Source organism: Hakea prostrata, chromosome 8, assembly GCF_041222555.1.
Source record: "Hakea prostrata isolate BN-2017 chromosome 8, UWA_Hpros_2, whole genome shotgun sequence".
Lineage (NCBI taxonomy): Eukaryota > Viridiplantae > Streptophyta > Magnoliopsida > Proteales > Proteaceae > Hakea > Hakea prostrata.
In genome coordinates this window covers 26,901,908-26,973,996 of record NC_142607.1, presented here as the reverse complement: position 1 = coordinate 26,973,996, position 72,089 = coordinate 26,901,908, and the positions used below count along the sequence as shown (strand labels likewise).

The window sequence follows — 72,089 nt, the reverse complement described above, 5'->3', positions numbered from 1 at the left end:
GGAACCAATTTCGGAATTTGAAGATATCTCAGATTTCGAGGAATAAAAATTCAGTGGCAGATGAGCTATCCCGACTAGCCAATGCCAAGGAAAAGAATCTAGACCCTTCGGTCTACATTGAAGAGGTAACTTTTCCAAGTTATCATGAGAAAGAAATTTCTTATATTGAAGCGAACGTTGCTTGGATGGATCCAATAATCGAATATCCGAGAGATGACAAGTTACCCAAGGATCCAAGAGAGGCAAGGTTGATCAAGATTCGATCAGCTAGATTTGTCATTCGAAATGGGAGACTATACAAAAGATCTTATGCTGGACCCCTTATGAGATGTATAGGCCCCGAAGGAGCAAAATCAGCTTTGGCTGAGGTTCATGAAGGAATTTGTGGCGCTCACATGGGTGGCAGAGCCCTGGCCCACAAAATTCTAAGACTTGGGTTATATTGGCCTAAGATCCAAGAAGCTGCTATGGACTACGTTCGTCGATGTCGAATCAGTCAAATTCATGCTACAAAGATCGGAGCGCCCGGCGGAAATTATGACTTCAATTCTAAATCCCATTCCCTTTGCAATGTGGGGAATTGATATCATGGGCAAATTCACCAAGGCATCAGGCGGATGGGATTATCTGATAGTAGCAATTGATTACTTCACAAAATGGGTAGAAGCCAGTGCAATGGCGACAATTACTGAGAAAAAAGTGGAAAAATTTGTGCTTGAATCAATCATATATCGCTTTGGGATTCCAAAGATAATTGTCACTGACCATGGTACTCAGTTCGACCGTCCACAATTTGAGCAATTCTGTGGAACATATATGATCAAGCATCGTATGTCCTCAGTGGCATACCCCCAAAGCAATGGCCAGGTAGAGGTTACTAACCGAACGCTACTGGAAGGAATAAAGAGAAGACTCGAAGCCGACAAAGCTTCTTGGGTCGAAGAACTACATAATGTACTGTGGGCTTATAGAACTACGGTTCGAACACCTACAGGAGAAACTCCATTCAGGTTGGCATATGGATCCGAAGCATTGGCACCTGTGGAGATAATGGCGGGGACGTTACGGGATCGTGAGTTCGAGGAAAAAGCAAATGAACAAGGACTGCTTGATAGTCTTGATTTGTTGGACGAAGTTCGGGCAAAGGCAATAGCACGAACTCAACATTATCAAAGAAGGATAGTGTCTCATTATAATACTCGAGTGAAGAATCGTCGGTACTTAGCCGGAGATTTGGTGTTGAGAAACACCCTAGCTTCTGACCCACGTCACCAAAGAAAGTTGGACCCTTCCTGGGAAGGACCTTATATGGTTGTGAAACCGGTCGGTTCAGGAGCTTACAGGCTGAAGAACATTGATTCCCAGAAAGAATTGGATCGTTCGTGGAATGCTAGGCATCTCAAAAAGTTTTATCCTTGAGGATGATTTCAATTTTGTTCGCGATGTAATCATTTTCAACTCAATCAATGCAATTTTTGGCTTTCAACAAACTATCTTTTGATTGGGGGGCATCATACACCACATTCAAGAACAAGATCCAACTATAAGGCATCGGATGAAAATTCGTGTGGGTCCTTCAACACTTCAACACTTATGGAAAATCTTTCGAACTTTCTTAAGTCGGGGCATCGGATGAAAATCCGAGTGAGTTCCTTTTGCAAGGCATCGGTTTAAAACCCGAGTGAGTTCCTTCTCAGACTTATTGTATTTCTCCGGAAATCCTTAAGTATAAGGCATCGGTTTAAAACCCGAGTGAGTTCCTTCTCAGACTTATTGTATTTCTCCGGAAATCCTTAAGTAAAGGCATTGTTTCAGACAACTAAGACCTAATGCAACAGCGATTCAAGTGGCTAGCGAAGTTCAAAGATAAAGTAATTTCTTATTTCTTCAGAAGATCCAAAGAGGCCAGTATCAAAATAATTACAAGAGCTGGATACAATCTTTGATCAAAGAAGAAAGTCATTACAGGTGACTGTTAACAAGTTATACAAGATCGACGCGACTTTGCTAGAACAAACATATGAGTCAACCATTGGTGGGGAGTCAAGGAGAAGAAGAGAAGAAATGAGGATTACAAAAATATTTCGATATTCAGAAAATCCTCCGCAATTTCATACTCTTTGTCCAGCTTGTCCAGGAGAAGAATGGTCCTCGACCAAACTCGCATTCGGTACAAGCTCGTCATAATTGACTTCTTCTAGCGGAGAATAAACAGGAGAATCTTCCAAATATTGCATAATATCTGGATCGGAAGGTGGAGGATCAATCTTATCTTTGGTCCAGTCGGGAGGAGGAATACCCGTGTCGGTAAATACTTCAGGATGGTAAACAAGACCGTAGGGAGTCGTATCAAAATGAGGGTCTTTCCTTAATATTGATTCCCATACTTCGTTCTCACCATCCCGGTACGCCCGCAAGTTATAAGCATTCAGCATATCAACAAAAGGCTTACCGTGTAAATACTTGAAGACGCAGGCTCTACGAACATCGCTTGGAAGGGATTCGGGCAAAGGAACGACAGCTTGCCTTTCGAGTAATGTTTCGAGATCCTTTAGCTCCCGACTTTCCAATTGTCCGCTCCCGTCGCCGGATCTTCTCCCCGGCATCATCCAAGTCCGACCGAAGACGACCAATCATCGATTTCTTTTCTCCCGCCACCTCCCAAGCTAGATTCCGAAGGCGAGCAATCTCAACATCTTTAGCTTCGGGAGAGATTTCCCGAAGCCTAGAAACTTCATTGCTCAACCTATCTGAGTCTAGTAACTTGCTTCCACTTGGTTGTGGAAGTTACCAAAGAAGACTCCCGCAAACAACTTTCGAGTTAGCAAGGAGCGTAAAAGTGATTTTTCAAAATCGAGAGGATAATGAAGAAAGACTTACATCACCAAGTGACTTCGTAAAGACTTCATCCGGAAGTTTGGAAAGAACTGCGCTCTCGAAGTCATTCGAGCAGCAAGACACCATTCCAACGCTCTGTCAAACTCGTTTGACACTAATTCAGGCGAAGGATGAGAAGGATGAACTACACCAAGCAAAGGCTGAGCTTCATCACTTGTCACCCGACGGCGCTTCCTGGTGGCAAAATCCTCCAACTCGAAGGAGAGGAGGAGGATGCCAAACAAGCACTAGAGTTAGAAATAGGAGCAGCACTCGCTGGGACCACACCTTCATCGGACGCCAACATAGTTGCCTCGGATGCCCGAAGAGTCTTCTTCGGGGGTGCACCAACAGGCTCACCAGCAGGATTCCCGGCAGCACCATCGGCAACGGAGTGATCAAGATCTTCCTGGGAAAGACGAGCGGTCACTTCGGGCAAAGGAGGCGCAGGGACGGCATCAACGAAGCTGCAGGAATCGACTTGAAGATTCACCGCCAAGAGCCGCCTTACGCTTGGAGGATTCACTAGCTGAAACCACCACACCGGCCCCAACCACCACCGACGCAACCCTTTTCTTGCAAGATTTTGCTCTGATAAAGTTCGGGTTGATCTTGGGAGCCACTATGCAAAACAACAAAAAAACCGGCCGTATCAGTACAAAAATAAACGACAGCAACAATGGGGAAACCCTAGTTTTCTAAAGCTTCTGACAGACCAACAAACTAAACCTCAAGTATAACTACATGCAGTTTACTTCGGGGGGGAAGAGGGGAAAGAGATGAGAAATCAAAAAACTCACTTGTTCGGAAATGGATAGAGCTGTCGTTGGAGTACGAGGAATACGGAAGCAGGCCGAAGGACGAAAGGTTGCTTTGGCACTTTAGCAAATCTATCTTGCAAAAGTCAGGATAGATGGAGAGTACCCACGAAGGCTTTAAATAGCCTCAGGTATAAGACGACGGTTGAAGGCTAAGGACAACCGACGACCCAGATCGAAACGACGCTTCGAAATGCGCAAAAAGCAAGATCAACGGTCGAAGGGATGCCACATGGAAACATGTGGAAGCGAGCACCTGATGCAGAGAAACCTCCAATCGTCGCACTGCCATTAAAATATTGGATGTATTTCCGATTCATTGGAAACAATGAATGGTACACAAAAGAAGGAAAACGTTTGAACTTCGCAGAAGGGAAACGTGCGGACTTTGCAATAAATGAAGTAGTGGGGAAGATTAACGCATCTTCCCGAAACGCATCTTCACAATATTTCTATAAGATCATTATTCGGCGAGGAATGAAAAGTTAAGTGATAAGTTTTATCATTAATACTTTGATATTCAAGGCAATACTTCGGTAGGAGACGGGGAAACTTAGAGGCCAACATGAAAAAAGAAATGTCTATTCAAAAAATTGAGGGTACATCTTTACAAAAGAACAACTCCCTAAGCCTTTTCTTCATTGTTGCCCGAGGGACCCTGGTCGGGATGACTTTTCTCAGGACCATGAGAAGAGCCTTCCTCAAGAGTGGCATCGGCTGAATCCTCTACAGCAACAACTTGAGACTCGGCTTGTGATTTCTCCTCTGGAAGTGCCGGCTCGTCATCTAGATATGCCTCATATTGAGGGTCAGCTGGAAAAGGATCATCTTCCCCCTGAGCCCAGTCTGGGAGATCCATACCAACTTTCCCGAAGACCTCTGGGTGGCATACCTCACGAAAAGGAGCAAGTGTCAAAGTCGTGGATCGTTCCAAGGATCTGCTCCCAAACGTCGTTCGCCCCATGCGATAAGCCCGAATGTTGTAGAAACCTAGCAATTCGGAGAAAGGTACGCTGTTCGGTATTTTCGAATGCACTCCTTCCGAAGGTCCGGCTTTATATGCTCGGAGCTTGCTAGGGATTGCCAACTTCGGATGTTCTTCGAGCTCCCTACTTTTGATTTCAAGGCTGTCACCAAACAACGTGGCAGCTGCCTTTTGCTTCCTGGCCTCGCGCTCGGTAGCAGAGACACAAATCCTCGAAGCTTCAAGAGTTTCCTTGAGGGAGATCACTTCTTCCTCATGCTTTTTCTGCAACTCCACGGTAGCTGCAGTCACTGGTCTATTTCAGAAATTGGCCTTGGCCAATTTCTCTTCACAAGTTTGCGAGAAAGGAGCTGGTGCGACCAACCCGGCTCAATGCTTCCATGTGTTGATAAAAGCTCAACACAAAGCATTCTCCGGGAAGACGGAAGATATCGAAGAAGTCATAAGAAATTATGAAAACATAAGTAAGCAAGAAGACCGTTACCTTGTAGATTGACTAACTAGGGAAGTGTCATCCAGGGCTTCAAACTCCTGGCAATCAGAAGGAGCAAGACTGAGAGAGCTCCACTCCGCAGCTTTCTCAGGATCCCGAGTGACCCCGTCGGTCATCTTCGGGGTCCACCGGGGGATGAAGATCTCCTCACCATCCGTCGAAGCTTTGGATTTTTTATTGGAGGGAGCATCAATTGTGTCATGCCTCCTCTTGGTTCGGACGGAGGAAGAGACGTTAGCCCTCTCCACCATTGGTTTCTTCCCTTTGCCCGAAGCATCGGCTACAGCCCGATATTCCCGATACCCCGTAAGAGGGGTTGGGAGAGGGAAGAGAAGCCTCTTGATCTGCAGTCAAGACCCCGGGCGATCGTTGCTCGGCTGTCACAATGGCCCTAGCGGCCTTCACCCGCAGCTTTCGTGGTTCGTTCCGGGGAGGCACCGCAAAGAAGAAGGACAAGAATCGGAATTCAAGACATATCACTTCAGTCAAATCAAAGGATGATGGTTAGAAGCTCACAATGAGCCAAGCCCCAAGATCGAAGGATGGAGTTATACTCCATTTCATATCCATGTATCTCTTGATACCACGGAATGGATTTGATCTTCCCGATGGCCGCCTCCTCTTCTTTGGATAAGGGAAGGCCCCGGTTACTTTCGGACGAAGAAGTAAACCTCCTCCGGGTGGTCCGGAAGTTAAGATCTGATGGAGGCGCTCGACGTAGAAAAAGTATCGTTCGCGCCATCTTTTGTGGTTAGAAGGGCAAGTTCCTTTGACAAGGATGCTGCCCCTCCAATCAAGTTCAGCCTTATTGCGTTTGGAAAGAAAGACCCATCCGGGAGGATGGGAGATAGAAAGAACATGAAAATGTACAAAAAGAGAAAGAGATGGCGTGATGCCAAGCTCAAAACACAAACCCAAGAAGCCGACGATGAGACGCCAGCTATTGGGGAGGAGCATTCCGGGACAAATGTTCCAGTGATTCAAAACTCACGGAGAATAAAGGATTAAAAAAGGGAAATCGAACCCCGCTTTCCAGTGCATCTATGTACAGAGAAAATTCACCCGAAAGGGATGAATCAACCCTCTCATCAGGGTGGGGAGCCCTAACCTGATATGAGGAAGGAAGGTCAAAATCTTGGATAGCTGAAAGAAGGGTTTCTCCATTATAAATGGAAGGAACAGAGCCAGGCCCACCATTGGACCCGGAGGTTTGAGGTTGCCTAGAAGAATCAACGATCTTGGAAGATCCAGACTCAACAAGGACAGGAGAAGTTTCGGTTTTTCTTTCAAAACCTTTTTGAGAAACTTCAGCGAACTCCTGCCAGAGGACGGTTAGGGTTTTGTTATCACTATCCGACTATTCGGGAGCAGGAGAAGCAAAAGCATCATCGCTATCACCAACATGGGGTACTAAAGAAGCCCTATCGTCCGCCATTACTAGTTACATAGAACTACAAAAAGAAAAGACCAAGAAACTTACCGATTCAAAGGGACGGAAGCTTGAGAGCAGGAAGGCGCGCAAGCGAGCGACAAAGGTTCAAATTCCAGACAGGAAGAATGAAACCTACGAAGACAACGAACCGCTTTTAAAACTCCCGCACGAGTGTTCGGGAATCTGAACGATCGAGATTGATTCAAAATCAACGATCAAGATTGAAAGACGTTTTGAAAGTTTGAACTCACGAATCCGAAATAGGCGTTCGGAAACCATCGCTTGGATGACGTGAGCCACGACAGATCAACCGCAAAGAAGACATGTGGCCTTACACTCACAACGCTCGAGGAAAAGTGACCACCGCATTAAATGTGATATGACATTTAATGAAGCACGCAGAGATCATCACCTGACGACGAACCCAGGTTAAAAACCAAGCCCTCGGGATCGACCGAACGCTTGGTCTGGGGGGCTTGTGATATGGAGAGTTTATGATCTGATCGGGTTCATACCTGGTCCGACCCTCGACCCCGGTCGAGACGGAGAAAACCGAATCGCTCCCGAGCGAACCGGAGCCGGAAGATGGCTTGCTAAAGAAGAAAGATTATTCTCACGCAAGCGTGCCCTAATCTTACTTATGGATTAGGGTAATCACCCTGATGACAGCAGACTCAAACTGACGGCTGCGGATAATCATCATCAAAGGGATAACTATCGCATAACCTAACGGTTATCTCAGGAGTCCTCTACTAGCCCAAACTAGTAGAAGTCTATCGCTCAACGGATCTTATTGATAAGATCCAACGACTACCCGAAGAAGGCTCGAGTGCATCCAACGAAGGAGATTCGAAGGTACACTCTATATAAACCTCACTACCATACAAGGTGAGGGACGGATCAATCGATCAAGAAGAATACTATCTGAGACTCAGGTTCAGATACAGACTGATAGATCCAAACTATCGGCGTCACTGCTATCTAGATCACCTTTCCCGTTTCTTCATTCATTAGCTCTGTGCTTCTAGCGAGGCCGTTTGTGATTAAGTTCATCAACTGACTTAGCCTTCGGAGGTGGACTCCCGACCCCAGCGGTCGGGCCACATCTGACACTTTCGTTTTGCAGGACATCACGTGGAGATCCAAGGGCTGAGCAGATTTTGGACGCATCACCTACCAAAAATGGCCCCTTGCGGGTATCCATAATATGATCTATGTCCTCTCACGGGTTGGTTACCGGTCTTGAGCGCCCATCAATGGGATCTATTTTGCTTAATTAGGTCTTGGCTTCTCTATTAAAGCCCAACTTCGAGTCTAATTCGTCTTTTGTGCCTCCAAACTCCCTGGAATGAACCAGAGCTCTCCTCAAGTCATCTCCTCTGCATCCTTGGTGATTTTCTTGACGGATCTTCGTCAAATCTCTTGCATTTACATGAAAAGATATGTGATCATCCTCCTTTCTTCTTTATCTTTGATTCTCCATAGTTTTCTTTCCTTTTCTGTTTGAGAATAGTAGAGTTGATGTTGCATCTCTGTTGCAACCATCACTCTACTCATCTTCTCTCTTTTCCTAAGGATTTAAAGCTTGATGGATGATCTTCATCAAGATCATCACTCGCTTTTGAAGGAAACCATGTATTCATCTTCTTTCCTTTTTTAGATTCAATGTTCTTCAACCTTAGATCTGTTTTTCTAGAAGATGTATACATGTTTTTCATGAAGTCTTTATCAGATTAGTAATCCATCATTCCATAGCTTCTCGTCCATGAATTTGCCATGATTTCTCCAAGAACCATGATTGATCTAATTATGGTAAGTTTTTGTTTCCTATTTTGTGACATGAAGACTTGATATTATTAGGGTTTTGAAGTCCTCTATAGACCAATATACAATTCTTGCATATTCCCTCTTGATTGGTGTCTTTTTGAATCACAAAATTCGGATTTTGAATCAGAAATCTCTGATTTTGTCAGTCACTGACTCTATTGGTCGACTGAGTCAGTAGACCAATCAATCGACCAATGAGGACAGTAACCTCATATTTGGTCTGTTTTGGATGATTCGATCTCTTTCCTTCTAGGTTTCTTTCCTAATATGATATATATACCTATTTAGGACTTTCTTTCCAAGTTTAGACAAGTTCTTCCTTGATCCCCAATATCCTTTGCGAAGTTAATTAAGGTAAGGATAGTTAATTCCTTAATTACATAGATTGCATGATTTAGTTTCCATATTTGAATCTCTTTGATTTATTTCCATAAATAGATTCTTATATTGACTTATTACTGATGCAACTACTTTGGTTACAGTAGCAATAATTGTTTATGCTAATTAGTTCATATATGATTTGCTTGTAAATTATACACTTGTTGGATTATGTTATTGATTTCTTTCCATATGGGGAGTTACTATAATTGTGATATGATTGATTCATGGTTGTGAATGATTAGGTATGGTTTGGAAAGGGGAGGTGTCCTTTTGACACTTTTGTCCTTCGACACCTACGGGAATATTATGGGATGTTTTCGAAGATGCCCTTTGACACCTTCCTAAACTATTGGTTCACATACCTAGGTTGTCTAGTAGTGTTTGGCTAGGATGTCCTGTTATATCAGACCCTAATGGGAGGGGTATTGAGAGCGAACGACCCGTGGTAACAATGGGGATTCATGGGCACTCAAGACCAGTAACCAACCCGTGAGAGGACAGGAATCACATTGTGGGGGCCATTCATTGGTAGGGTTGCATATGGATAGACTTGGGCTTATGGGCGCTCAAGACCGGTAACCAACCCGTGAGGGGACATGAGAGCTTCCCATTTACCATATGTGGATAACCAATAGGGTTGATGAGTCCGTAGTCAGGGACTATGAGGACTCTAGTGTGAAGGATACCGGAAAGGATTGCCAGGGGCGAGGAATGGGCGTATCTGGATCTGAGCTGATGTAACTAAGTAGAAGACTTGCATTTGGCTAGGTTTTAACCCTGACATGCGCCAGTACTTAGACCAATGGTGATGTGAGAGAGCGGTGACCTAAACCCCAGCCATGGAATGTCTCGAGGGATGCCGGACCCACTACCAAACGGCGTTGTGTGATGAGACCTTCCTAAAGAAGTACGGTGCTATGACTTAAAGCATGTCTGCCAATAGAGACCAGCATACATAGAGTTAGAATCATATTGCATCATATGTTTCATATCACATTGCACCTTACTTTGCTTTGAAATCCTGTTATTTATGTTATTATGGATTAACTGCCTTACTTTTGAAACTCACTCCTTTTGTGCTATGTATTGTTAGATTTCTCTACAGGTTCTGAGTATCATGACTACTCGTATGAAGAAGCGCAAGGAGAAGAGACATACCTCCAGGAAGGTGATTGCGGTTACGACAATCACATTGAAGATTCCACGAGTGGTTATGTTGCGTACGATGCTTAGTCCAACAATAGAGTGGAAGCGCCCTTGCGCCATTTTTTAGATTTATACTTATAGAGATGTCCTCTATAAGATAGAGAATGATTTAGTCACTCATTGTACTTGTTATTGGGATTAGTTTTGATCTCTTTCCCTTTCTTTTTGAAACTATTTTCCGCTGTTGGTAGAGTGAGATTTCCGCCTCACTTTACTTTATGATTTTGACATTATTGTTACATTTTGTACTCTGATGATTTACGATTTATTTCCTTCCTTATTTGGATCTCTCATTTATACTTTACACATTGATTGTTTATGTTCATGATTATGTTATTGTCTATGTGGGAGGTTGATTACCTCGATACTTGATCTTCGAGGCTGTGGATCACACACTCGGGTATGCCAAGTAGGGTACCGGCTGGGTGGATGTGACATCTAGAGTGCCAATGATTAGGTTAGGCTTCTATTCACGAGTTCCCATAAAGTAGGCTTAAAATAATAGAGAATTTTGTGATTTTCGGATTTATTAATCTGTTGGTCGACTGGCTGGTCGACTAGTCGGTCGACCAAGCAGTTGATCAAGCCTGAACAACAACTTCAGACAAGGAATTGGAAGGCCACACTGATCCAAATTGAGTTGGGTTTTCTCCTACAAGTCAATCAACAAGTCTAGATTAGATAAATACCTTCGAAACGAGATCGGAAGTGCATCACGTACTTCAACTACACTCCCCCCATTGTAGGTGCAGTTTCTCATTGAACATTGACAGTGTATCCAAGTATGGGGCATCACTGCCAATATCCATAGGCTCTGAGTCATACACCGAATCTTCAACTAAGAGGGCCCACAAGTCTCTTCTTCCACTACTCCAGGTCTTAGGACCTACAAACACCAACGGATCCGGGTCAGGGTCAGGGTTAGGATAGGGCTGGATTTCACAGCTATGCTCTACAACACTTCAATTTATCCCTGGCATGTCTTCGACTGACCATGCAAAGACATCAGCATTCTGGGCCAAGAAGGTTTTTAGCCTCTGCTTAAAGTCTTCATATTGTTCTGAACCAATGTTGGTCCCTCTTTCTGGATGGACAACACTCAGTGGATTTTTCTGCAACCTCTCGACAGGTTCCCCTCGTTGCATGAGACTCTCATCTCGGTCATCACGAATTTCAACTGTGAGAGTCATACTATCAAGTGGTGTTGTTGGTTGCTTTCGAATGAAATTGAGATAACAAGTCATAGACTATCTCTGATTAGTCTTACAAACACCCACACCCTCTATTGTGGGGAAATTCATCATCATTTGCGTGGCGGAGATTATGGCCCCCATGGCAACAGCCCAATCTGATGTTGTAAGCTAACAAATTGCACACAACCATAAACATGGTGGGCAAAGTCACTTGTCAAGGAAACATTCCCACCGTCAGATCTAGCTGTATGTTCCCCTCTACAGTGGTGGAACTTCCAGCAAATCCATAAAGCAAATTTGCGGTTGGCTTCAGTGCCTCTTGATCAATCTTGAGTAGTCAGAAAGCCTCCAGAAACTAGATGTATGCTGATGATCCTATATCAACCAATACCCTATAGATCATGTGATTTGCCAACCTGAGCTTGATTACTATAGCATCCTCATAGGGAGTGTGGATATCCACAAGCTCCATCTCAGCAAAGGTTATTGGTTTACTTTGAATGAAACGCATTACTGTTGAGGGCTCAACAACGCCTACTGTAAAATCCGGCCTTATCCTTACCCTGACCCGGCCCGGATTTTTTACTTTTGCAGGTCCGAAGACCCGAAGTGGTGGTAGAAGAGACCTGTGGGCCCTAGTAGTGGATGATTCGATGCTTGATGCTGAGCCTATGGACATTGACAACGATGCCCCTCACTTGTACACCTTGTCAGTGTTGAGTAAAAATCTGCGCATCGATGAAGATTGAATTAGTTGAATCACTTCCCGGAACCCCGTGATCAATCCGAAGGCATTTTTTGAAACTAGACTTGTTGATTGACTTGTAGGAGAAAACCCCGCTCAATTTGACCCTGTATAGCCTTCCAAATCCACTCCTGAAGTTTCTGTCATAGCTTGGTCGAGTGCTTGGTCGACTGTCATCGACCAAGAGTCATGAAATTCGAATATTCATGAAATCTCTTCCCATTTTGCCCCTACCTTTTTGGAACTCGTGAATGAGGACCTAACCTAATCATTGGCACTCCAGAGCTCGAGGTTGGACACTCTCTTGGGCTATTCTTTGAAGTTTGGGAAGATCTTGACTCTAATCATTGGTGTATGTGTTAATCATCAATCCAAGGTATGATTCCTTCTATCCTCTTCTAATCTATTCATTTTCCTATCATTTGATAATCTTGAGACCATGGCTGAAGTGCTGCAATCTTGCAAACACTCAACCATGAGTTTCCCCTCTTCAATTCCTTAATCATCTTCACTCATGATATACTATGATTCAATTAAGATTAATCTCACTTCATCACTTTGATCCTCTTCAATATTAATCTATTTTGATTCAATCTGATATGTAGATGCATGTTAAGCTTAGACTATATTGAAATTAAGACTCTAACTCAATTCTTATCCTTTATTTGATTGATTCCTACCATCCTTTACAATTTCTATAAATTCCATTTTGAGTCTTGAGGATTACCATATAGAATCTAATATTTTGAATTGGGCATTTTCGATTGAACCGTTGGATCATCATGAAAATTGGTGTGTAATATCCTCTTACTATTATAAGCATGCCCTCCAAATTTCATGTCAATCGGAGCAGTGGAAGGGTAACTTCTGAGCACGTTTCCATTACTGCCCAGAAGTTAACAAGTCTTGGTCGACTGCTTGGTCGACTGACAATCGACCAAGCCAGTCAACCAAGAGTTGTTAATGCCCTGTACTCATCCGAATTGATCCGTTTGAACCCCGATTTGAATGTTTTCTTCTCTGATGTTGCTTGTGTGTTATCTAGGGTAACAACACTGACTTTGGAACCATTCTTGGTGATTCTTGAATTTAATTACAACTTGATTAAGGTAAGGACAGTCGTTAACTTAAGTATGTTAATTATACCAACATGCTTACATTATGAGAACTTATTGGTTAATGATCATATGAGAAATCCTTTACTATACATGATTGTTATGTATTTCCTTATCAGTAATAGAATGTATGTATCATTTAGAATATCATGTTCAGTCTTACTTTATGATTCATGTATGATCAATCATGTTATGATATGTAATTGTTAATATGACGAATCATTGATTTACTATGATATGATGAGATTGAGATTGTGATTGACTACGTATGACTTGGGATTGAGAGGTGTCCTTTCGACACTTCGGTCCTTGGACATTGGAGGGAGTAGTATAGGATATTCCCTGAAGGTGTCCATCGACGCTTTCCCAGGTTATTGGATGACATGTATAGGGTTGTCTAGGTGTATTGTTAGGATTTCCCTTGTTGTATCAGACCCGATCGGAAGGGTATTGAGACCGAACGACCCGTGGTAGAATATGGTTGAAGGGCGCTCAAGACTGGTACCCACTCCGTGAGAGGACTTGAAGTATATTGCGGATACCCGAAAGGGGCCATTTATTGGTAGGGTTGCATATGGATAGACTTGGGCTCACGAGCACTCAAGACCGGTAACCAACCCGTGAGAGGACGTGAGAGCATCCCATTTACTATATCTGGATGACCAATAGGGTTGATGAGTCCGTAATCCAGGATTACGCTGACTCTAGTGTGAAGGATACCGGAAAGGATCACCGGGGGCGAGGAATGGACGTATCTGGATCTGACATGATATGACTGAGTAGATGACTTGCATTGGGATAGGTTCTACTGTGACATGCGCCAGTACTTATGCCAAACGGTGACGTGAGAGAGTGGTGACTAAATCCCCAACCATGGTTTTGAGATGACTTTACCGAACTTCCCCGGGCAGACCCAAGATATCTTATGATTGAGGGGGAGTGACTGACGACCCAAAGAAGTATGGTGCCATGACTTAAAGCATGTCTACCCTAGAGACTAGCATACTTAAGATTAGAATCATCATTCATCATTGTCTCATATCATATTGCATCATATTTTGACTTGTGTTGATTGAACTGTGGATTATGAAACGACTTGCCTTGCTGAGTTCTTTTTGAACTCATTCCTTGTGCAACTTGTTAGATTACACTGCAGGTGTGAAACCCAGCCCTAACCTTGACCCGGAAACCTTGTTATTTGTAGGTCCGATGACCCAAGTAAAGTAAAATCGCTTTGGGCCATCCCGAGAGGACTTGGTGTCGGCTTTGAATCCATGAGGTTGATGATGGGTTCTATTTATGGAAGATCCGATGAATCTAATTGTTGATGGACTTGGGTGCTCTCTATCTTGGTTTGAAGGCATTTCTACCTACTAGGTAAGTCACTTGACTTGTGTGCAAAACCCCTTTAGGTTTGGATTTGATCCGGGCCTTCAATTCCCGTTTTGGCCTTGTGTTGCATTGGTCGTGTTGGTCGCGGGCCTCCCAATCCACTCGACCAATGGGTGTGTCTTTGGCTTAGGTTGATTCTTGCTCTATTTGTCTAACCTCGGTCCACTTCGTATTTGCTGCCTCCAACCCTCCGCGCAAGACCTCTGCGTCATCTCTCTTGCATCCTTGGAGTTTTCTTGGCGGATCTTCGTCGGACTCTTCTTTTTGCATCAAAAGGTATGTCTACTCTCTCTTCTTCTCCTACATCTTTGTTTTTCTTTCCTTTTTGAGTTGAGACGTAGAAGAGATGCTGCATCCTCTCTTGCAAACATCTCTCGAACATGTTCTCATGATCATCCTAGGATTTAGGCTAGAACAATGATCTTAACCATGATCATTGCAGCTTTTGAAGGATTCATGATCAAACCATGATTTAATCTCTCGTTAATTTCCTAATCTGAATTCTGATCTCTTTGGATCTTCTTTCATTGATCATGTTAGTGGTTAATGGTTGTGTTTTCTTTCTATGATCCATAATCCATAGAATTCTAGTTGTTCTCTTCTACCTTACTATGTGTTCTTCATGATGCATGATAGTACATATATGGTAGGTTTTATCTCCTTATTTAGATTTATGCTTCTAAGCCTTATTCTATGAAGACCTATGCATGTTTTCATGTTTTCATTATCGAAGCAATGATCCATCCTCCTATTGTTCTTGTCCTTGTTTTCTATTTCAAAATTCATCAAGATCCATGTTTGATTTATTTATGGTAACTTTTTGTTTCCTAATTTGGATCTTGATACCTTGATTTGATTAGTGTTTTGAGGTCCCCTATATGTTAGAATACTACTGATGTAGTCTACCCCTTGATTAGTACCCTTTTGAACCACCAAATTCGGTTTCATATCTCAAACTCGATTTTCTGCTTCGTCTGCATTGGTCGACTGATTGGTCGTGACCACTCGCCAATCCACTCGACCAATGAGTCGGAACTCCGTTGGTCTGCTTTGGATGTTTTGCTATATTTTCTGTTAGGGATCTTTCCTAATATGTTGTATATACTTGTTTAGGACCTTCTTCTCAAGTTTGCCAAGATCTTACTTGATTTCTTAGGATTCTTTGCGAGTTATAAGGTAAGGATGGTTATTTCCTTAATTACATAGATAGCATGAATCTAGTTTCTATATTTGAATATCATGAATATGTTTCCTAAATTAGATTCTTACAATGATATTCTCTGTTGCATAACTTTGATTACGTAGCATTACTTATTCATATTGAATTGATTCATGTATGATTTACTTACCAATGTTATACAAATGATTGTAATATTGATTTCTTTCCATATTGGAGTTACCATATTGTGATGATATGATTGATGCATGTGTATGCTTACGTATGGTTTGGAAGGAGAGGTGTCCTTTCGACACTTCGTCCTTGGACTACTACGGGAATATTATGGGATGTTTCCGGAGATGCCCTCTGGACACCTTCCTAAACTCGTTGGATGACATATCTAGGATTGTCTAGTAGTGTTTGGCTAGGATGTCCTGTTATGTCGACCCTAATCGGAGGGGTTTGAGACCGACGACCCGTGGTAGCAATGGGGTTCATGGGCGCTCAGACCGGTAACCACCCGTGAGAGGCGATCACTTGTGGGGGCCATTTTTGGTAGGGTTGCTTGGTTAGCTTGGGCTCACGGGCGCTTGCCGGTAACCCCCGTGAGAGGCGTGGGCTTCCCGTTTACCATTGTGGATGATCATGGGTTGGTGAGTCCGTGGTCGTGGACTTGAGGACTCTAGTGTGAGGATCGGGGATCGTCGTGCGAGGATGGAGTATCCGGATCCGACTTGATGTAACCAAGTAGAAGACTTGCATTTGGCTAGGTATTACCCCGACATGCGCCCGTACTTATACCAAATGGTTGTGAGAGAGTGTGTTGACTTAACCCCCGCCAAGGTTTGTCCCGAGGGATGAAGGACCCATTACCAATCGGTCGCCCGAGATATCTTAAATGGTTGGAGGGAATCCAAGATATCTTAAATGGTTGAGGATGTGAGTGGACTTTTCTAAAGAAGTACGGTGCTATGACTTAAAGCATGTCTGCCAATAGAGACCAGCATACATAGAGTTAGAATCATTCATTCATTGTTTGTCTCATATCATATTGCATTTATGTTTGTTCCGAATTCTCGCCATTTATGTTATTATGGATTTTAACGCCTTACTGAGTTTCTTTGAAACTCATTCCTTTATTGTACAATGTTGTTAGACTATCCTGCAGTACGGAATACTATGCGGTCCCTATGAGGAAGCGCAAGGCGAAGAGGCATATCTCCGGGAAGGTGATTGCGGTTACCACAATTACTCGAAGATCCCACGGGTGGTTATGCTCCGTACGATGCTTAGTCCGACCATTGAGTGGAAGCGTCCTTGTGCTATCTATGAGATCTACACCTACAAGGATGTCGTCTACAAAGTGGAGAATAATTTAGTTACCCAATGTACTTGCTACTGGGATTAGCTTTTATCTAGTTTATTCTTTCGAGCTACTTTTCCGCTGGATGTAAAGTGGGATTTTTGCTTCACTTTACTTATCTGTTTGACACTCTGATTATATCTATTATTCCGTTTCGTTTATGATTCATTCTTTCATTATTGGATCTATAATTTATCTTCCGCACTCTTGTTATGGTTGTTCATGATTATGTTATTGTTTATGTGGGAGGTTGACCACTCGATACCTGATCTTCGGGCTGTGGATCACACTCTCGGGTATGCCAGATAGGGTACCGGCTGGGAGGGCGTGACAGCAGGTATAGAAGACCTTGATGGCACATCCTATGACCTGAGCTATGATCACGCATACTACCCTTCGGGTGATGGCTACGCGGAGAGTCAGGATTGCCATACCGAGGAGGATTATAGTGCGTACCAGGGTTAGCCCCACATTAGTGAGGGAGCGGCCACGTTGGGTTTACTTTATCCATACTTTCGAAGAGGACATCATTAGGATAGAGGAAACCTATGTGTAGGCCCCATTTCTCTGGATGACTGTAATCATTGGAATCTTTTCTCTCCAGTCTTTATGGATTTGATTATGATATTGTCTGTAACTAAACTTGATTTACTACTGCTTCCGCTATTTGTGAAGGAGTGACTTCTGATCACTCCTTCTCTTTGAGATGTTATCACTTTGAAGTTGATACTTAAATGATTCCGCACTCTGATTTTCTATCTTGTCTTATTCATTTGATCTATCTATTAGTTCTTTATACATTGATTATATTGTTCATGATTATGTTATCGTGTATGTGGGAGGCATGGCCGGTCGATCTGGATCTTCAGGCTGTGGATCACATCCCGGGTATGCCAGATAGGATACCGGCTGGGTGGATGTGACACCTACAACATGCGTACACTGCTTAACTGGAGTAGGCCTAGTATTAATTCTAGGAAGATCCTCATCCATGGGAGCATTGGAGTCCTACCATAGACTCAATCATGTCCCTTAGAGGAGTCCTACTGCATCTTCTCGGTGGAGGTGAGGCATTTACATGATGAGCAACTATAACATGTTGATTCAAGTGGCCTCTGGCAATCAATTTTTCTATTTCCACCTTCAACATACGGCAATCATTAGTATGATGCCCTTTGTTTTTGTGGTATTGACAGTATTTTGACATATCATCCCTATTCTTTGGGAGTGCTTGTAATCTTCCTAGAGTTTTTAATAACTCAGAGTCTCCAGAGTCTCGGATCTACATCAAGATTGCAGATTGTGACTTATTCAAAGGAGTGAATGCTTCTTCATCCTCCTCAATCACTCGCTTACTATGCCATTCATGCCTACCTTTCTGGTCCTTCTTTTGGAACCGTCACTTGGAGCTTGATTCTGGGGCTTTCCAAGTGAAGAGCCTCTCCTAATATTTATAATGACTCCGATTTGCCTCTAGGACCTCCTCCATAGTTGTCATCTAATCCCCCAAATCCCACAGCTCTGCTAGCATCTTGGGTTTTTTCTCAACAATGGATGTAACCAGCTTTTCATTGGTTACAGCTCTCTTGAAGGCAATGAAGGCTACTTTATCATCAAGATCCTTGACCAAGATGGAAATGTTGTTGAAGTGAGTGATGAACTCTCAAAGAGATTCTGATCGTCCCTGCTTAAGAGCCAGCACGTTGTCGTCCGTCTTGTCTTTCTTGATTCCACTTTTGAACCTTGCCACAAAGGCATAACCCAACCCCATAAAGTTACGAATGGAGTGCTTGGGTAAGCATGAAAACCAAGTCATCACTGGTCCTGTTAAAGAAGCTCAGAAACAACTACATTTGATAGGGTCTTCTCCCCCACATATAATCATGATGGAAGTAAAATGACTTATTTGGGCCATAGGATCTTTGGTCCCATCATAAAATGTAAAAGGAATACAAAAACCTACTGGTAGAGGTGTTGCCATGATCTCAACTACAAATGGATCTTGTCTTAGCACCAGTGTACTTCATTAGGGAACTTTTAATCCAACTGATAAAGACACTTATTCATATCTTGCACTTGTTGATACAAACTTTCATCACGAACTAACACTAAGGTTTTAGAACCTCCATCTTCTAATAAATAGCCTTTGGTGTAATATCCAGCCCTATTCTAACCCTGACCCTAACCCGGATCCACTGTTGTATTCAGGTCTGACGACCCGAAGCGGTGGTAGAAGAGACCTATGGACCATTCTGATTGATGATCATGATTTGGAGACCGAGCCTATGGACATTGATGATGATACCCCTTGCTTAAATGCATTATCCGTGTTTAAGGAAAGTCTGCGCATCGGAGAAGATTAATCTAGTTGATGTACCTAATGACCTCCTATGCACAATCCGAAGGTATTCCCCGAAACTAGACTTCTTGATTTAATTATGGAAGAAAACCTCACTCAAATTGACCTTGTATAGCCTTTCAAATCCCTACTTGAAGTTGCTGAACTAAACCTGTTTTTCTGCTGAGAAACATTTTGGTTGATCCTTTTGGTCGATGCCATCGACCAAAACCATTGACCAAAGTTTCCCAGTCTGCCAAGTTAAAGATTCCATGGAATATTCCTATTCTATTTATTATGACCTCGAGCCTTGAGCCCTTGTGCAATCATTTTCTCACCTGAAATCGTGGGGAGAGCTTCCCAAGGCATCTCCTTGGCTAATGTGAAGGGCACCTCATCAAAAACTCATTGTTTACTATTGATTCTTGTCTACATCTTCCACACCAAGGTATGAATCACCATTCCACTCTCTATCCTACCATTCTCTATTCTTTTCTATTCCTTTCTTGCTGGTGAGACATTGGAAATGTTGCTGCAACCTTGCAACCACCACTCCAAGTGTCTACACATGATTAACCTATGATTTTCTTAGCCATCCATTGATGCTATGCCTCCACCTCATGCCTAGCATATGTATTCCTTAATTTTTCTATTAATATCATGTCATTTTGTACCAAACTGAGTTGTAGGGCATGCTATGTTCATGTTTATCACTTCTATATGATTCCAATCGAAATTCTATTAGTTCCCCTACCTATTACATGCCATTTCCATGACAATGCAATCAATCCCAACTCATGCCATGATGTTTGTCACTTGAACTTGTTAGCTCAATTTGGGGCTTTTTGTTTGGACCATTGGATTGGGTAAGTTTCTTGACTTATAGTGTCCTACTACTGTTGTTAAGTGTTCCTCCAAGTTTCAGATTGATCCGAACACCAGAAAACCAATTTCGGATGAAAACACCCAAAATCCATCATTCTGTCCCGAAGGAAATTTTGGTCGATCTTTTTGGTCGATACCATCGACCAAAGTTGTTGCTGACAACAACCTTGGCCAGTTTTGTTCCAATTAATATCCAATCTTCCTAATTTCTTCTCTAACTTATTATTGATGTTTGTTTAGGGCCTTAACAATTATTTTGGACTATTTCTTGGTACTCTCAATTCATCATCAATTCAACCCAAGGTAAGGATGGTTATCTCCATAAACATATAGATCACCAACTTATGATTTATGTTCTTGTTTATGAATAGAACCTTTTGATTACTTTTAAATCTTTATAAGACTGTTATATATGTGTTAGAACAGTAGTATTGACATCTTCATACTTTTGTCATGTTACCTTACTATTCTTGTTTACTTATGTCTATGATGATTCATTTCAATATCATGATTTAAATTTTATGATAAGATGCATTGGATGCATGAAAGATGATGAACTTGAATATGTGATTGCTTACGTATGACTTGGGATTGGGGAGTGTTATATTGACACTTCTGTCCTTAGGCATCAGAGGGAATAGTATGGGATGTTCTCCGATGGTGCCTATAGACACTTTCCCGGGTTATTGGATGACATACATAGGACTGTCTAGTTAGTTGGCTAGGTTTATCCTTGTCGTGTCAGACCCAAATCGGAAGGGCATTGAGACCGAACAACCCGTGGTAGTGTATGGTTGGATGGGCGCTCTAGGCCGGTAACCAATCCGGTAGGGGACATAAACCATGCTAAGGATACCCGAAAGGGGTCATTTATTGGTAGGGTTGCAAATGGCTAGACTTGGGCTCACGGGCGCTCAAGACCGGTAACCAATCCTTGAGAGGACGTGAGAGCTTCCCATTTACTATTTGTGGATGACCAATAGGGTTGATGAGTCCGGAATCTGGGATTTTGCTGACTCTATGTGAAGGATACCGGAAAGGATCGTCGGGGGCGAGGAATGGACGTATCTGGATCTGACTTGACCTACTGAGTAGATGACTTGCATTGGGCTAGGCTTTACTGTGACATGCGCCAGCACTTATACCAAATGGTGATGTGAAAGAGTGGTGACCTATTCCCTTACCATGGTTTTTGAGATGACTTTATTGAACTTCCCTAGCAGACCCAAGATATCTTGTATGATTGAGGGGGAGTGACTGACCACCCAAAGAAGTATGGTGCTATGACTTAAAGCATGTCTACCCTAGAGACTAGCATTCATAGAGTTAGAATCATACTGCATCATATGTTCCATATCACATAGCATTATGAATGTTCTGTATGTGTATGATTTCTCAATATGGAATAACTACCTTGCTGAGTTCTTCGAACTCATTCCTTTTGTACAAATGTTTTTAGATTATCCTATAGGTACCGAAGACTATGATGGCACCCCCTTCTAGACGGACTATTATTCCACATACTACCCTTCCGGTAGTGGCATCTGTGAAGATCCGAGTGTTGGTGCCGAGGAGGATTACTATCCGCACCAGGGTTAGCCCCACGGTTGTGAGGGAGCGGCAAAGCTGGGTTTACTTCATTCATACCATTGAGGAGACTATTATTAGAGTAGAGGAAACCCTAGCTTAGTGCCCCATTCCCCTAGTGTATTTTTGGAGTATTTGGGCCTGTAATTAACTTGTTGGATTTATCTTTCAGATACTTGGACATGTAATTAACGTTATCAAACTTCTTTTTTGCTGCTCTGAGAGAGTGGTTATCATACCTTCTCTCACCTTCATGATTATGTTCACACTTTACTGTTATCTGTCTTCCGCACTCTGATTTATTTAATCTTATCTTATTCATGATGCTTAGTATTAATTATTTTTACTTTGATTATCTTTATTCATGATTATGTCATTGTGTATGTGGGAGGCATGGACCTACGAATCTTGATCCTTGGACTGTGGATCACATTCCCGGGTATTCCAAATGGGGTACCGGCTGGGTGGATGTGACATTTAGACTCTGCCACACATTCTCTTAAGACTCTTTGGGTTTTTGGGGTGTGAGGAAGTTTATTTCTAGCCCCAGGGAAGGAATGTCAGCCTGCATAAGTTCCCAACCTGTCAAAGACAGAATAGTGGCAACCCTTGTCAACAACTTTGGCCTTGCCCTTTCCTTTGTGTTTTGCCTAATGAGCAGGGAGCTCAGTTGCTCCATCTCCCTGGGCCCTGTCTTGCTAGTCGACAGGGGAGGGAACCACTATTTCAGGCATCACCATTGTAGGACCTAAGGGTGGCATGAGCCGATTCCACTGGTTCACCATTGACTAGAAGGAACCCATCATGTCTAACATTTTTTGCTGCAGATCTAGTATCTATGCTAGATCTGGAGCAGAAGTTGGGGTTGCTCCTTGTAGAGGGAATTCTGCAGGTGTCTCCACCCCTGCCTCAACCGGTTGTAGTTCACATGGCAAGGGTGCATTCGTATCTTTAAAGGTTCCTCCTTTATGGAGAGCCCCCTTCTTCTTGTTGCGTGGGTGTCCCTGGGATTTAGACCCATGATCACTAGAGTTATCTCCTGCCATTTTTCAACTATGTAAAGCACAAAATGAAAGGAAAAGCTACTAATACTTTTTGTTAGCGTTTCCCACAACAGGCACCAAATGTTGCTCCTAAATCTGATTGTAGACCAACTGGTTCGTTATGAGACCAACCCTAGTTCCTGAGAAACAAAGAAAGTGAATGTGGGCTGCCTCTGGAGACGGGAAGCCTCCTCCAATGATTAAGTCAAACTCTGATGAACACAAATCCTTGTAGGGAGGAGTAAATGTTCTTAGAAGACTAAGAGAGAATGTCTCCTTTGGTAATTGCAGGAGAGTAATAACTAGAGTTAATGTTCTTTTACTTACTTCAATTCGTAGTGAGTGTTTGTTTATATACCAGGTTAATGCCTCTGAGGTGGCGATGACACATTGTGGCCCTCGGATTCCTTGGCCCACTGGGGTTGTGATGCCTAGGGTGTGGCTGATCCGCCATGCCATCTTCTCAGGCTTCAAGCGTGTGTCCCATCGTGGTCGTCTGTTGCCGGGTGTGCGCTCCCTTCTTTGGCGTGTGGGGCAATCTGGCCTTGTGATGGGCTTCCTTGCAAGTAATGAGCATTCAATGAATCTCAATGCATTTTATGAGGAATTTGCGTTGTTGCGTCCAGGAGTATGGTCCTCTTGCACGTTACTTTAGGTGAGTGTGCTTGTTGGTGTTTATTGAAAGCCATCGAGAAGTCCTCTTGCCGCCGCCAAGGGAGCTCTTCTTAGCAAGTATTCTGCCGAGAAGTGCCTTGCCAGGAAGTGCCCTATGAATTCTATGAACTGGAATTGAACCAAACGTATTGGTTCGCCTGATTCACTTGGGTTCAAGTGTTCGAACCAAATGTTTACAACAGGTGGTGAAACTGAAGGAGGTATCAACTATCAAGTGACAAAGAAATATCCATCAAGAACTTGGTATTCTAGGCATTCAAGAGTGCTTCAAAGAGGGCTTGCTTCCTCAAAGGTTCACTGGGAAGAACATATGCTACTAGAGAGTTTTTCGACGACATATTTACAACGCTATCAGAGGGGAGTAAATGAATAGCCGAAATCTGCATCCGCATCCGTTTAGGGGTATTAGAATTTGTCCAATTACTAATAGGATGCGAATATGGTATACATCTATCCTACCGATTATTATCCATCCGATAAAACTATCCCATTAAGTTACGTACTTGGATATGTTTTTTTATTTTTATGAATTTTTCACTTGAGATTTGTGACTATTTTTCTAATTTTTTACAAAAATTATTACCAAAATTGCCAAATTTTTAAATTTCAAATCTAACCTTGATAAATAAAAGGGTAAAAATGTCAAAAGGTAGTCAAAACAAGTATTCAATTTGTATTCATAGCAATTTAGAAGAATTCACTTGAGAAAATAACTATCTAGCTATCATCCGAATCCAACTGAACCCATCCAAAAACCAATAGGATATTATCCGAATCCATCCGAATATAATAGAATGCAGTTATGATATTACCACTATTTGATTGGAATCCGATCCATTTACACCGCTAGCTATCACCATTGTCATCAATGACCAACTCTTCCTCATCTTCCTCCAATTTTTCCGATGTGATTATTTCCACAGATCGTGGGTCATGGGTGTGAAGTTGTCTAGAATATCAAGATGAGTACCTGGAGAGGGGGAGTACTTGGAGCTATGGATTAGAAATGAAGTGCTGGCTCACAAAAAGAGAAGAGTCTGGAGGGTGGCATGACCGTCAATCATGTCAAACCTGAGAAAGCACGCTGAACAAAATAGAAGAGACACAGAGAGGAGCACAGAACGTTATGCGAGAGAGGTTCACAACAAGATCACTCGCTACCAAACGTTCTGCCATCTCTACCCAATTTGACTATTCAAAATACCTCCGTTAATTTCTTATCAGTTTTCATTCTGAAACCCAATTTTCATTAGATAATTAGATCATTACGCTGTTACAATGTTTTGATATACGTAAAAGAGTAGCTATTTTATATTGCCAGGACATAAACTGGCTGATTATGCAAAACGTTTGTAGCAGGCTATGAACAATGATGATAAGATTTGTAACCATTAAGTTCTGAATCAACAGCCTTGAGTTTTGTTCCCCCGGGACTCTAACATCTGATGCATTTAAGCTTTAAGCTATCTGCTTCATGAAATAAAAATGTCTCCAGGATTTTGCAAAAGTAACGCACTGTTTTCTCTTGCAAGGGATATTGGAAACCATACGCACAATTGAAACTAACTGGAAATTTCATTTCCTACAGTTTTTTTTGCAATTTTCAAACTTTTTTTAAGATAGAGAGGGGATGTTTGAAAGGAGGGAAAGACTGAATGATAAATAAACACCAAAGATATTATTGCACATCAGGTCCTTATACCCTAACCCACTATTATATATAAAAATGCCCTTCTACCTCCGGAGACAACCACCACCTGCTCTTTATAGAAACGCAGCAACCACTCAATCAAAATTAGAAGTTGATGAAGGCATCAGCTTAATCCAAATAAGTATGGCCAACTGAAAACAAACTGCTAAAGGATGACTTGCTACTTCCCCTTGAGTCTACAGTAGGCATACAAACCAGAGCCCAGAAAACCAAGGAGTTGCCCAAGAATGTTCAACTGACAGGAAAACATGGCAGATAATTCATATGAGCAAAACAAAACCTTTGGGCACAGGACATCAAATAAGATAACATGATGATAACTTAAACATACAATATCAAAGGGAAGCCCACCAAATGCAATCCAGCCAAATCCGACAGTAAAAAAATCCTGCCACAGAACAGAGATTAGCAACGCCAGACAATGTAAGGGGCCAAATGTCTGTACCACAAGTGCTAAACCTAGACTAAACTCCTATGTAACATAAACTGATGAAAAGATTGTAATTTTAAGGAGATAGCATGAAAATCTCCGATAACATTTGACACCTTTTCTAGGTTATCCAAAATAAAAAAATGACAAGTATTTTTGGTCACCAATCACATAAAAGTGAGAAGTTGATCCCCAAAGGTTGTATGTACCCACTACGTACCAAAAATATAGGCTATGTGTGGCAGGTTATACTAGGTTCATAATTGCACATTCTTGTCCCCAAAGAAAGAAACTGAGGAAGGTGATGAAGATAAGTGTATTGTTTTTATATGGCTAGCATCTACTTTATACAGGTATGATTTGTAAATAAGCTAAAATGTTAGTATATCAAGTATTGTTTTAATAGATCTAATATCTACTTTATAATGCTGAATGATATTGTTAATAAACTAAAATCTTAGTATATGAAGTACATAGTTTACAAAGATAAATGGTTTTGGTAATGGCTAACATAATGTGGTCATTGGAGTTGAGCAGCAGACCAGTACTACTACTAAACAATCCCTTGCTGGTTTAAGTTGTGAGCCCAGCTTAAAAACATTAATTACATTAACAGTTGTAACAGGACCAAATAAGGTTTTGATCTGAGTGCTTGTCCACATAAATGTGCAAACTTTTGAACAGCATGTCCATGGACATAATGTGTAAGGTAATACAAAAAATTGGTAAAAACAAACCTTTAAATTACCGCACATTGTTTGTGTAAGTGCTGAATTGAGAGTAGTATTTAGGAAGATAGAGTAGTTCAATAAGAAAGCCATTATACAAGATAGAAGCATGACAGCCTGCAAAAAACAAAATGCACTGTTTTTAATTGAACCAAATTAATTCTAATGCGCAGAGTAAATTACCAAAACAAGAACAAACCGCTATTGTAAATGTTAGTCTTGTATGTTGAAGGCAGTAACTGATTCCACTTTTTTTTTTTGGAACTGTGTAATAGAAACATGAAGGATTGAAAATTGATTTGAATGAAGAAATATGTGAAACTTTGAATATTCTCTGAAATGTGAAAATTCTAAGACACCATCACCAACAACAACAATAAAGCCTTGTCCCAACTAAATGGGGTCGGCTATATGGATTATTGCTTTCCAATCAATTATGTTTGAAGCCATACTAGATACAAGGCCTAAGCTATGTATATCCTTTTTCACCACTTCTCTTAAGGTTATCTTAAGTCTACCTCTAGCTCTTCTAGTTCCTTCAATCTGGATTATATCACTTCTCCGTACAGGGGCATTTATAGGTCTCCGTTGAACATGGCCGTGCCACCTCAAATGACTTTCTCGAAGCTTATCACTTATAAAAATTCTAAGACACCAAACTCAACTTAAATCAAATCAACAAAGTCACGTTCACTAACTCAGACTTGCTGTAACTGGCATACATGGCAGGACTCTCAAGATCTCACCCAAATTTGGTGAGATACATCTCTTTTTCCATCTAGCAAAACAAGATGATGTGCACGATGAAAGGATGTGCACAGGGGCGGACCCAGGATTGAATATTGGGGGGGGCCGAAAGAATGGAAGTCTAGATTGGGGAAGCACAAATGCTTTTCCGCCGCACATATTGTGTGGGCCCTTATAAGACCCATTGGAGGCCCCAACTATGAATTATTTTATTATATTAAGGAATATGTCGACATATATTTGTGGGGTCCACACATACTTGACAAAAATAGGTAAATTATTGATAATGATACTTTTTAAATTTTTTTCAACAAGATATAGGTAAATTAAAGCATCAGTACAAAAAATACACATGACTTCCAACCCTAAAAAGTCAGATGTAAACATGGTAAAAAGTTCGAAGGAAACTCAAGTTTCGACCGGGTGAAAATGGGAAACTTAGGTGGAAACTTGAAAAATTTCGAGGAAACCGAGGACTTTTTCGTACAAGTTTCGACAGGTTTTAGAGAGTATTTTGGGGTGGGATCCTGTATTTAAGCTATTTAGAGTATCAAGAATACATTTGTTGTATTTTGCTAAAAAAATCAATGTAGATATGTCATTCAATGTACATAACATCAATGTAGAGTTGTCCAAACAGTATATTATAAACTTAACTACTTAAACACATAACATTCAATATATAATTTCTAACTTCAAAATAGTTGACAATAAAAGGAAAATACAACTTAGTGTTAAGAGGAGTGCCAAGAGTGGATTCATCCTATGAGTTGAGTAGTACTATGCCTGTAACATCCTCTCCTCCAACCAACGAACATAGACATCCCATGACATTTTATGCCAATGGTTGTCAAGTTAATCGACAACTGTAACTTTATGAGTCTGGTCATCAATATACTTAGGATAACCAACCTGAGGGAATACGCACTTTGGATAGAAAAGTCCTGATGGAGGGGGTATTTGGGGAAACATGAAATAAACAAAAAAATTGAAAATTTGGGAAAACTACCAAATTTCCACGAAATTTCTAGGTTTCCACGAATTTCCCGAGTTTCCACGAAATTTCCCAAGTTTCCCACGAAATTTGGGAATTTTTCCCTCATGAACCAGCTGGTCCAACTGGGTTGAACAAAGTTTCGACAAGTTTCGAGGTTTCGACGAAATTTCGACAATTTCGATCGAAACTGAGGACTCTTTTTCGATCCCCATGAGTTTCGTTTCACATTTTCCAAAATAGGAAATTTCGGTGGAAATTTCGCAAGTTTCGATGGAATTTTGTTCTATGGATGTAAACCAATTTTTTTTTTTGTTAGAGATGCAAACCAATGGTAGTTAGTTACCTTACTAACTATAAACATTTTATTTACAATATAAAATCAAATATAAAAAATTGCAGAAGAAATAAAAAAACTAAAATCAAATAAAGAATAACAAGAGAAAAAAATGAAAAAAATATAAACAATAAATAAATTGAAAAAAAAAAGAAATAGTACCTAATTGTGGAGAAAAATTTTTCCCAAATTTTCCTTAACTCACGCTTATAGGAAGGGAAGAAGAATAAATAGAAAGAAAAGATGTCTAATGAAGCCTACATTAGCCTGTTACAAGCCCCTTAGTCATTATAGCATCCACTGCTGCCTACACTTAAACAGGCAATGCTACCATATGTCTTTTGTCCATATCTCTCCCCAATTATTGGTTCAGGTTCCTTGAATTATATGACTAGGGACTCCCGAATATTATTTTTTTCCCCCATCCTCTGTGACTATCACCCAAGCTGATGGCTCCTATGCCAAATTTAAGCCATAGGGATAATCGATCCTACCCATTTCTTGTCATTGTTGTCAGTTCTTTATCCTAACCTCCCTTTTAAACTTATTATCTAATCACAATTTTTCTTGTACTTGTAATGTTCTGTCACCCTTTCCTGTTTTTTGTCTTTTTTTAGGATCGTACAACAAATTGATAGAGCTCACGTGTCTTAAAGGGTTGTATCTATTCGCATCTTCTAGGGCATGCTCAAGTACTCATTGTCTCCACCAAATTCACTAATATTTGGGTCATCCTTCATTGGAGAGTCTAAAATTACTAAATAGTTGTTTCGTTATGTCTAATTTGTAATGTGAGTGTCATTAATTTAAGAAGGTTCAACATGTCAGCATCTAACCAACCTTTTCCTCCCCTACATTCTAACGTTCGAGGTTTATGTCTTGTTATTTCTACTTTACGTTATCATTATTTTTCACATACTTTATGACTATTCCAAAGTTACCAATACATATATTTAATGAAAACCATCCTGAATTATTTTCTTTGGAGTTACCTGTATATATTTATTGGAAAATCATTCTAAATTATTTTATCTATTATGCTTTATAGCCAAAATACATACATGATTTGATGTTCCTGTACATACTCATTGGAGTTTTAATGCAAAAGAATATTTTCCTATTCCTTTTAATTATGATGTGGCTTCTAATGGCAACCTCTTGTTCTCCTCACCCCCTTTTCCCTAAAAATCCATTGTTGGTTATCATTGGGTGTTAGCGTGTGTTGGAGGGCAATTGGCAACCTCTTGTTCTCTGTTTTCTAGTTTTAGAGTCCATATTTGACTCTTTCTTCTCTGTTTTGAGTTCGATTGTAACTACTACAACTATGCCATAAATATAGACAGTTTTCACTGGAGTTACTCAATTGATTGAGGCTCCTCTCATTCTCAATCTTCTTCTTCCTTTATCTATCTTCTTCTTCTTCTTTTATCTGTTTTCTGCAGTTCTTTCCTTTGTCTTCTTCATCTCAATCTCTCTTTCTTTATACTTTTATACCATAATTTAAATGGTATCAGAGCAAGATCCAAAAATTAAGGGGAGGCAGCACCTTACACTGAACTCTCGTTGATCTTTCAATCAAAGATTTGAAGCAGCTTCTCATGCTGCATCTATGTGAGTTTTTGGCTGAAGAATAGATGAGTTTGATCGTTGGTGAAGAGGCGCAACTCTTGGCAATCTTTCGATAGAGGTTAGTACCTTTTCTCTATTCGTTTGCAATGCTGTTGTTGCTGGAGTTATGCCAGAAGTTCCTTTTTTTTTGGGTGGAGAGTTCTCTGCAACTTCATGGAGAAGTGCCCTCGATTTGGTGAATATAGGGTGTGTCGATCAGATTTTTGGCTTATTTTGTTGGTTTAAACCAACCGGGTCAGTCTGTTATTAATTCTATTAGTTCAGATCTGATTTTGAGTTCGCAGGGGCCTGTTTTGTAAATTCGAACAGTTCTAGGGGTTGTTTTAAAAATTTGAATAGTTTCAGGGATCTGTTTGTAAATCCAGATTTTACTAAAAGTTTTGCGAAAATTCAAATAGTTTTAGGGAGCTATTTGTAAATTCTATAGGTTGCAATCAAGGTATATTTTATTTGGATAGGAAAAAGATTAAATCATCATGTCTCTTATCATGTCTGAAACTAAGAGTTCTCTTACTGAAATCATGATATCCACATCCCATCATACTTCTGAACAAAAACTTGAAGGGGCTACTAATTTTTATCAGTGGAAAAAGATAGTTCAGGTTGTGTTGACTGGTCGTGGACAACAAGACCATCTTACTAAATCCACTGGGAAATGGAAGACTGTAGATGCCCAAATTTTAGGGCAGATGTTGAACTCTACGGAGAGAAATATTGTTGACTTAGTTACACATTGACATTGTGAAGGAGTTATGGGACTACCTAAATATATTGTATTATGGCCATGATAATCTTTCTTGTGTCTATGAGGTTTCACAAGAATTCTATAGGGATGATAGGAAGGGGAGACCTGTGACTCAATATTTTTCTGACTATAAGAAAATGTATGAAGAGTTAAATTCCATCATCCCCATCTCATCGGATGTTGTTGAGATGCAAAATCAATGGGAACAACTTGTAGTCATGGGATTTTTGGGAGGACTTAGAAAAGAATTTGAATCAATTAGAGCACATATTTTAAGAGGAGATAAGGTACCCTCACTATCTGAGACTTTTTCCCTTGTACTTCGGGTGTCTAAAGAAAACACACAAGAGTCTAGTTCCTCCAACAATTTTGCATTAGCTTCTTTTACTCCAAACCGCGGCTCCAGTGGTGGATCAGGTGCTCATGGTTGTGGGAATGGAGGGTTAGGTAGAAACCCCAATACTCAAGGAATCACTAAAACTGTTGGAAATGTCAAGACTTGTCATCATTGTGGAAAACCAGGACATATACAGAGATTATGTTGGAAGCTTCATGGTAAGCCACCTCAAATTGCTAACACTACATCATTAGAGACATCAACCACCGCCACTCCATAGTCAGAAGGCAAGACTGTGAAAATAATTGATGAAGAATTTGTTCACTTCACCCAGTTCGAAACACTTCAATCTTCACCTCCCACTGCCGCCTTTGTTCAGACAGGTAAATGCTACAACTTACTTTTCTACTTATCATCCCTGGATCATTGCCTCCCCACATCTTTGGGAGTGTCTGTTTTATTAGAGATCACAGACTTGGGATGTCTAAACTTGACCCAAAAGCCCTTAAATGTATGTTCGTTGGGTACTCACATACTCAAAAAGGGTATCGTTGCTATTCATCTGATCTTCGGAAATATTTTATTACTGCTGATGTTTCATTCTTCGATTGTTCCTTATTCTTCTGACACTAAGCATATCTCTTCTATGGATGTGGATCTCCCTGTTATCATTTCCTCTCCAGTTACAAATAAGCCACCACTTCCACCTATCCAAACGGAAATCACTGTTGTGTATCAGAGACGTCCAACAACATCTACAGTCCCTCCTTCTCCTACGGATCCTCCACCTTCGCCTCCTCCAGTCGTGGATCCTATGGTAAGTCCCTCTATGTTTCTGACCTTGATGTACCAATTACTGTTCCGTAAAGGAACTCGAGTTGTGCATAGTATCCCGTTTCTAACTTTGTTCCATACACTAATATTTCTCCTACTTTTCATGTGTGTTTATCTATCATTGAGTCCCACCTTGTTCCTAAGAATAAGCCTTGTCAAGCCCTGGGTGGACGACAGCAATGAATGAGGAGTTGGCAGCCCTAAAAGAAAATCATACTTGGGACCTTGTTCCTCTGCCATTTGGTAAAACTATTATTAGATGTCACTGGGTGTTTGCAATGAAAGTAAACCCTAATGGTATACTTGCAAAAATTGAAGGCTAGACTAGTAGCAAAAGGATATACTCAAGTTTATGGTGTGGACTAACTAGATAGTTTTTTTCCTGTTGCAAAGCTTACGTCTATTCGGATCCTAATTTCTTTAGTTGCTACAATTCCAACTGGATGTGAAGAATGCTTTCCTCAACGGGGATCTTTCTGAAAAGGTCTAAATAGAGCAACCTCCAAGGTTTGTTGCTCAGGGGAGAATGGTTTGGGTGTGTTGTTTGAAGAAATCACTATATGGGCTAAAACAGTCCCCACGTGCATGGTTTGGCCAGTTTATTTCAGTTGTGATAGAGTTTGGTTTGACTCGATGCGAGAGTGATCACTCTATGTTCCACCATCAATCTGGAACAAGGTGGATATTCTTAGTTCTGTATGTGGATGATATAATCATTACTAGAGATGACTTAGCTGGTATTGATGCATTAAAGAATTACCTACAGAAACAGTTTCAGACCAAAGATTTGGGAAAACTTTAAGTATTTCTTAGGGATAGAAGTGGCCTAGTCTCAGAAGGGAATTGTTTTGTCCTTGCGAAAATATGTAATTGACTTACTATCTAAAACGGGGATGATTGGCTCAAAGCCTTTGGATACTCTAATACCTAAGGATGGAGATATCCTTGAAGATGCTAAGAAGTATAGAAGATTAGAAGGTTGGTTGGAAAGTTAAACTATTTGGTTGTGACTCGACCTGACATTGCTTTTCCAGTTAGTGTTGTGAGTTAATTTTTATCTAGCCCTCATGCCACTCATTGAGATGCAGTTGTGCACATAGTGAGATATCTTAAGAAAGCTCCTGCACGTGGACTTCTCTACACAAGTCATGGTCATAGGAGAATTGAAGGGTGTTTTTATGCCGATTGGGCTGGTGCACCGAGTGATAGAAAGTCTACTACAAGCTATTGGACCTTTGTTGAAGGAAATCTTGTACCTTGGAAAAGTAATAAGCAAACAGTAGTCGCTCAATCTAGTGCAGAGTCTTGAGTACCGTGCCATTTCACTTGTCACTTGTGAGCTAATGTGGATTAAACAATTCTTGGGTGAGCATGGCATTAGTCATGAGTTATGCCTCTATGGTGTGACAATTAGGCAGCTATTCACATAGCATCAAACCCTGTCTTTCACAAGCGTACAAAGCATGTAGAAGTTGATTGCCATTTTGTTCAAGAGAAGCTTTAACAGATATTGATCTCCACTCATTATATACGAACTCAAGAATAGTTGGCTGATTTATTTACAAAATCTTTGGAGGCAGAAAAGAGTGAGATATATTTGTAAATTGTAACAAGCTAGGTTTCATATTTATTCTCCAGCATGAGGGGGAGTGTTGGAGGACAATTTGGGAAAAAGAAAAGGAGACTCGAGATTTGTCCCAGGCACAAATCTGGAGCTGAGGTTTTTTAGTTTTAGAGTCTATATTGGACTCTTTCTTCTCTGTTTTGAGTTCGATTGTAACGACTACACCTATGCTATAAATATAGAGAGTTTTCACTGGAGTTACTCAATTGATTGAGGCTCCTCTCATTCTCAATCTTCTTCTTCTTCCTTTATCTATCTTCTTCTTCTTTTATCTGATTTCTGCAGTTCTTTCCTTTGTCTTCTTCATCTCAATCTCTCTTTTCTTTATACTAGTATACTATAATTTACAATATGAAAGTTAATCCAGATGGCTCTCTTGCTTGTTTAAAGACCACCAAGCTTGTGGCCGGGGGGGGTATGGACAAGTGTGGTATTGATTACTAAGGCTCTCTTTCGTATCAATCTCATTTTTTTCGTCTGTCAATGTAAATCAGTAATAAAATCCATTTTTTACCAAAACACAAACATGATTTGGTACCCCAATAGTGAAACTAGAATTTGGAATGAGCAAAAGTATAGAAACTATCTAGTGTAAATAGCAGTTATGGAATGGATGGAGGGATTACTCCTACACCCATCTTCCATCTAATAGCCTCAAAATCACAGCAGATGCGAAACCAATTTTTGTCAAATAGACATTGCATTTGCTTACTATTACTCTTAATTGTTCTAATTGAAATCCAAGATACAATAAAATCCCACCATTGGAAACCAAGACGATGAGAAAAAGCAACCCTTGTAAGTGGTGAAGTGATAACTCTGTTATTCATGAGTTGCAGATGCATGGGCTAAAGTAGCATTTGGTGACCTAGAACCTGGAAACCAGCTAACACATTTCAGATTCTACGACCTATATTGACTTCTGGACATCACTAATGTCACCATTGTTTTCCACTTGGTTGGAGATTTGCTTTAAGTTGCGATGATGCTGCTGCTAACATGTGGGTTCTAAGACTTGGGTTCCCTAGTCAAGATGTGTTAAAAATCTGTGTGGGAGAAGTATTAGGGAGTCTGGATTGAAAAATGTAGCTAGTTTCAATTTGAGTGGATGTGTGTTTTATGCAGTTGGTATAGAATGGATGGAGTAGTCATTTTACAAAGGTTTTCATGCAATGATATCAGGGGAGAGGAATTAGAGTTCAAACAGTGGAACCAACAGGAAAAAAATCAAGGGAAGAAAGAGATGGATCGGCAGAACAGACAAGGATTTAGGAGAATAAAGTTCTTAGGAAGAGGGAGAATCAAGTGAGAAAGGGTTCAAAGGGTATGAACGGATGGTTATGTGTACCTTTTGCCTGCGCTACAATCCATGGCTGCCTGGGATGGTGTCGCAGGAGATATTAGCAACCTATCAGTGAAGCACCAAAAGGTAGAAATTGTCTTGTTTAAACAAAGCAAGTTACCAGTTTACCCTTTAACGCTGGAATTTATGAGCAAGTGCACATTAACATAATAACGGAAATCTGTTTTGAGTGACAAACAAACAACTCCCAATCCATTTTTTATTTTTGAGTTTTTTGTCTGAATTTAATAGAAACAAGGTTCATACATGAAACTAAATACAGAAAAAAATGTTTATTGGATCAAAAATAAAAAAATGAATTCATACCAATGAGTACCTCAGATACCTTTAGCAGCTAAATTCCCCTCTATGGATATTGATCTCTCTGGTTGCCCACCACTAACCCTAGAAATTAGTTTGATGTGAAAGATGTTTCCTCGATGAAAATCTCCATGAGGAAGTTTATATGTAGCAACCTTTTAGGTTTATCGTTCAAGGGAGAGTAGTATGGTGTGTCAACTTAAGAAGTCATTATATGGGTTGAAACAATTACCTCGGGCATGGTTTGGCCAATTAACTATGTCAGTGTTAGAGTTTAGAATTACATGATGCGAGATGACCATTCTATGTCTCATCGAGCATCTTATTGTTGGGAGAACACTTTTGTGGTTTATGTCAATGGTATCGTCAATAAAGGCAATGATTCTCCAACCATTGAGAAGTTGAGATATTTGGAACAATAGTTTTAAACTAAAGACTTAAGGAAAGACTAAAATATTTCTGATGTGTAAATCGCTCAGTCTAGGAAAGCAAGGCTTGAGAAATCAATCTTAATGGGCCAAAAATGTGACACCTCACGAGATCTCGCCAAATTAAGGGAAAAGTTCCTCCCATCTAAACCCAACTCAATGGCCCATCTCAACGGGTTTTAAGAATTGCTATCCGACCTATTTTAGGCCTTTAAAAAAACGATTGTAAATATAAGTTCCATTTTATCCTAATTTTGAAATTGTTGCGCTGAAGAAGTGAAAATGCAGACTTATAAAACATAAAGTACACATGATTCACTTAATATACGTGAAGACATTTAGGTTCAAAAACTCAAATAACTATGATATATTGTATATCACTCATGTTCATGTGACAAGATTGGCATAGTTATAGTTACAACACGAGCGTACAAGACTAACAGTAAGGCACTAATCAACTCCTCCAATTTGGGATGAAATCTCACCTTTCTTGAAGATTTGGTCGAAATCCTCTTCAATGTTTGTTATAGATATTGTAGGAGTGTTGTTGGTGAAGTCCAATAGTTGTTACACGAAAAACTCTAGCAAAATCAAGTTTTCAAGCAAGGCAACGAGGAGAACGAGAGGACCGAGATTTTGCCAATATCGAGTCAATGGGTATTTTTACAATTCAAGTTAAACCAAGAATTCAATCAAACCAAGATCTTGGTTGAGATTTACAATTCTCATGGTCTCGCAATGTATCTTGTCTCAATTATTAAAAAAAACGAGATCTCACTAGATCCTTGCAAGGTCTCGCAAGTTCTCAAACCATGGGAATGGGACTTTCTATTTCAAATTTTGAACAAAAGTATAAACCTGACTAACTTTTGAAACATGCAAGCTAGGATCTAATCCTCTAGATGGTCCCATGGATCCTAAATTCCTAATTTAAAGCTTATGGCAGATAGTGAAACTAGTCTTGTGATCTTGATAGAGTATCAGAGGTTCATTCGCAAATCAAATTCTTTGACTATGACTCAACCTGACAATGCCTTTCTTATTAGTGTAGTGAGCCATTTTCTATCCACTCCTCAAGCATCTCACTAGGATGTTGTCATACAACTTTGAGGTGTCTCAAGATGGCTTCCAAACGTGGATTCCCATGCACAAATCATGGTCATGGACAGATTAAAGGACTTTCAAATGCAAACCAGGTAAAATCAATTGATAGGTCGTGCATAGTTTATTATACTTTTGTAGCAGGAAGCCTTATCCCCTATGAAAGCAAAAACCAAATAGTGTGGCTAACACAATCATTCGGAGAGCTTGCATTCATTGACAGTTTGGCTATGTCTTTGTGGTGTGATAATCAAGCTGCTACCCATACTGCCTCCAACCATGGTAGAAGATCTCGCTCTCGAGAGAGATCTCGCCACTTTGAAAAAGAGAGATCTCGATCATCTCGGTGAGATTTCGGTCGAGATATACAATTTTTTAGCGTCAACTCGGTGGCCCATCTCGGTGGGTTTTAGGGTCCTAATTGAGTTGAAACTTGGTATTTAGCTTATTTAAGGCCTTTTGAACACGTTGGTGACCTTGGATTTGTCAGAAACAACCCTATGTATGATTTCTAAGTCTACCCATAGTGTGAACCGAAATGTAGTAGGATTAGGGAATGCAATGTTATACAACATGTAATATAGAACCTTTAAAGCATATAAATGAAAAGCAAGTATATAAAATGCTTCAACTAACTTAAATGTTATCAAAATTCCATCCATATGAGTATCACAATCTTAATTTTCAAGAATAAATAATTATACAACCATTAGAAGTTCTATATAAGTCATTAAATCATAAATTCATAAGACAAGTAGAGAATGATTGATCTTCCTTGTTGTAGATGTGCTAAGAGTAGTTGCAAGTTAAAATTCAACCAAAATCCACAAAAAAAGGCAAAATTTGAGAGTTCCAGCGAGATCCAGGGCGAGATATGGCGAGATATGGCGAAATATAGCGAGATATGGCGAGATATGGCGAGATCTCGAGCGAGATATACCAACTCGTAGATCTCGACCTCCATCTCGTCTTGCCAAGGTGAAAAAACGAGATATCTCACGAGATCTCGCCGAGATCTCGCGAGATCTCCCACCATGCCTCCAACCATGTTTTCATGAACATGCAAAGCACATTGTAGTCGACTGCCAATTTGTTCCTAAGAAGCTATAAGGGCTTATTTCCGTTATTTAGTTTCTTACTTCTTAAAGGAAAACAAGTATTAGACCTATTTACAAAGCCTTCGGGAATAGCAAGAATTACTTCATGTTTTTAATTAGATGGGTGTGATTAATGTTTATGCTCCAACTTGAGGGGAGTGTTGAATAAGTCAGGGGCAAAAGGTTCAAAAGAGGTCCCACTCTTGGGATTAGCACTAGGCTAGTGTTAATTTCACTTTTTATATTGGTTTCCTTTTTGGTACATAAGTCCTCTTTCATCAGTTGCCCCCAATACAACTATGAATAAGTTTCAAGGTTTTCATATTAATGTGAAGCCTCCCTTGGCTGAATCTTTTTTCTCTCTCTTCTTCTAGTTCTCTTGTTTTCTCTGTTATTTACAAGCATTTCTATCCTGTCTCATTACTTCAAACCAAGGCAGTTTTTAGGCCTCATTCTCTCTTGATTCCTAGAACACACCAGTACTCATTTCAGTAGCAGTTATTTTTTGTTGTACATTACTAAACCGTATCAATTTGGTTTCTTCATCTCATCTCATGTTTGACATGAGAAGCTAACCAAAATGCCTGCAGCCCACATTTTAGTTACATCCTTCTAAAACTTGCTACATATTCATAAAAATTCCACAAACTACAGATTTTAGCCTAAAAAGTTTCTGCAGTTAAAATCTCTCCAACAATACCCCTGGTAAACTATTATAGCTCCCATGTGCCAGAGAAAAGGCTCTCTAGCACTTAGTTATTCCACTTGCACATCATTAAGCACAAAAAAAATATGAGACATGCTCACAATAAACATAACATAGTTAAGCCAGGGGGGGAAAATAAAGCACAAAAGAATGCAAGTGCTGAATGCACAATCAATTCACATATGAAAATCCGTAGGCAATCATCAACAGACCCAAAAAAACATAGCATTTAGATGGAAGCATAAAACCTATGACCTTCCTCCAAAAGTAACACCACCAAATTGCCCCTTTTACACAATATTAATAAGAAGAAGTTTGGCTGTGAACAGAAGGCACCTGAAATCCAGGGGAATATAAGTAAGGAAAGTTCATTGTCGTCTCCCAGTCACCTCTAACAAATGTCCACAAAAGCAACACTGGTCCACATACTATCCCTACAAAAGTATGATTAAACCATAAAAAGAGTAACTACAGTTTTGAAACCTCAAAAATACTATGGCACGTAAAGAACAAATGTGGCTGAGCCAGATATGTGTTTCTCTTACCATTGCACCACATTAAACCAAAGCTATTGAGGCCACTGGATTTTCCTGAGGAGACAATAAATAACACATTCATAATGGAACAGCAAATTCCAGAAAGAGAGGATCACATATCACAATATTTATAAGGAATATTACCAAGCCGGGCTATCGTTGCAAGGTATATTGCTGTAGAGATGTTGGCAACGAAGACAATTGAATACCCAAGAGAATCAAATGACAAGTCTCGAGCACCAGCAATAAATGCACCAAGAACCATAAACCCCACACTGATGAAGCCCTTGGATTTACCATTACGAAAAAAATTAGAATCATAAATATTAAAATAAAAAAATCAAAGCCTACAAACAATGATGAGATTCAAGAAAACATAAAACATGCTTCTGCCTCATGATTTCACATCAGAGTACCTACAAAATTAGACCTGCACTACAACAAATAATACATGTCTTTATGCACTGGTCGTGGTTGACAAATGCACCTCAAATATTATATTGCTAGGTAACTTAGGTTATCACCTCAAAGACAATCAAATGCAACAGAAAAATTCAGATATAAGCATGTCTTCAATACCATCAGTATCAAATATTTGGTACCAATAGACAGTTAATCTTCAGAAAATAAAAAAAGAATGTAACAGACTAACAGAGGTATTAGACTGGACTCAGCCTCAATTAATATGCATGCCCTACAAGAAAACAACATGAGAAAGTGCCACTTACCTGCTAAAAACAGATGGTGAATACTTCTGCCTTGTCAGAAGATACTCCACAATCATCGTAAAAACCACAGTAGTCCTCCTAAGGGTAGTATACATGGGAACATTAACTGCACGCACAGACTCCATTGATGCCAGCTTTCAACAGTGGAAACATGATGATTGAGTGATACACTATTTAAAACTCAAATAAGAGAACTCAGAAATCTTGACCAAAATGAAAATGAAAAAGTGTACAGGAAACTATACCATGTAAAGCAAATAAGTTATTGCGAGAGGTGATGTCTTAATCAATGTCTTAAGCGTAACAAGAGTTGGTGAGTTATCAGTAAGACCTCGAGGTTCAACAACTGTGAAAGAAATGACTCTCCACCGTCTCAATACAAAAAGTAATGCAGATGAACATATGATCTGTAGCAAATACAAGAGAAAAATGCTTCAATAAGCAAAACAAAATTAATTGTGTCGTTACAGGCAATATCTATTTTCAGCAGCAAGAGGGGTTAGATTGGAAGGGGTTCAAATATCAAATTGTGTAATCAGACCTGATATTATATAACTTGAAAAACTGAAGCAAAAGTACAATAACAGAGCATCAAAACAATTAATTAGTCAAATCAAATTCCAGATTTTACAGCTCATTCAACAAACATTAAACTTTCCGCTTTCTTTCAGCAAATTGCTCCGGTGCCCCAAAATAGAGCCTCAAAAACTGAAACCCGATTTTATCTTTCATAAGCACACACCTCCAACTCTTTTGGTTAGTGGTAATGTCTTAAGACCATTACACCCTTATGTATAATGGGGTGAAAAGATTTCACCTATCCTACTCCATTAGACTTACACTCCAACAACTCTTCAAAATTTCCCTCTCACCCACCAAGCCCTATCTCATTTGGAACTTAAGAACACCGATGTTAAAGTTCCAAGCACATGGTTGAGTGACCGCCAAAACTGAACACCGTCAGCTTGTCAGAATGAGACTATCTAAGATAATTGGTCCTATTGAGTTTCACAGTGGTCATCTAAAGTGGAGAAAACTCATGATCCCTATGAATAGAAGAAATGGGAGACTCTTCAAATGTACCAGTCAAGGGAGATGTGGTGGAATCAGCCATAGCAGGAACAAGAAATCACTAAAATTTACAAACAGCTTCCTAAAACTATTCGAATTGACAAACAGCTCCCTGAAATTATTCGAATTTGCAAACAGCTCCCTAAAACTATTTGACTTTGCAAAAAAATCCCTGTAATTATTCGCATTTGCAAGGACAGCCCCCTAGAACTATTCAAATTTACAAAACAAATTCCTATGAATTCACAGAACATTAGGTGCTACCTACGATGTACCCAGAACCACTCTGAAGCATTGTTGATGACTCTAGAGACATTTGGAGGGATTTAATGTGGTAGGCAATGGTTTATAAGGGTTATTTGGGTAAAGCAAGATGCCAAACACTCACAAGTTGAGAAACAAGCAGGGTATCATCCCAGGAGGGTCGTAAGATGCAAAGGACACTCCTAGGAGTGGCTGTGGATAGGTTGGGGACAAAAAAGAGGCATGTGATGGCCCAAAAAGAGTAAAAATGCAGCGACCCTTCTAGGCTCTATTGTTGGGCTTAAAAAAGGTTCGATTAGGTCTGGGCCATGCTAGGCGATGGTGGCTAGGGTTTAGAATGATGGAGGCGATGGTGATTTGGTCTCTCAGATGCATGAGAGATAATGGTGGAAGTGATTCTGCGATGGGGTTGGTGCCTTAAGTTTATCTGATACCATGTTGAAATCTTAAAGAATCCTGAGTTATGTCTTGTGTGACATAGCAGGGCTTTATTTATAACAATAATTATGAATGAGCAAGTACAATGATACCCAATGTGGAAAAACATAAATAATAAAGACTCTAATATATCAAACTCCCAACCGGACTCAAACTCCTAAATGGATTCAACTTATGACTTACAACACTAAACCACCATCATTCATAAACTCGCTTTATAGAGTCAGAGGCAATCTACCACCACTTAATAGTTTCAAGGAACCATCTCTGCAGTTTCTAACTTTTCCATGGTAGCGTCACTATGTTGGAAACCCACCCTTTAATTTCTCTTTTCCCATAGGAACTGTTTGACTGACTGTATTAAAGAATGAGTCAGTGCTTCGTTCTCTTCAGTTCTCATTGACTATTGTCAGATTCTTGATGTGTGTAATGGCTAGATTGAGAAGCATTAGTTATATATCAGTTATTCTTTTTTATTTGCTGTTGGAGCTTAGGAAACAGAGGATCTGAAGGATTTCTGCAAACAAAATCGTTATCTGGGAATACTGAACTTGGGTAATGATGAAAAAGCACCACAGATAGCCAACAGAGAGAACCAATATTCCACAGACATAACATAAAAACGCTGAAGAAGATATCCATATCCCATCTCGTGGGTAAACGTTATTCAGAAGAAGACAATGGTGTCTGCTGTTCTTTCTTTCTTTCCTCTGTTTTTGATAAGATTAAGAAGGGAATCTCAGATCATTCAAAGGGTAGTTCTGGGGTTTAAAAAAGACAATGATGATTAAACAGTATTCGTAATGGATTGGACCAGTATGTCTAATGAAATTTCAACTTTGGGGTGTCTCTGCTTATAAAAGATAAAGTGGGGTGTCAATGTTTAAAAGTTTGCGTTTTGGACTGCGAGAGCAATTTACTCTTCGAGACGTTGCTGTTGGGGTTTTTTTTATCATATCCAGTTCTTACACTATCCATTTCCATTCGTTTCTTTACAGAGACACAAATTATGTCCAAGTTAAAATCCATCTGCTGAAATTAATGCAATATAAAAGATGTTTTAACACTTCAATCATTCTCTCTCCTCTTTCCCGCTTCATTACTTCTCTTCTCTCTTTCTCTGCAAACCAGAGGAGTCCATCAGGGAAGGGTTAGTCCCATTTCTATCCTTTCATTTCATATCTACCTACAATCCTTACACAATGAACCTACACTTCATTACTGCAGATACGGTTCAGAAGCTCATTATGTTGGCTATCCTCTTTGTGTGGACTAAAGAGAGTCTGCCTTGAATTGACAATCACACTCTTCTCTCTCTCAACCCTTCTGAACACTCTCATGCTTTTTCTGAGTATATGTATGGTGAGTTTTCCAGTAGTTTAATAGTTGAAATTATGGTGCTTCAATGCATCATTTGGTACACTCTCATGCTTTTCCTATTCAAGTACTGAGGAGCTAAGATCCTTGTCACAAAGCAATTTTCATATATGGCTGGTCCAATTGTGTCAACTGCAGTTGATTCTGATGTGATGCTGATGGATGGACAAGAGCCTTTAGAGACCCAAGTGGAGATTAAGACAGACTTAAAAATCCAAGCCACTGAGGAACAAATGCACCAATGTCTGATATGTTTCTCGGCCATCCAATTTGACAAATCTGAAAAAATGTATACTCTGCAATCAGCTGGGAACCCAGCACCAAGAGGGTCCAGTTTCAACCACACTGATATTTATTCCATCGTCGCCAGTGGCTGCATTTCCAATTTTGGGGCTGCAGATGCTTACAGGTTTGCAACGTCAAGAGGGCCACTGCCGAGGCCTTCCAATTACAAGGAAGACAGTAGTAGTAAGTCCAGGTTCCATCACCATGGAGCGAGTAGGATGCATTCCCCTGGTCCAAACCCATGGATGTTTTCTCCTCCTGGACCGAAACCCTTGACAGCTGCAACTGCTAAGAAGCCAAAAACACTGGTCACATGAACAGTGTCACAGCCTTTTTGCTGGCCTTGATAGAATATTCAGAAGATTCTGAGGGGCCCAAGAATATATCATGTGAAGACTTTTAGAAGGGAATTTTGTCTGTGTGTGGGAGTTAGGATTTTACTTATTTCTATTTCTACCATTTTCTAGTTGTTAACAAGTTGTTTCTTTTTAATGTTTGGACCTATGAATCAGTTTTGTTCTCAGTATCTACTTTTATTTGAGATTTGGTACTCTCTAAATTCCTATGTAACTTGCTGACCAAGCAAGAGAACAAAATATAAGGTGTAACCGGCTGCTTGCAGCCCAACCAATCACCCCATCCCCACCCCCCAAAAGGAGGGGGGGGAGGGAATCCCAAAATGATTTAACAGAACTATTGAAGCTTTGCTTTTTGCTGAGTCTTATTGTCGCATCCAAGTGTGTGATAAGAAGGGTCTAGGGAACCCTGTTGTAGACTGCAGAATCCTAGGGCTGAGGCAGCCGTGCTGAGACTTGAGAGCACTAACTCCACCAGTCCCCTTCTTCTATTGTACAAACCTTGTTTTGACCACTACTGTGTTGCTGTTGCTGTTGCTGCAGCAGATTCAGGAAGGCATCAAATGCAGCTGCAGCTAAGACTGGATATGAAGTTGCTTCACTCCTAACTACTTGTGTTGGACCCCTACTCTTCATTATATTTGAATTGAGGTGTTACAGAGGTGAGACTGGTTACAGACACATGACACAGATGAAGCAACTTATGCCCAAATATTGTAACTAGTGCAATACCAGTCTCAAGGTCACAACACCTACTTCCAGAGAGGTACAGGGTATCAACCGGCCCCCTAGGCAAACCTTGTAGTGCCTGGGGTACCCACCAAGATAATGGAAGAAGGAGAAGCAGCAGTCAACATACCCCAAGATTAAAAGAAGTGTTAGATTAGGGAGAAATCTGAAAACCTTTAAATGGCTCCCGAAGTCAAGGCCCAAGAGAAGACCGAAGATGATCTAGCATTCTTCCCTACAGAAATGATACCAAGGGACTTCAAGTGGAAATTCAAAACTTTGATGCAATAGGAAATCAGAAAATGGGCCTCAAGAACTTTGCTGTTGAGGCAAAGGCTTGAATCTCAATGAGATTCAAAAGGTTGATTATTGATTTTGTCACCTTTTCGTAGGTTGCACTCTGGCCTTGACACTCCAAGGATCTCAAGTGTTAAAAAACAGAAGGAAAAAAAAATGAATACCCAAAATGATCAAAACACTTGCATTAATATTGTCACACCCTGAAAACTGATAATGGTACAAAACAAAATCCCTGCTAGAGGGAAAGATAAAACGACAAATTTGTTTGCTTGAGGGATCCCACTTTCTTCTTTGTTTCTGCTATTTATTTTTGCCGGATAGTTGCACAGTTTGAATTTCAAGTTGTGACCACCTCCTTAGTTGGTGTGTCTGACCTTTATTTGTGTGTGGTGTTATCCCCATTATCATTTAACTAATCTCGTTGATAACCATTGCACAGTTGTGTCAGAACATGGTCCATAGATAGATTGGGCAACTTTAGGCTAGCTTGATCATCATCTTGGCATTCATGGGCCAAACTGATGTTTCCAGCCTGGTTCATCATCTGATAATAATTGTTTGAGTGTATAAACACCACAACTCTTCTAGCCTCCTCAAAATTCCAAACCCAAACCCTAAGTCTGAAAATCCAAGCTTGTTTTTTAGATCTTCGAAGTTGACCCTTAATTGGCCATATTTATTTAAGACTACATCAGATCTGGCCTTTCTATGTTCTACGAAAGTTCACTGTGATATCAAGGTCTCTGCTACTGTTTGTATTACTTGCTCATCTGGCTGTTAAAAGTAACTTGATAATTTGAGCAATCCAGCTCTTGGATGGACACCATCTTCTAGGTCATCTTGTGAGTTCTCCAAGTGTTGAAATTTGATGTTCATTCGACTAGCCAATTGATAACTAAAACAGTTTTTATTTAGTTTCTATGTACTATGATGGACAATTTTCTACTGCTCTCACATACTATATCAGTCAATCCATCTATATTGCATCATATGTTTCCTATACTTGACCAGTTGTCCTCCATAGGTTCTTATTCTCATCAGAACTGGAAATTGATCTGATCTCTGGTTTGCCAGTTATTTCTGTTCCTTTGTAGTGTCAAATTCTGTCTTTTTTAGATTTTGATTCCATGACCAACTGTTCCAGAAGATCCAACCAGTGGATCAACTTGACTTTCTGATGGCCTAAGCAGCATATTTATAGGTCTTATCAACACTAATTTCAACCCCATCCAACTGTTATTTTTTGTTTAATCTAATTCTTAATATTCAGTGAACTTGTGTTTAATTGGGATCATTGTGATTCTGTCTTTGTGGGTTTGCATTCTAATAACTTTGTCCCTGGGGATTTGTGTTCTTATAATTCTATCTTCCCTACCTGGAAGCCTAGAATACATCAGCAACACCCTTATTTCATTAATTGAGATTCGCCACAACGTATGCTGCTTTTTTATCTATCTTTTCTGTGAAGATTATTGTTTCCCTTTCTTGTGAAAGTTTTAGGATGTTCCCAATTCTGCTATGATATTTTCCCTTGCAGTTGGCATTCTCTGCAACTTATTTTGTCCACTGTTATCTTGGTTTATTCAACACAGATTCTTCTGTAGTGCTGCTGTTGATGATTGATGTGCTTGTTTTAGCGTTGCAACTGGAAAGGGCTGTCATTTGGTCACTGGCGTCTACTGCTATAGAGGTTCAAGACTAGCACCTTTTATATTGGTCCGGTTGTTCCCAGCTGGAGATGTATACATGCTTCAGCTTGAGGAGGTGTTTAAGTAGTGGAGACATTAAGTACTGTGGTAATGTTTCAGTGTTAGTGGTGACATTTATGCTTACAGATCATGGTGTTGTTTAGAATGTGTGATGGTGTTTAAGTGATAGTAAGGATATTAGTGTTATTGTAATATCTCTTGTTCTTGCAATTTACAGCTCGCAATTATGCCAAACCGTGAGCTCTCTCTCCTTTTATAGAATCCAAAAGAAATACCCAATCCACCTAGGCATCCCCTCATATTTTATAACCTATGTGAAGTGAACCAGGATCTAGGGTTCAGCTGATTGATGTAATAACCTAGATCACTCCAGGATCCTCTACCTGAGAACCAGCAGATTTCAAGGGGCTGTAATGCCCTAAAGTTGCTATTATGTAGCTGATTTATGGGTGCTAGGGTTGGACAAGGGTTAGGGTTAGGTACTGCCAGGCTTAGGGTCTAGAAATTGGTCAGTTAAGTCTGAATACCTTACTGTTTTGTCAGTTTCAGAACTGGTTTTTCAAGTTAGGGTTTGGGAATTTATGAGATTTAGGGTTTCTAGGGTTTAGACTAGGCTAGGGTTAAGGTTGACTGCTAATTGGGTAATTGAGATGCTAAGCCTAAAAGGGTTCAAGGTTTAGAGGAAGGATTCTAGGGTTTTTGAGAATTCTAGGGTTAGGGTTTCCTGATAAGAAGATAAGTTGCAGAATTTCTATGGTTTAGGTGTAGTAATAGGGTTAGTTCCTAGGATCGAAGGTAAGAGACTGTGGTTAGCTTCTAACTCCATAAGGGGAGGGATTTAGATCAAGCAATTAGGGTTCTAATGGTACCAAAGGCTGCTGCACTTTAGGGTTTCAATTTCTGGAAATTCCAGAGGTTGCCGCAAGCTGTAATGGGAGGAAAAGAAGAAGGAACTAGATGAAAGGTGGGCTGGGGAAGGGTTGGGGATTAGGTTTCAGGGATGGGGGAGAGTTCCTTTGGCCGCTGCAGGGTTTTGGAGGACTGGGAAATGACTTACGATGGAAAGGGAGGGGCTGGAGTTGCAGAATGAGGTCAGAAGGGAATGGAGGCTGCAGGTGATATAGGAGAAGAAGGAATGGGGTTGGGATGGGGGCGGGGACTCTGATACTTGGGAAATGACTTAGGGAGCTGGAACTTAAGAAAATTCTGCAGAATTCGTCTCTCTTATGCTGCTCCAGGCCCCTCTAGGGAACCCAGGACTTCTCTGGATGCCTAACTCTTGATCAAATTATCTTAATCAATCAGACTTGCTGATTACAATGATAGGAGGTATTTATAGTCATGGTGGGAGATCTCGCGAGATGGATATCTTGTTTTTTCACATTGGCGAGACGAGATGGAGGTCAAGATCTGCGAGTTGGGATGTCTCGCTCGAGATCTCGCCATATCTTGCCATATCTCGCCCTGGATCTCGCTGGAACTCTTAATTTTTGCCCTTTTTTTGTGGATTTTGGCTGAATTTTAACTTGCAACTACTCTTAGCACATCTACAACAAGGAAGATCAATCATTCTCTACTTGTCTTATGAATTTATGATTTAATGACTTATATAGAACTTCTAATGGTTGTATAATTATTTTATTCTTGAAAATTGAGATTGTGATACTCATATGGATGGAATTTTAATAACATTTAAGTTAGTTGATGCATTTGATATACTTGCTTTTCATTTATATGCTTTAAAGGTTCTATATTACATGTTGTATAACATTGCATTCCCTAATCCTACTACATTTCGGTTTCACACTATGGGTAGACTTAGAAATCATACACAAGGTTGTTTCTGACAAATCCAAGGCCACCAACGTGTTCAAAAGGCCTTAAATAAGCTAAATACCAAGTTTCAACCCAATTGGGACCCTAAAACCCACCGAGATGGGCCACTGAGTTGACGCCAAAAAATTGTATATCTCGACCGACTCTCTCGAGAGCGAGATCTTCTACCATGTTTATAGTCTATTGAAGAAAATCAAACTTTGACTCTAACTTGCAAGACAATTCAAACTAAAACTCCTAATTGACTTGGACTTTAACTCACATAAGGAACATTCATATCTCACTCTAGAGGAATCCAATTTGATTCTAAGAGTAGATACAGATTCCTTGCAAGAAGTAGGACAACTCCAGAAGCCTCCTTCACAACTTAGGAATCCTACCCTAATCAGGACTCTTTAATAACTTGACAAATAGGAACTCAAATTCAAAGCCAAAAACTAGATCTAGGATACCACAAGCATAATAGACCCAATTAAACCCTAATTTGGTCTCATAAAATGCAAAATTAGCAACAGACCTCTGCTGGTACAAGGACCATAGGGTTTGAGGGAACAACCCTAGGCCCTATTTTGGCCCTGATTCTGGTTTACATCACTATGTTGCACATTTCAAATCTCAACTTTGTATTGATTTTCTTATTCATTCAGAATATTACTGTAAACTAGCAATTGTAGATAGGTATACAGATGAATTCGGTCCTTAAATGTGGGTTTGTGCCATTATGGGCACATGATATCTGTCATTAAGGAAATCCTTTGACACATGTGATCCATTAGTACATGCAATCACAACCAAACGGTTAATAAAATGAGCAACAAAATCTGTAACAACTCTACTGTAGACTGTAATCTGATCGCATTTAATAAACTAACTTGGTGAGAAGCTACCTGAAAGAGTGTGATTACATTTGCACATGGGAAGCTATATGAAGAAAGAGCAGCCTTGTTAAACATTACCAGCAGTACTGCAAAACAGAAGCTAAGTTGTAGAAGCCAACAGTGGGCAACAAAACATATTGGCAATCATAAACCAGAAATGGATCATTATCAGGATCAAAAGATTCAAAACAAAGTTCAAATGGCAAACAACAAAAAAAAGTTGAAGGAGTACAAAAATATCAGCTTAAAGAATACATTCCGTAGATTGAAATCAAACCATAAATTCAATGAACGACCCCCAACATAAGCTTTCCAGCATTCATTTAAGGCCTACTGGTAGCAAAGATTTTGTACTTTGGTTTGCCAATTCTTCCAAGAAATTTTGTTCTCTTTTTGTTTCAAACTTGTGAACTTTGAGATCTAGAACCTTGAAATTCCTTGGTAGAGGGTGGTCTGAATTAGACCAAATGATCCTAACCGTTGCTTTGCTCAGTTACTGCTTGAAGAGTTGTGACTGGATTACTTCTTACTCAGGAACTTCCTTTTCGTTCCCCTTTTTCTTTTTCTTTTTTTCTTTTTCTTTTTTTTTTTTTTGGGGGGTTTGGGGGGGGGGGGGGGGGGGAGTGGAGGAGGGATGAATTGCTCAGAAATTCTTCTTCCAGAGAAACTTGTCAATTCCCAACGTTGCCTTCGTTGGAATTTATAGGGAACCGTTCAATCTTTTATTCTATTCATGTGCTTTCTCCAATTCTATTTGGAAAGAATATTCTTATAAAGAACAAAATCCTGGCCAAATTGTAGGAGTATTCCTTCCGTTTAACAAAAAATGGGCGTAGATCTTAAATCATCTAATGGTAAGCTTCATGTGACTCACTATGCGAGTTTTCTTTCAATGTCTTGATACACCTTATCGAGTGGTAAAGAAACAAAACAAATGGGCGTCCTCTTCAGGATCAATCGAACAAACTTAGGATGACATGAATTTTGAGATCAAAAATACAATTCTCCCAATTGCTATGTATGGTGTGCTCTAGTAGAGTTAGGCATATGGCCTATTCTTAGAAGTCTAGATCCTCTACCCACATGGAGAGGAAATTTTCCAACCCACATAGTTGGATTCTTGACAAGTGTCTAATGTCAAGCAAAATCTTCTTTTTCTAGTAATAAATCTCACTTTGAGATTGGACATGTGTCAAGAATCTGACCATGTGAGTTGGAATATTTCTTCTCCATGTGAGTAGAGGATCTGAACTCTAATTCTTAGGATCTTACACTTTTTTCTTCTCCCCTCCTCCCATTTTTTATGTATAGTCCTTTGTTCTACTTCTTCCCTCCCACATTCTTTTGTTGTTGTTTTCTTGACCTGGTGTTGAAACCCTACTAATACTTTCCAAAATCAATACAAGAATGCAAGAATTTAACAAGATAACACTAGTTTTAATGGTGCCAGTCCCCCCCCCCACACCTTGCGGTGTTCCCTCAGCCTGCGGCTGCTCACTCATAAACATTCGATTCCCTCTCCTCACTCTTCTCCCTCTATTTATTATCTCCACTAACCCTAACTAACCTTCATTCCACCTGGCCTCATCTATCTAGGGTCCTAACAACTACCGGCCTCTCGAAAATCACCTTGTCCTCAAGACATATATCAGACACCAAAGACGCAATGTTTGCCCCTTTTTTTTTTTCGTCGCTATCCGGAGCAGCAAGAATATCACCGTGATCAGCCAAAAGACTTCGCCGATTGATCCCTTAACGAGCATGCTCTAGCAACAGTATGGTACTTACGCAATTCTGATATCCCATGAACAAATCATCGGAGGAAATCCACTGCTTTTGCATCGCAGAAATTTTCTTTTCTTTTCTTTGTAAAGATTTTCAATCTGTAGTCCCACGCAGAGTTTGTTGTGAAGATTGGCAATCCAAATCACATGAGCACCCACATCGCAGAAAATATGTTCTCTAGTTTCATACTGCCTCCCAATCGTTGCCGCTGCGATTCGTGACGCTGCAATCCAGGGTTTGGAGGTTGAAGAAGAGGTAAGGGTTGAGTAAATAGGTCGTTTCCATAAATGCCCCTCTTTATGGTGTATGGCAAATGGGCTATTTGGTTTTTGGACCCTTATTTGCTTGGGTACTAAAGCAATTGGTAGACTGCGCCTGAAAATATAACACCTGTTGGGCTGCTGCCTAGCATCTTTAACTTGGATTCTTGAGGCCCACATTTTGAATTTTGAATCTTCGGCATGTTGCTCAATTTGGCCCAGCTTAATAGGCCCTAATGCTTCTTTTTTTTTCCTTGGTCCACAGCCCATGGATTTGGGCCTTTGGGTAGGCAGATCTATTTGGGTTCTCAAGGCCCATTCCATGGGTTTATTACACCGAAATAAATAGCCCAAAATGGAAATGAGAGGAAATGGGTTTTGGGTTAATGAAATGGGCCAAGCCCATGAGAGATAGTTAAATGGGGTAAGGTCCAAATACTTAAAACCTTGGGTTAAGATAAATGGGTTGGGTAATGGTTTGATGGAAGGGGTTGGGTTTTGGGTCATTAAACCGTAATGGGCCATAATTAATTCTTTTGAATGGGCTAGGTCTAAACACTTAAAGTGTGGATGAAGGAATATAGGTTGGGTATTGGGCTAATGGAATAAAATGGGCTGGGGTTTAAAGAAATAGGTTGGGCCCAAGGTGGTTTCTTTAGGGGTCTAGCGGTCCAATCTTTGGATTGGGTTGGTGTGGGCCCTATGTATGAGATGAAACTTACCTGAATGTGGCCCAAGTAACACAAGCTTCGACCCATAGGGTTTGGATCAAACCCACGAACCGGTTTGATGTGAACCGAACCAACCCCAACAACCCTAATAGTCCATCGTCTTCTTCCTTTCCTGCGAACATAAGTGGTTGCCACCGTCTGGAGGTTTCCACCGTGTTCTCTCATCTTCCCTCAATTCCTCTTCTCTTCGCAGACCTTTGATCTAACGGAATGATATATCGCTGCTGCTACTTCACTCCTGTAGTACCGATACCTGAATCTCTCCCTCTGCTTCTCTATTTTCCAAGCTCGGCGAGGAAAATTCTGAGTCACCAAAGGCTGTCTCCTTCTCATGCTGCAAGGCTTCATCTCTCTGCGATTCTCCGTGTAAACTTTTGATTCAGCATCGTGTTCCTTAACATCGACTTCTAGCTGATGAATAGAGTTTGAATCTGCCATCTTCCCTTCACCTAAATCTTGTTGCAGAGCCGCTTCAAAATGTATCCAATCAAACACTAGCCACTTATTTCGGTACACCCACTCTAAGGCTTCTCCATCCAAATATTGAACGGCTACTGCCAGTCGTTGGTCATCTTCGATGTGATGTTCCAAACAAAACAATAAGACCTGAAATAGCCATCTCCGCACATCCTCTTCGCCTGAAAACAATGGCAATTCCATCGCTTCCCTAGGATCAAACTGCTCTGATGCCAATTGTTGAAACCCTACTAATACTTCCCAAAATCAATACAAGAATGCAAGAATTTAACAAGATAACACTAGTTTTAATGGTGCCAGTCACCCCCCCCCCCACACTTTGCGGTGTTCCCTCAGCCTGCGTCTGCTCACTCATAAACATTTGATTCCCTCTCCTCACTCTTCTCCCTCTATTTATTATCTCCACTAACCCTAACTAACCTTCATTCCACCTGGCCTCATCATTCTAGGGTCCTAACACATGGCCCCTAGTCTTTTGTGGGCCACTCACTTTGTGCTTCTTTTAATACATTATCTAAGTCTATTAACAGACCCACCAAGCCCCCTACCCCCAAAAAATGACACAACTCAAAGTGATTGCATAATTACTCTTCCCTCAATACTTTTTGAACTTTTCCATCGATTGTTGAACAAAAACAAAATATCTAGTGTGCAACTTGGTCATGATTGACAAATCATAAGGTGGTGAAACTTGATGAGAAGGGGATTCCACAAAACCATTATTTTGAATACCTTGGCTCAATCATAAAGAGAGAAGGTGATATAGAGGATGTCGTTTCACAGAGAATTAAAATAGGGTTAAGTGGAGAGGCGCATCTAGAATCTATGTGATCGACATATTCCTTTAAAGCTCATAGGAAAATTCTATAGGACCGTCATATAACCAGCTAGGTTGTATGGTGCTTAGTGTTGGGTTGTTCAGAACAACCACATAGACAAACTCAGTGTAGCAGAAATGAGGGTGCTAAGATGGATAAGTGGTAGAATTAGGAAGGATAAGGTAAGGAATGATTATATGAGAGCTGGTCTAGGAGTAGGTCTAACAAACGATAAGGTATGAGAAAGTAAATTTGAGGTGGCATGACCATATTCAACAAAGGCCTTTAAGTGATTTAATCCAAATGGAACAAACTGAAGAGCTATGGGCAGACCTAAGAAAACCTTAGGAGAAGTGAGAAATGATATGCATGGCTTAGGCTTTGTATCTAGTATGGACTCAAATAGAGCTGATTGGAAGACCCTGTAGCTGACCCTGTAGCTGACCCAACCAGCCAGATCAGTAAACCTTCCCAGCACTAAGTCTTGCCAGGATGAAGAAAAAACTGGTTAGCAGTTTCTGGCATTCATTTTAGTGTATCATTTTCTCCATTATTCTGCAAATGCTCTTATAGGATTGATAATGATCCAAATTGATAAAGCATTATCTGATGCATAAACCAAAAATTTGGATGATTGATTATTCATAAGCTTTTAGTCAGTGCATACTTCCCTTGATAATACAACATACTAAGCCACCATGTTACATATTAATGACATCCCATTAACCTAAATGACATGTACTTTGGAACTAGAAAATCAGAATTGGAACGGGAACGTGAATACCCTCAAACGTAGAAGAGTCCACAAGGACATGCTTATAATGAGGAAAACTACAAAGCCAAGGTTCCAATTGAGATACAACACAGCCTCATAAAACTGATCAGGCAAGGGAGGAAATTTTGAAATGTCCACAGAAATTTGGAAAATGATGAGACGATCTGTTGAAGAAATGATCCAAACATAGATTATGCAAGTTTAATACGTCAGTCATCAAAGTAGAAAAAAGTTTTGAGCATTAGATATGGATCAAAAGAATAAAGTTAAGGAAACGATATCTTGAGAAGGATCGGACCTGCACAAGTCATGTAAGAAATTGCAGCAAAAGCACCCTTTTTGGTCATGGCAGAACCTTTAAAGAGACTGTCATCGCCCTTCTGAGGATCAGAGACTGGTAACAACGGATTATTCGATGAATCAGACGACGCCATGGCGAAAACTCAGCGATAATCTCTCTCTTTCTCTCCAGAAAAGATTTTGAGTAGTAGAGCAGAAAGATTGTAAACTGCTCTCGTCCTTTATGTTGCCTCTAACCAGATTACAATCTAGCACTCTTCGCCAATTCATTTCAAATTTCCATTTTTTCCTCCAATTCCAAATAACGCCCATTCCAAATGTCGCAGCTTCGCAGATTAATCGTATTCTGCCCAATACCATGGATATCCTCATTTATTGATGATTTCTTGCTCTTTTGAAACGAGAGGGAAACCTTCTAAATGTATAATTTTTTTCTTTCTTTTTTTTCTTTTCTTCTTTCTTATTTTCTTTCTTTCTTTCTTTCTTCTTCTTTCTTCTTTTTTTTTTTTTTTTTTTTTTTTTTTTTTTGAATCCTTCCTTTTCTCCTGGACTTGTAAATGGATAAGCAAAAATCGGCTTCGGAATTTGCATTCATATTTGTTTAAGGGTGTCCATATCCGCAAATTTTCTTATCGAAAAATATTCGTATCTGTCTGCTAAGCAACCGAATTCGGATTCTAATAATTGTTTATCGAATCGGATAATATCTGAATAGAGTACAGTATTTAACATTTTTTTCTCTGAAAATTGATGATAATTGAATTCAGAAACCGGTAATCGGAAATTATCCGGTTAGATAATCGGAAATAAAAAATAAAAAAAATGGCAATCCCCAATCAATAATCAGATAGTTATCCAGTTTATCAGACCGGATTATTATCAGATATCCGATAAAGTTCCAAATTCGAATTCAGATGCCTTCTCTAAATTTATGGCGGATACAGATTTGGATAGCGGTTTTGCTAATCGGATTCAAATTTAAATATGGTGTATTCGAGCTGAATCCAATCCGTTTACAGGTCTACCTTCTCCGTGTTAGAACGGCCTCAAATGTAGAACCCGAGATCCAATAACCAACCCACAAATGGGATTTTGCTTTTTCGGAGTTACAAGGATCAAGGTTCATCCAAGCTGCCTTTTTATTTATTTTTTTCCTGAATCGAACTGTAAAGGAGAGATCAACCGTACAGCTGTCCTCTAGCTGATCACGGTTATCTCAATTATTCTATAAATACATGTAATGTGTTATTCATTGAATATATTGGAAAACATCATTTCATCATGGTATCATTTCTTAGGTTCGGTTCAACCCTCTCGATCCAACCACGTTTCAAGATTGTCTCAAAATCCACGTTTCAAGATTGTTTCCAGATTCACGTTTCAAGATTGTTTCCAGAGTCTTCTTGACTCTTTGTTTTTCCCATTCACATATCTAGAGTCTTCTTGACTCTAGAGTCTTCTTTACTTTGTCGTATTCTCTTCTTGAAACAACCAAAAAAAAAAAAAGATCCAAAATTTCTCCAGATCTTGATCGAATCTGTTCTGCTTCATTACTATGCGCAGAAAATGGCTCAAGAAGACACTGTTGTTCAAGCTTCTTAAGATCTGAACTGATTCATAGATCTGAACTGAATTTATTTGCTGTTTCTTGAAGATTTAATACTTTCGTTTCATAGATCTGAACTGATTCATGGCGACAACCGGATCTTCGTCTCCGCTTGTTACTCGAATTTTCATCCAGCTTTTCCTCTTAAATTGAATGCTAGAAATTACATTTTATGGCGTGCTCAGTTTGTTCCTCTCTTAAAAGGTCACAATCTTTTTGGATTTGTCGATGGATCTATCTGTAGTCCTGTTACTGCGCCTTCGCTTGAATCTGAGAGCTCTGTTGCTGCATCTGCTGGTTCAATTTCTCCATTAACTGTTGATCTATGGACTCGTCAGGATCAACTCATCTTGAGTTGGATTATTTCATCTTTGAGCGAAACGTCTCTTCCACATGTTGTTTCTGCTCAAACTTCTCAGCAAGCTTGGGAAACCTTGGCTGAAGTCTATGCTCCGGCTACTAGATCCGAGTTCTTGATCTAAAAGATCGATTGTTCCGAATAGAGCGAGGTAGTTCTTCTATTGCTGATTATTTGTTAGAAATTCGCTCTATTGCTGATGCACTTGCACGCGATCAACGAGATGGTTCCCGATGAAGATCTTGTGTTAGCCACTTTGAGAGGTTTGGGAGCAGAATATAATGACTTCTCCACTTCTGTTCGTTTGCGTTCTGATTCGTTGAATTTTAGCAGTTTGTTTGGCCTTTTGATTACACAAGAATCTCATCTTCGAGCATCAGCATCACTGTCTGCTTCTTCGGTGATCACTGCTAATGTGGCTGCTTCCACTAATTCTTCTGCTAGTTCTCAAACAACAAATCGTGGAAATTCCTCTGGTAGTAGTGGTGGTAATCGAAGATTTTATGGAAATAGGCGCTTCTCTGGAAATCGCAGAGGTCATCCTCTTTCTGATCGCACAAATTACTTTGATAATCGTCGATTGCAAGGTTCAGGTGGCTATGATCGTCGATTTCAAGGTTCTCAGAACTCAATTCCTAACTATCACCACTCTGTAAGTTCTTCACGTGGTGTTTCTATGTGTCAATTATGCAATCAAGAAGGGCATCTTTGTGCTAGTTGTCCTCAACGATTCAATCACGCATATGTGGGTACGAATTTCTGTTCTACTGCCATTCTTGGATCCTCTGTCAAATCTTCTTTATGGATTCTTGACTCCGGTTCTAACACTCATTTAACTACAGATTTGAGTAATCTTGCTATATGTGAACCATTCACTGGCTATGAGAACATTGTTGTAGGTAATGGACAAGGTGTTCCTATTTCTTCTTCTGGTTCTGCAATGGTCCAAATTGTTGGTTCTGCCTCTGTGTTTCATTTACCTCGTATCCTATATGCTTCTGGATTACGTTTCAATCTATTATCTGTCTCTCAATTTTCTTCAGATAATAATGTTTACTTTGTTTTTAATGGAAATTCATTTTTCATTAAGGATGTGCAGACTCACAAAGTGGTTCATCAAGGGCAGGGTAATCATGGTCTCTATACTCTGCACTTACAACTCACCAATTCAGTTACTGCTGCTGCTGTTCTTCCACTTTCGCATTGGCACTGCCGTTTAGGACATCCTGCTGCTACAAGGACTACGCAGGCTTTACATCTTGCTGATACTCCTTTTTCTGGTTCTTTTTCTTCATGTGATGCATGTTATACTGCTCACAGTCATCGTTTGCCATTTCTTACATCTGTATCACATAGCCGATGTCCTTTAGATCTCATTCATAGTGATCTTTGGGGTCCTTCTCCTGTAGTTTCTTTTGATGGTTTTTCTTACTATGTGATCTTTGTTGATGACTTCACCAAGTATTGTTGGATGTATCCTTTAAAACGTAAATCCGACTTGTTAGCTGTTTTCACTCGTTTCAAAAATCTTGTGGAGAATTATTTTCATAGTTCAATTTGTTCGTTTCAATCTGATGGAGGCAGTGAGTATAAGTTGTTGGCTCCATTATTTGCTAACTCAGGGTATTACTCATCGACACTCGTGTCCTTATACTCGGGCTCGTAATGGTGTGGCTGAGCGTAAACATCGCCACATCACCGAGTCTGGTTTGTCTCTTCTTTTTCATTCACATCTCGCCACAAATATTCGGACCAAAGCCTTTCAAACTGCTGTCTATTTGTTTAATCGTTTACCTTTGCGGTGTCTTAGTAATGTTTCGCCTCTTAAGGCCTTGTTTGACACCTCTCCAAATTTGCACTTTCTCAAAATTTTTGGGTGTTTGTGTTACCCATGGCTTCGTCCATATAATAAAAATAAATTGGAACCACGATCTAGAGCATGTATCTTTGTTGGTTATGCTACAGCTCACAAAGGATATGAGTGCTATGATCCATCAACTGGGAAGATCTTCATTTCACGGCATGTGGTGTTTGAAGAAGCTATCTTTCCTTATTCCAATTTTCAGCATCAAATTGGGAATTTTTCAAAGGATACTTGGCTCTCTGTTGGTATTTCCCTAACCCCAATAGTACCATCTCCACCCAACCCCAATACATGTATTCCCTCTGTTGTTATCCCTAGCCCATCATGTAATAATAATTCTCTTGTAATTTCTGAAGCTGTAACTCATAATAGTGGATATTCCCCCTCCCCTAATGGTTCAACTGGACCCTTGGCATGCTCCATGGATCCTGTAAGCCCATCCATGGCACTTCCACAAAGCCCAACTCCAGCAATTCATGGCCCACACCATACAAGTTCAACTATTGGACCACTATCTACTACGGGCCCACTTGAAATAGTGGATAATAATATTGCCCCAGCCCACTCTATGCTCACACGCTCCAAAACCGGGTCTTTAAAATCCATCACTCGTTTGAATTTAGTTGCTACCTCTGATGACTCCATGGTTCCTACTTGTTATACACAAGCGGTTTGCTCCCCTCATTGGCGGCAAGCTATGCAAGAAGAGTTTAATGCTCTCCTAGCTAATGGTACATGGACCTTGGTTCCTTCTACATCCACACAAAATATTATAGGATGCAAGTGGGTATTTCGTGTGAAGCGTTGTTCTGATGGTTCAATAGATCGCTATAAAGCACGTCTCGTTGCTAAGGGGTTTCATCAACAGCCTGGTATCGATTTTGGAGATACTTTTAGCCCCGTGGTTAAGCATACCACCATCAGAGTTATTCTTTCAATGGCTCTTTCTCAGAATTGGCCCATTCATCAATTGGATATTTCCAATGCATTTTTGCATGGTGACTTAGATGAGACCGTTTATATGGCTCAGCCCCCGGGTCATGTGGATCCCATGTATCCAGATCATGTATGTCATCTTCGCAAGTCTCTCTATGGTCTCAAGCAAGCCCCACGCGCTTGGTTTCAAAAATTGACTACTTTTATCACCTCTCTTGGATTTGTGGGTTCACGAACGGATACCTCTTTGTTCATCTACAAAGCGGATCTCATCACTCTTTATATCCTCATCTATGTAGATGATATACTTGTTACTGGCAACCAATTTGAGGCTATCTCTGATCTTCTTAAAGTTCTCTCCACTGCCTTTGCCCTTAAAGACTTAGGTGATTTACATTATTTTTTGGGTATTGAGGCTACTCGTACAACTGATGGGCTACTACTTACTCAACGTAAGTATATTTTGGATCTTCTTCGCCATGTTAACATGCATGAGGCCAAGCCTATGCCTACTCCAATGGCCTCTGGGACTTCTCTTAGTATCACTTCTGGTGATCCTTTGCCTGATGGTACTTTGTATCGTCACACAGTTGGGGCTCTTCAATACTTAGCCAACACTCGGCCTGATATCAGTTTTGCTGTTAACAAAGTGGCCCAATTTATGCATTGTCCAACGGATATTCACTGGACTGCAGTTAAGCGTATTCTTCGCTATCTTTGTGGCACTATTTCTCATGGCATATATTTCAATCGCCAGTCTACTATTTCCTTGATTGCCTTTTCTGATGCTGATTGGGCTGGGTGTCCAGATGATAGACGCTCGACTACTGGATATTGTGTCTATATGGGTTCTCATCTCATATCTTGGGGCTCACGCAAGCAACGAACTGTTTCTCGTTCTTCTACTGAGGCTGAGTATCGTGCTATTGCTGCTGCTTCAACAGAGCTTCTTTGGTTACGATCTCTATTAGGTGAGATTGGAGCATTTCTTCCCACCACTCCTGTGATTTGGTGTGATAATATTGGGGCCACGTATATGACAGCCAATCCAGTTTTTCATTCATGCACCAAACACATTGAGATTGATTTCCATTTTGTTCGTGACTTGGTGGCCACTAAGCAGCTTATTGTTCGGTATATTTCCTCTTTGGATCAGATAGCAGATACTTTTACCAAGGGGTTACCTCATTCACGTTTTCTTCTACTCCGGGACAAGCTTACGGTTCAGGATCCGTTACGCTTGCGGGGGCATGTAAAGGAGAGATCAACCGTACAGCTGTCCTCTAGCTGATCACGGTTATCTCAATTATTCTATAAATACATGTAATGTGTTATTCATTGAATATATTGGAAAACATCATTTCATCACAGACAATTCTTATATATTGAGGACATGGTAGGATGTATCGCCATTTTGGAAGGTAGAGAACTGAAGTGGGAGGCAAAAACGATATTATCGATAAATCACCAAAATATCGCAAGAAATCAACAATTTGTGGATTTCTTGCGATATTTTTGGGCAAATTTTTGATTAAATTTCCAAAGCTTTTCTATCATATTTTTTCCATTTTTGCTCTATTTTGCTTCGACCATTGACATTGACGCAGTATCCGTGAAGAACAAAGCTAAAACGACTCATAATTAGAAGCCCAAATCTAACTAGAAAACTAAAAGTGACATGAAAATCCACTAAAAGATTAAATGTGGCCATCAAAACAACACCAACTGGGTCAACCCAAGTGAGAAAACCATAGAGCTTTCCGAGCCATTTATTTTGACATGTTGTGGGTCTCGTAAATCCTCCCAAATCAAAAGTGTTATGGTTGTTTGAAGATTTACTGGGCATGTGTCAATTAAGAACATTAGTTTAGGTAATTTTTTTAAGCCAAAATAGCACTTCTAGTGTGTTTATGGATATCAAGTTAGTCTAGTTATCAAATTTGGCAAAAAATAACATGAAATACCCCCAAACTTGGGGCTAAAATCCTACCGAAACATGGCAAAATTTAGGCCGAAATGTCAACAAAATTTGCCAAACCTTGATTGAGGATAGGGTTATTAACATAATATACCATCAATTAGGATTGAACCCATGACCTCTCCCTTGAGAGGTGTTGCTTTTTCCAACTGTCCAACCCTATGATGGACCACAAATGAATGACACTCACCCTTGATTTTTAAAAGGAAAAAAAAGAAAAAAAAAAAAAAGAAGAAGCAAACTACGTATACACTCCTTATTTCACAAACTATAATATTTATATCCTTTATGACGAATTTGGTGGCAAACCCCTTCGAATTTTTTTTGAGTTGTTTTCATGAAGCCCACTTAAGTTGGGCCTAAACTCTTGATTGCCCAACTTAAGTGGGAAATATATCAAGCTGCCCACAATTGATTTTTCCCCAAAATATCAAGTTACCCACTATTACTTCTCTATTAACTTTGAAAGTGAAATGACTATTTTGCCCATGGGGTGAAGATAAATATAATTTTGTATTTTTACCAAAACTCACTTAATTATTTTTTTTTAAATTTACAAGGAAACTCCCTGGTTCCCTCAGTTCACCACTCCTCCCCTTGCCTGCAACTAGTGTTGGCAACCACCACCCCCTCCCCCTGCCGAAAAAGAGCAAATGAGCTTGATGTTCAACGTCTCATCTTCCAAACCCATTGCTCTCAATGCGCTCTCTCAACTCCTCTCAATAGTGATGAGATTTTTCAAACTCAATCTACAATCTATCTCCTGGAATGATGTTTAGATGAGCATTTTCTTCCATCAATCTTTGTGTATCCCAAATATACAACAAAAAAGGTCAGAAAGCACAATATGGCTACTATGAAGAACTAACCACTAACTGAGACTACCGTCATTTGAATAACATTGTTAAATCTAAAACCTCAAAATTGATAGAAAGATATAAGCAAAGATAAGAAAAAATGATACTTGTCATTGTCACTTTCAGTTTGGATACGGTTGAGGAGAGCTGCAATTTTACTGGCAAACTTTGGGCCTACGATGACATGGATCTTGCGATAGGAGAATCAAGATTCCTTCATTTGCGAGTTCGAGCTTTCGACAGAGCTCAAAATCAAGGGATTTGAAAAACAGAACAGTCTCAGCTAGAAAATATTAGGGTTTGGAGACTGGTTATAAAGGGTTTGACGAATCTGAAAAGAAAGTAAAGGCCTTGCTCTGGTGAGATGCAAGGCAATATTAAACAAGTGTGAGAGAGAAGAACGGGGGCTTCATTCTCAACATCAATACTACTATGCCAAACCATATTTGGGACTTCCGAACCGATGCAAATCGCCTTGACCAGGGTCAACTAGGTCTGACTTAGTCGACTACCATAGCTTGGCACTTCTCAGAACTTAGTTTTCGAATTAGCTACTCGATGATAGTCACATTCTAGACATGCCACTTGACGGACTTCTCGATCCTCACTTGTCAACAAGGTCTTGCTAGGGATACAAAGCTCCCCTTATACATTTGTACAAGTGCCCGTACATTAAATTCAGCATTTAATGCACCCTACCTATGCATTTAATGACCTGCACTTATCATGAGATGTGCCAACTTGTCAAAATCCCTCTAGGTATTGTTTCTTGCCGACTAGTCGAGAATTCAAAACAAGACACGTCCTATCTAGTGTCAGCTTTTGTAGAGTCCAATACGGACCTTATCAAGTGCACCAAAAGGAAGCTTTTGCATTGGTTCCTTTTGTCACATCCACCCAGCTGGTACCCTATCTGGCATACCCGGGAATGTGATCCACAATCCAAGGATCAAGCATCGAGGGACCATGCCTCCCACATATGCGATAACACAATCATGAACAATAATAATCAAGGTAAAAGCAATAAATAATAGATATCATGAATAAGATAAGATCAAATAATCAGAATGCGGAAATAAATGATACCAAGTGTATAAGTATAATCATAAGAATGAGAAAATGAGTGAAAGTCACTCTCTCAAGGTAGTGGAAAAGTAGTAAAATCAAGTTAAGTTACAATCCCATGTTTAAAGAGTAACTCAAAGAAAGTTAATTACATATCCCAAATGTTTAACAATAATCCAAGGAAATGGGGCACTAAGCAAGGGTTTCTTCTATCCTAATGATTATCTCATTAGAAGTGTGGACGAAGAAAGCCCAGCACGGCCGCTCCCTCACCATAGTGGGGCTAACCCTGGTATGTAGAATAATCCTCTTCGGCACCATAACTCTGATCTTCACCGTAGCTACCACCCGGAGGGTAGTATGAGGGATCAAAGTCCGTCTCGTAGAGTGTGCCATCAAAGTCTTCAATACCTGCGAAAAAATCTAACAACATTTGCACAAAAGGAATGAGTTCAAAAGAACTCAGCAAGGCAGTTATTCCATAATTCAAAATCATATAAGTACAAATCATAACATAATGCAGTGTGATATGAAACATATGATGCGAGTATGATTCTAACTCTATGAATGCTAGTCTCTATGGTAGACATGCTTTAAGTCATAGCACCATACTTCTTTGGGTCGTCAGTCACTCTCCCTCAACCAATTTCGTATCTTGGGACTGCCGTAGTAGTTGGGTGAAGTCCTCTCAAACCATGGTAGAGGATTCGGTCACCACTCTCTCACATCACCCTTTGGTATAAGTATTGGCGCATGTCAAGGTAAAGCCTAGCCCAATGCAAGTCATCTACTTAGTCGTATCAACTCAGATCCAAATACATCCATTCCTAGCCTCGAGCGATCCTTTCTGGTATCCTTCACACTAGAGTCAGCGTAATCCCGGATTACAGACTCATCAACCCTATTGGTCATCCACAAATAGTAAACGGGAAGCTCTCACATCCTCTCACGGGTTGGTTACCGGTCTTGAGCACCCGTGAGCCCAAGTTTAGCTGTAAAATCCAGCTTTTATCTAACCTTGACTCGACCCGGACATTGTTGTGTTTGTAGGTCCGAAGACCCGAAGTGGTGGTAGAAGGGACTTGTGGGCCTTGCTAGTTGATGACGTGGTGTCGGAACTCCAGTCTATGGACATTGATGATGATGCTCCTTCCTTGAGCACATTATCAATGTTAAGTTAGAATCTGCGCACTGATGAAGAGTGAGAAAGTTGAGATATCAAACGAACTCCTGTGCACAATCCAAAGGTACTCCCTGAAACTAGACCTCTTGAGTGAACTGTAGGAGAAAACTCCATGCAATTTGACCTTGTAAAGTCCTCCAAGTCCACACCTAAAGTTGTTGAACTATTCTGAAAAATTCTGCAGAAAAATGAATTGGTCGATACTGTTGGTCGATACTATCGACCCAATGTATCGGCCAACAGTTTTGTTGAACTCAGGTTTAAAGATTCTCTGGAATATTCTTCACTCTATTTATTTATTCCTCGAGACTGGAGCCCTATTACAACGATTGCAACATCTGAGAACGTGGAAAAGCCTCTCAAGAACTCCTCCTTGGTAATGGTGAAGCATCTTCCCCATTAATCATTGCCAACCACTCACTTCCACCCTCTTGCTCTACTCTCAAGGTATGACTCTCTCTCCTAGTCACTTTCTCACTCATCTTTTCTCTTATTTTACTGTTGGGACCATGGCCAAGGTGCTGCAACCTTGCAAACACCTTGCCATGAGCCTTCTATACCTTATACATTGATGTTTTCTCCAATCTTGCTATGATTTACTTACCTCTTGATCATTAACCATGCATTTCCATGATTTATTACTCACCAACTTGCTTTATTTACCAAAACTGAGATGAAGCCTATGCTTAACCTAATCTATACCTTGCATATGATTTCAATGTTACTCCTAAGTGATTCCCTACCTAATCCACTATGTTTTCCCCCAATTTGCATTAAGATATAGCCAATGCCATGATTAACAACTCTTGACCTTGATATGCCAATTTGGGGATTTCTAAATGGACCATTGGATTATGTTAATTCCTTGATAATTAGTGTCTCTATATTGTACTTAGACTATTCCCCAAGTTTCGTATCGATCCGAGACGAGGAAGACCAAATTTGGGTCAAAACCCAAAAAGCCAGCTTGCTGTCCGAAATTCTTTTGGTCGATGCTTGTTGGTCGATACTATCGACCCAATGTATCAACCAACAGAGTTGCTGTTAGCAACTTTTGCCTAGTTTTGATTCGTTCGATCTCCGATTGTTCTGATTTCTTCTCTAACCCTTCATATATGCTTGTTTAGGGTTTTAAGACTATTTTGGCCACTTGCTTGTGATCTTGGACCATCCTCTTCTCCAATTCAAGGTAAGGATAGTTATCGACATATTTACACAGGATGTGAAATTTTGACTTGGTGTTCCTAACCTAATGAACATGGTCTCCATCTCATATTCTTATCATGTTAGACTCGTTACATATGTCTTTCAACAGTAGCTTTGTATTTACATTAGTTTTATTTAATGTCTTATTATGTTTATCAAATTCAATATATGATGAATTATGTCAATGTCATGAATCGAATGTTTACTATGATGTTATATCTTGTGAATTGATATGATGAACTTGGGCATGTGATTGCTTAAGTATAACTTGGGATTGAGGAGTACCCTACTGGTGCTTCTGTCCTTGGACATCTGAGGGAATAGTATGGGATGTTCTCCGAAGATGTCCATCGACGCTTTCCCGGGTTATTGGATGACATACATAGGACTTGTCTAGATGTATGGCTAGGATGTCCTTGTCATATCAGACCCGAATCGGAAGGGCATTGAGACCGAACGACCCATGGTAGTAGTGTGGATTTGTGGGCGCTCAAGACCGGTAACCACTCCGTGAGAGGACATAAATTGCATTGCGGATACTCGAAAGGGGCCATTTATTGGTAGGGTTGCAAATGACTAGACTTGGGCTCACGGGCACTCAAGACCGGTGAAAGGATCCGTGAGGGGGACGTGAGAGCTTCCCGTCTACCATTTGTGGATGACCAATAGGGTTGATGAGTCCGGTGAGTAATATCCGTGACTCTAGTGTAAAGGATACCGGAAAGGATCCCAAGAGGGGAGGAATGGACGTATCTGGAACTGACAAGATATGATTAAGTAGATGACTTGCATTGGGCTAGGCTTTACCTTGACATGCACCAATACTTAGACCAAATGGTGATGTGAGAAAGTGGTGACTGAAACCCCTAACCATGGATTTGTCTGAGAGGGATGTAGGACCCAATTCCACCTGGTGATGAGTGACTGAGACTACCTAAAGAAGTATGGTGCTATAACTTAAAGCATGTCTACCCTAGATGACCAGCATACTTAGAGTTAGAATCATATCACATCATATGTCTTATATCATCTGCATCATTTTATGATTATCTTGTGGCTTATGTGTTGTGGAATAACTACCTTGCTGAGTTCTATTGAACTCATTCCTTTTCTGTTGCAATATTTGCTAGACTACTCTACAGGTGATTACTCTGATGGTATGTTCCCTGAGGCGGACCCGGATACCTCATACTACTATCCGGAGGCTAGCTACAATGAAGACTTCGGTGACGGTACCGAAGCAGATCCTCCGGTGTATCAGGGTTAGCCCTTGGATAGTTTGGGAGCAGCCATGTTGGATCTTTATGGTCTTCACTATTGAAGAGAACATATTTATTGTGGAGGAGACTTATGCGTAACTGCCCACCCCCTTCTTTTTGACAGTTAAACTTGGAAGATTTGTAATAACTTTAAATTTATTTTCATAACTTGGGATTTGTAATTTACCAGTTTTGACCTCACTTTCCGCTCGAGAGGAGGAGTGGATTCCACCCACTGCCTTCTTAATTTATCTGATAAGATATTTAATTCAGCACTCTGATTATCTTTGGTATCTCACTTCTGAATTCTATTATTATCAATTGTTAGTTTAATATTAATTGTTCATAATTGTGTTATCGTCAATGTGAATAATGTGGTCCCTGGACTATAGATCTTCGGGGCTGTGGATCACATCCCGGGTATGTCAGATAGGGTACCGGCTGGGTGGATGTGACATTAGCTATTTGCAACCCTACCAATAAATGGCCCCTTTCGGGTATCCGTAGCATTGTTAATGTCCTCCCCCGGGTTGGTTACCGGTCTTGAGCGCCCATCAAACCATACACTACCACAGGTCGTTCGGTCTCAATGCCCTTCCGATTCGGGTCTGACATGACAAGGACAATCCTAACCACACAACTAGACAATCCTATGTATGTCATCCAATAACCCAAGAAAGTGTTGATAGGCACCTTTGAAGACATCCCATACTATTCCCTCCGATGCCCAAGGACAGAAGCGTCAATAGGACACTCCCCAATCCCAAGTTATACCTAGGCAATCACATACTCAAGTCCATCATATCTCATACATTTGATACATCATCATGATAAAAGTTAAATCATAATATCGAAATGATCCATCATGAATACAAGTAACAAGAATAATAAATCATTATGACAAGAGTATATGAAATCACAATACTACTGTTCTAAAACATGTATAACAGTCCTATAATATTCAAAAGCAATTAAGAGACTATGTTCACTAAGTATAAGCACCAAAACATAAGTTCATAGCCTATGTGTATATGGAGATAACCATCCTTACCTTAGGTTGAGTTGATGATGAATCAAGAATTACCAAGGAATGATCCAAAAGTAGTGTTAAGACCCTAAACAAACATAAATAAGAGGTTAGAGAAGAAATCGGGAAGATTGGATGTCGAACGGGTCAAAACTGGCTGAGGTTGCTGTAAGCAACAAGTTTGGTCGATGGTCTTGGTCAATGGCATCGACCAAAGAGGATCGACCAAAATGTCTTCGGGGCTGCATAATGGGTTTTGGGGATTTTGGTCCGAAATTGGTCTTCCAGGTTCGGATAGATCCGGAACTTGGAGGGATGCTTAAGAACAGTACGAGGACACTACAAATCAAGGAATTAACATAATCTAATGGTCTAAATAGAAAGCCCCAAATTAGACTACTAAGTTCAATAGACAAGTATTGTGATGCCCCGCATCTTTTTATATTATTATTTTATTATCGTGTGTGAATGTGTCAGTCTTTAAGATTATTAACGGATTCAATAATTGATTTGACGGTTTAATTAAATGATTTGAGTATAGTTAAAGGATAGTTTAAATGAGGCTGGATCCAATTGATATTGGGTCGAGGTCAGACATCGCTTGTGGATCCCACAGCAGTGGAATTAGACTGAACTGAAAACGAGGAAATGATCGGCATGATTTTCTGAACCCAGAGATACTAATATTAGCACCTCAAGGTGGGCCCTGCATAAGATATTACAGCGGGCCCACAAGCCCATAACAAAGCCTATTAGTCATATAATTAAATATATACTATACATATAATACATAATATATATATATATATATATATATATATATATATATATATATATATTATATTATATGTATAATATATATTATAATATTAACCGACTTAAGAAACTTAAAGGGGAAGATTGATTGTGCGTAGGGGAGAAGCAAGAGAAGAAGAGTAAGAAAGGAGAGACGAGTGGGGAGAAGAGGAGAGGGGAGAGAGAAAGAGTGGAGAAGATGTAGAGATGAGGAGTTAAGAGTGAGCCTTAAAGATGAAAAGAGAGAGAGGAAGCTGAGCATGCGTGTAGCAGAGGAGGAAGAGTAAAGAGGCAAGAGAAAGAATTTCAGATTGTAGAAACATAAGTACATATGCTGCAGCATACTTAAAGAAGAGAGAGAGAAAGAGAAAGTGGGGTGAGGTCATCAAAGGAGAGAGAGGGTAGAGTTGGGAGAGGTGAGTTGTGCGTGAGGTGAAGTTGAGGAACAGAGGAAAACGTAGAGAAGAGAGAGAGAGAGAAAAGGAAAGAGGAGAAAGCCTAGAGGAGAGAGAAGGAGTGGGGAGAGAAGAGGAAGACAAGAAAGAAGAGAGGAAAACCGTAGGGAGGAGAGAGGAAAGGAAGAGGAGAGAGAAAATGAAGAGGAGAGAGAAAATAATATAAAAAGGGGAAAAATTCCCTGTTGGCTCTTGCGTTTTTGTAATTGCCGTTGATCGATCGAGATGCAGGGAGAGCGGATTATGATGGAACCAAGGTCAGGACACGCACGGAACAGGTAAGTAATATTGACCAACCTATGTATGATAAGTTGGTGTTTTCCTTTAATAGATATGTAGCATGCACATGGTAACATAAAGTCTATGTTATTTATTCGGTGATGCAATTTATGGAAAGTGTACGATATATGCCTTTGTGTGTTGAACAAAATGCATGGAATTGGATGACAGCTCAATGACTAGATTGAATTGGTTGAAATGGAATGTGGATAGTGTGCTTGAACTGTTAATCATGAATTTGCAAGAATATTTATGCATGTTAAATGTAAATTATCATGCTTTCATATGTAAATGATGGAATGTCATGAACTGTGTTCAAAGGAGATTGAATGATATCATGTTCTCATGTTTAAATGATTGAATTGTATGGAATTGTGTCCAGTTTTACTCATATGAGACTGAATGATGATTGAAATGAAAAAAATGTATATTGAAATGGGCAGAGCATTGTAATGCAATATTGGAATTGAAGATGAAAAGAGTAAAAGAAAAAGGAATAAAATGTAATGGCTTCTGTAAGTCCTGGTACTTATGTACCCAAATGGGAAGGCATGAAGCAAGACTGAAAAGTGAAAAGATTGAGTATGTGCCGATGCCAATCCACGAGGTGTACAAGGCCTTGTGCCTAGAAGCCACTTCGGTGGTGAAGAGACTGAAGCCACTTCGGTGGTGAAGAGATGAAGTCACTTCGGTGGTGAAGAGATAGAAGCCACTTCGGTGGTGAAGAGACAGAAGCCACTTCGATGGTGAAGAGACAGAAGCCACTTCGGTGGTGAAGAGATATGTGCACCCTCTGGATTTGCCTAGGCTCAAGACTATAATGTCAGATAACAGAAATGCACCTAAAGGAAAAGGAAAAAGGAACAGGAAAGGATAAAGGAAAAGGAAAAAGAAAGGAAAGCTTGGAATGTATGATGTTATATGATTTTGGTGTGATAATTGATGCATAATGAACTGCCTGACTTATTTACATGGTTGTCTTTATTGCTTACTGGGCCTCAAAGCTCATTATTTTGAAGGTTGATAGGTACTCAGATACATATTAAAGGCAAGGGTGCTGCACCTGACAATGCCTTTATGGTTGAAGATGTAAATTCACCTTCTTTTTGTTGCGATTGATGTTTGTATAATTGGACTATGAATATATGTATATATTCTTTTGCAGCTGTATGTTCTTGACTAGACATTGTTAAAAGGTCAACTGTAGGCATAACAGGACTCCAGATTTTATGTATATGTTAATGGGTCAGACGGTCAAGTAGGTTGTTTGTTTTGTCGTGAAATGTTTTGTCTAGCATTTTGCTTTTATTGATGATCAAGAGATGATACTGAAGAGGAGCTGTCACGTGCCCTAGTGGAATGTACATGACGTGGGCCCCACCAAGCTTGTGAAAACTGGGGTCGTGACAAGTATCATAGCATGGATTGAAATCAATTGCATTTGCATTGGAAAGGCATGCATTAGCTAAGGGAACTTATAGGAATTTGATTAGGATCATATGCTAGTGATAAACACGTACATAGCACACTATATACTTTAGTTTTGTACAAGAAGGCATGAAGTTAAGAAGAAAATCAAGGAATGCATATGCAAGGTTTGGAAATGAGAGCATAGCATCAATAGACAAGTGAGAGGATCATGGGTTAAGCAAGAGTGAGCACTTGGAGTGATGGTTGCAAGGTTGCAGCACCATCTCCAAGGTCTCAACAGCAAAAGAGGGATAGAAAAGAATAGAATAGAGAGTGAGAGTGATGAATCATATCTTGTAGTTGTTGATGGAGACAAGGAACAATGATTAACAATGATTTTTGGTGGGATCTTCTTCACAAAAGCCTACGAGGTGCTTTGGGAAGCTCTCCCCATGTTCTCAGGAGTGATAATGATTGGAATAGGGCTCAAAACATGAGGCTAATATAAATAAAATAGGGAATATTCCAAAGAATCATTAACTTCGAGTTTGGGAAACTTTGGTCGAAGGTCCTTGGTCGATGGCATCGACCAAAGAGGATTGACCAAAACAGAATTCAACAGAAAATCAGATTTAGTTCATCAACTCCGGATAGGGATTTGGAGGGCTATACAGGGTCAAATTGAGTGGAGTTTTCTCCTACAATTCAATCAAGAAGTCTAGTTTTGGGAAATACCTTCGGATTGTGCACGGGAGTCTATTAGGTACTTCAACTAAATCATTCTTCTCCGATGCGCAGATTTTCACTAAACACCGACAATGTACTCAAGTAAGGGGTATCATCGTCAATGTCCATGGGCTCGGTCTCCGAATCATGATTATCAATAAAAAGGGTCCACAAGTCTCTTCTATCACCGCTTCGGGTCTTCGGACCTAAAAACAACAGTGGATCCGGGTTAGGGTTAGGGTCATGGTTATGATAGGGCTGGATTTTACACCTTCGATGTGGATTGTTGGGAATCTTGTCTAGTCATCATACAGCTAGCATCTATCATCTCCATGATGTTTTTCTTCTATAAGAACAGTCACTTATACCTTTTTCTGGTAAGCCAACTGAACCCAACATTAACTTCTGCACTTACCTAGGAGAACTTTATCTCTTTTAGCATTTACCCCTCCTTGTGAGGAATTGTGTTATCCAAAATCTAACTTCACCATTGAAGGCGGCTTCCCATCTGTAGAGGCAGCCCACTCTCATGTGTTTCTTTATACATATATCCCTGGTTCAATTCGCTTGTTGGCCAAACTGAAGTAGACAAATTTTGGAACAACATTTGGCGTCATGTGTGGGAAAGAAAAATTTTCTTTATTTCCTATGCTTTCTATATATCTCTGAGAAGGATGATAGGAGATACATCAGACAATAATGGATCGAAGTCTCAAGGATGTGGACATGGTGGTGGAAAGAAGAGAGGAAACACTACAAAGGATGGTCCATTCAAAGATGCTTCTAACTATGAGTTTCCCCCTTCCA

At 40.1% G+C, this 72,089-nt stretch overlaps 1 protein-coding gene, 1 long non-coding RNA gene and 1 pseudogene across 3 annotated transcripts; 2 read left to right on the top strand and 1 right to left on the bottom strand.

Annotated features, from left to right (window-relative positions):
- Positions 1–24,542: 24,542 nt before the first annotated feature.
- Positions 24,543–54,643, bottom strand: LOC149007479 (UDP-N-acetylglucosamine transporter UGNT1-like). 2 transcript variants are annotated; one of them, XM_089165908.1, is made up of 10 exons: positions 54,277–54,643; positions 49,142–49,218; positions 40,135–40,296; positions 39,890–40,023; positions 39,306–39,436; positions 39,171–39,215; positions 38,962–39,059; positions 26,393–26,500; positions 25,557–25,613; positions 24,543–25,460 (listed from the first exon to the last, which is right to left on the bottom strand). In XM_089165908.1, the coding sequence occupies exons 1-10, from the start codon at positions 54,410–54,412 to the stop codon at positions 25,386–25,388; spliced, it is 1,023 nt and encodes a 340-aa protein (XP_089022034.1). In that variant the 5' UTR covers positions 54,413–54,643; the 3' UTR covers positions 24,543–25,385. The 2 variants fall into 2 exon arrangements, with proteins under 2 accessions (XP_089022034.1, XP_089022033.1); XM_089165907.1 differs by lacking the exons at positions 24,543–25,460; positions 25,557–25,613 and having other exon boundaries at positions 25,856–26,500.
- LOC149007480 (putative auxin efflux carrier component 1c pseudogene) lies at positions 42,727–43,641 on the top strand (annotated as a pseudogene).
- A 2,089-nt stretch (positions 54,644–56,732) lies between the features above and the next one.
- LOC149007478 (uncharacterized) lies at positions 56,733–57,594 on the top strand. Its single transcript, XR_016175311.1, has 3 exons — positions 56,733–56,991; positions 57,085–57,141; positions 57,333–57,594. It is a non-coding gene; the product is annotated as an uncharacterized LOC149007478 (long non-coding RNA).
- Positions 57,595–72,089: the final 14,495 nt, after the last annotated feature.

Coding starts and splice junctions, on each gene's coding strand:
- LOC149007479 (XM_089165907.1), bottom strand. CDS start 54,412: ATGGCGTCGTCTGATTCATCGAATAATCCGTTGTTACCAGTCTCTGAT. Junction 39,216..39,305: donor TGCAACGATAGCCCGGCTTG/GTAATATTCCTT, acceptor TTGTCTCCTCAG/GAAAATCCAGTGGCCTCAAT. Junction 39,060..39,170: donor TGGTTTAATGTGGTGCAATG/GTAAGAGAAACA, acceptor ATACTTTTGTAG/GGATAGTATGTGGACCAGTG.